Below are 62366 nucleotides of genomic sequence, written 5' to 3'. Positions count from 1 at the left end.
GTACCTGTACATAGCACACCCAACTACCTCATCCCCATATTGTTATTTATCTTCTTGCTCTTTTGCACCCCAGTATCTCTACTTGCACATCATCATCTGCCCATCTATCACTCCAGTGTTAATGCTAAATTGTAATTATTTTGCCTCTATGGCCTATTTATTGCCTACCTCCCTACTCTTCTACATTTGCACACACTGTACATATATTTTTCTGTTTTTTTCTATTGTTTTCTTCACTGTACGTTTGTTTATGTGTAACTCTGTGTTGTTGTTTTTGTCTCACTGCTTTGCTTTATCTTGGCCAGGTCGCAGTTGTAAATGAGAACTTGTTCTCAACTGGCCTACCTGGTTAAATAAAGGTGAAATAAATCAAATAAATCAAATATTACAGTGAATGTAAGCACTACGCCGGACATTGATTGCAGTGATTGGGTACACTGAGAAATATTCAACCAAAGAGTTGCCATTGAGTCCTGTTATGATACCTCCACTCTGCAAATTGCTTCAGAAATTCCAGTGAAGTCTTTAAGAGAACAGATGATGGCAATGTATGAAATGTTTGGTGTACTCAGCATACACAAGCAGGAGTTAAGGATGTTTGCTTGAGGTTGCGTAATGCTGTGGGGTGCTATGCTAAGTGAGACGGCGCTGCAGCAGAAGTCAAGGTAAAGTCTGTGAGAGGAGATGAATTCTCCCCATGGAGAGAGACAGGATGAGGGCCAGCACATGCCAGGAAAACTGCCTAAATAAACACAGATAATGATAACCATTTATAACAGTGGAAAGGAAGGAAAACAACTACTGCCATTTACCGCTCAGTGTCGATTGAAGAGGCACATTGAGTTCCAGAGTTCAGACAGTATCACTGTGGCTGAAAAGCTTTAGTTTCAGTAACACATCTCACAATGATTTAGTTGTACTTCCCTACACTGACACTTTTAACCTCTGAAAGTCTAACACTGCGTGCAAACAGGTCATTGCCGCAGGTTACAGTCTTCACAATCCATGTGCCGCATCACAACAAAAACTGTCACACTACACATTAGAACATTAGAACCTTCTTCGGGGGTTTACTACTGAAAAAATCCAATGCATGCGACACACTGCACGCAGTGCCAAGCACCACAAACTAGTCCTACAGGTGAGTCGCAGCAGCGCGATTTGCCTCTCAATTAAAGTAATGGACTTCTGCAACCGGTGTGGATGAGGGAGGGGAGGGGAGGGGAGGGGAGGGGAGGGGAGGGGAGGGGAGGGGAGGGTCTACTAAGCAAACACATATAATTGTTTAAAGATGGTTACATGGATCATACAAAATTATTTGACAAAATATAGAATTTTGCCTTTACTACTATAACCAATAGAAACACTGAATAACACGTTAATTAATGGCAAAAACAACAGTCAACAAATATATCACAAGGAATAAGGTTTTGAAGTGTCTGTCCTATATTTAGGAGATATAAGAAAGCTCGGGAAATATTTTATTTTTTTGGACACATATTTAACCCCTTGTTTTTGTTGCCAAAACAACTACCTCCATTCATTTGTATGGGTTACCGTCTTGTATATTAGTTAGTAGGCCAAACCTTTAGGACACTACAGAGGGAGAAGACCGATTTTCAGGAGTCTCCCACGTCTTGTGGAGTGTACGGCTATGGAGTTTTGCAGCTCCTTCAGGGTTATTTTTAAAATTTTAATTAGACATCAGGTAAGAACAAATTCTTATTTACAATGATGGCCTAGGAACAGTAACTGCCTTGTTCAGAACGACATACTTTTACCTTGTCAGCTGGGGGATTCGATCTTGCAACCTTTTTGGTTACTGGCCCAATGCTCTAACCACTAGGCTACCTGCCACCCAAATATCTTTGGTCTCTGTTGCCTATCTGATTAATGCCCTCCTTGCCTAGTCCTTCAGTTTTGGTGGGCAGCCCTCTCTTGGCAGGTTTGTTGTGTTGCTATATTCTTTCCATTTTTTAATAAGGCATTTAATGGGGCTACGTGGGATGTTCAAAGTTTTGGATATGTTTTTAATAACATAACCCTGATCTGTACTTCTCCACAACTTTTCCCTGACCTGTTTGGAGGGCTACTTGGTCTTCATGGTGCCGCTTGTGTGGTGTTACCCCTTGCTTAGTGGGGGTGCAGACTCTGGGGCCTAGACTCTGGGGCCTTTCAGAAGAGTTGTATATATACTAAGATCATGCAACAGATCATGTGACACTTAGATTGCACACAGTAGGAATTAATTTAACTAATTATGTGACTTCTGAAGGTAATTGGTTGCACCAGATCTTATTTAGGGGCTTCTTAGCAAAGGGGGTGAATACATATACACACACCACTTTGTTTTTACATTATTATTATTTTTTTTATATATAATTTTTTGAAACAAGTTTTGTTTTACATTTCACTTCACCAATTTGGACTATTTTGTGTATGTCCATTACATGAAATCCAAATAAAAATCCATTTACATTACAGGTTGTAACGCAACAAAATAGGAAAAACACCAATGGGGATGAATACTTTTGCAAGGCACTGTAGCTCAGCCACCTTCCACCACAGATGTGGGAGGCCAACACAGGCGGAGGCAGTGGATTGAGACGTAGCCCATGCTGAAAGGTATCTCTACTTCAAACTGATTAAGGGGGATTTTTTCTGATTTTGTTCATTAGTGACACACACGGTGTGTGTGAAGCAGAGTGACACCGTGGAACACAAGAGCAGACTCAGATGAGGAAACAGGGATGAATGAACCAAAATATTTATTGTTACACAGAGAGATATGGAGTGCAGATCCGGGGAAGCTCAGATGAGTTGCAGAAAAACCAGATGTGGAGAGAGGTTGGAGTTGGCTGAGTAGAACTTGGTAAACAGATCCTGAGGGGAAGCCAAGGTAGTGATGGTGAGTAAAATCGAGATCCAGGTAGTTGGGTGGTGAGGTGTGGAACAGGAGACCAGGGCAAGAGACAGAGTAGTAACTGCAATGAGAGGATAAAAGGTGTCAGGCAGGGAAACAGGCACAACGGGATCTTGCGTAATAATAAATGGCTAGAATAATAACTGACTGAGCAGAGATTACAATCTGGCAGAGTGGAAGTGGCAGGACTGAGTATTTGTAGAGGTCTTGATTATGGAACGAGTTGCAGCTGGAGGGGATTTGCTCTGACTCCAGCACACCTGTCTCCAACCACACAATCACACAGAGAGGGAGAGAGAGTGTACTGCAGGTAAAGAAGACACAGGATGAACACCAGAGGGCGTAGCAGGAGCAGATGTGACAGTGTGTCCAATAGACTCTTAAGGATTGGTCCCTAATAGAAGTCGACATATCTCATAAAAGAAAACAAGTTTCAAGTTGAGCCTTATGTAATACATAAAACACGACAGGCAGAGAAACAGTCCAGTACCTTGTTTTTATCTTGAACAATGGCAACCTTAACATTTGACTAATCAATGACTGCACCTTGATGGATAGAAAAAGTGTCTACGTGCTGGTCCATACTCCAAAGAACCTTGACGACAGCTTCCAGACAACTGACTTAAGACCAGGTAATTATTTTTGGGTTTGAGAGAACATGAAAACGTTTCATTTAACTGACCCACGTGGAGTGAGCACTAAGTGCCCTGGGGCCGGGCTTTATTCAGCCTGCCAGAGAGAGGGGCCATCACAACAACTCGAAAAACATCAGGGACTTGACCGATATTCAGACGCTATTCTCTTACAGTGAGGTATACTTAGTTGCGTCAACAAATGCTGGACCATATATACCACCATGGCCAGGCCAGACTAGAAAACAAGGTAATACTGTAATTTATTATCAAAAACTCATCCTAAGTGAGTAAAGGTAGTGACAAATGTCAAGGTCCTTCCTACATTGTACAGTCTGTTGACATAGTCTGTAGTGAAACAGAGAGGGTGACTCGGTAACAGCTGTGAAACGTTTGCCATCCCTTTTGGCCTAGTGGGATAACTAAACCCCTTTTTCAACAGGTTCCCATTGGGCAAAAACTGGGTAAATCAACATTGTTTCCACATGATTTCAACCCAAAAATGCAATGTGATGACATTGAATCAAGGTGGAAAACTGATTAGATTTGAAAAAAGTAATCAATGTAAGGGAATTTCATATTTTTTCACCCAACTTTGAACCTTTTTGTTGATTTCACGTTAAATTCACGTTTAGTTGACAACTCAACCAAATGTAAATCAAAACTAGATTTTGAACAAAAGTTTGTACCCAGTGGGTTGTGACTAAGAGGGCCAGCTATGTGCCTCTGTTGACAGCTCCAGGGAGAAGGAAATGGGCCCTTGTTTTTCCGGGCCGGTGTCTCACCAGGACACACTCTAGACCTTGAATGAATCCCCCAGATGTGTGACGAGGGATGGGTCATCTAATCCCCGACTTGGCCTTCTATGTGGAAATTGATGTCATCCCCGGCCGGCACCGGGCACATCACAGGAGATTGCCCGGGTACCGGACTGAGAAGCTATCATTAGGTTAGCTGTGGAGGGGGGAGAACATTTTCCTCCAAAAGGCAGTGACTGCGTCTGTTCGTAAACTCGGGAATGACCCACCAAACCAAGTAATCAACGAAGGGACTTCCCTTCATTTAAAACTGTTGGCTGCTGTGGCTGACAGCTTGGGTCCTGAATCAAGGAAAGATTCTCCCAAAACCACTCATTCTTTTTAATTTATAGTGTTAAATAACACTGAGAATAATATTTTTTTGTGAACAAATGTTTCATTTTGGTATTATAATAAGGTTGGCAGCAACGTGGGAAAAAAAAATGTGGGAATTTGTTGCAGCTCTTTATTGGCTGGCTAGCTAGCAAACGTAGCTGGTTACAATAATACCAAAGACAATATTAGCATGTAAAGCAGCTAGTTAGCTGTACAATCGCCTAAACAAACTGCACTATCAATTTAGGAGTCTTTAATCTCACCATGTTTAACCTGCAGATCGATGTGCCTGTCATTCACAACGGTTAAATGACCACAAAATCAAGTCTGTACTTGATACCCCATTGAAAACCTGTGGCTTGAATTGAAGAGGGCAGTCCATTAGCGCAGACAAAGGATATCAAGGTTCTGAAAAGATTCTGTATGGAGGAGTGGTCTAAGAAACCTCCCAGTGTGTTCTCCATTCTCATAAAACGTTTTAGAAAAAGGCCATTATCCTCGCAAGGTGAGATTTTGAAAGGTATTGACAACAGACGTGGAAATAATTTTGACCCCTATCTAAAAAAAAAAAAAGTATATTACTTATTAAACAAAATCTCTTCCTCTGAGCAAATGTATTTGTATAACATAATATATTCGTCACATTTTTTTTCACATACAATATAGCTCATTATTTGTCATATTTATCAACAGTGGCAATAATTTTGGACCTAACGCTAAGTGGCAAGGTTATTGGTACACTCACCAATTCATTTTTGACCCCAAAATATCTTCAGGGAAAGGAGCTGGTTGCTCGGTTTGACACTAAAACTCATTGGATGATGATATGATGTAAATTAAACGATTTAATAACACAAATTACCCAGTGTGTTGTGTTGGTGTGTACTCCAACACATTTCAGTCCTAAAAACACTTAAAGTCACGATGGTGGGGTCCCGCAAGTTACTGTTGGCAACATGCCATCCTCTTTCCACAGACATGTTCTGACATGCTTGCATCCACTTTGGGAGAGGTATAAAGGAAACAGCATGCCACCTGGTGGATGATTGTGTTGGTGTTTATAAAAAAAATAAAAAACTGCCATCCAAAGTGCTGTTCCCTTCCCTGAACATTGTTTTCCACTCCCACACAGCCCAAGTATATTTGTTTGCATGTCAAACACAAACTACATTTGAAATAACTGATATTTGCCCCATAAATATTTCTGCACAAGCGTGTGTGCAATGGCTTTACGATACCTGAAGCAGATCTGATCCTGAGCAGTATAAACCTGTGATATAGGTCAGGTTACACAAGGACTATACTACCTGCCACTCCAATCTGACGAGTAGCAAACCCAGGCAGCCTGCGCTGCCCATCCCCCAGCCACAGAGACAGAATTGAGCGGTCCTGTTTGGCGTGGTGGTAGGTGAAGCCATGAGCAGAGGCAGCTGCGGCACAACGGCTGAAAGAGATAGGCACATGAAGCCATACTGCCACCCGGCCCTCTGTCCTCCACTGAGCCAAAGAGTCTGAAAAACAAACAAAACATCACACAGTCAAAGGAACATGATTGAGTAGATTCATCATTCAGTATCTGAGTAGATGTATGCTGAACAAAAATATAAACGCAACATGCAACAATTTCAAAGATTTTAATGAGTTACAGATCATATAAGGAAATTACATATGTATCGTCAATTTAAATAAATAAATTAGACCCCAATCTGTAGATTTCACATGACTGGGAATACAGATATTCTTAAGGTATCCCGTTGGTCACAGATACCTTAAAAATAATAGGCCACACAATGGGCCTCAGTATCTTGTCAATGTATCTCTGTTCATTCCAAATGCCATCAATTATGTTCAATGTCCGTCGCTTATGCCTGCCCATACCATAACCCCACCAGCACCATTGTGCAATCTGTTCACAACGTTGACATCAGCAACAAGTTGAGGCCAGTTGGACGTATGCCAAATTCTCTAAAACGACGTTGGATGCGGTTTATGGTGGAGAAATTAGCATTAAATTATCTAGCAACAGATTTAGTCCTTTGCTGATTATTTTGGCAAAGGAGAAAGGCTCACTTACAGGGATGTCAACAAATGTGTGCACAAAATTTCTGAGAAATACGATTTTGGTGCATATGTAAAAAACGCCACCCATGCCCAGTCAGGTGGAATCCGTAGATTAGGGCCTAATACATTTGTTTCAATTGACTGATTTCATTATATGAACTGTAAAATCGTTGCATTTATATTTTTGTTCAGTATATATTCGTTTTCCACCACTGGTGAGCGTGGCCAAAGATCTATATTTTCATGCCACCCAATATATAGCGGATGGTTTGAATAAAAACAAATATATAGTGTAACGCGCCGGACCGCGGGCTCAAAGCTCGAAGGTTCGAGACCTGCTCCCTGCTGTTTCATTACACTGGTGTCAGAAGTGATCGGACCTTGCATCCACGACAGTGCGTGTGCTGAGCATTGAAACATTAAGAACACCTCTTTCCATGACAAACTGACCAGGTGTTCTTAATGTTATGTACACTCAGTGTGTGTTTGACACCCAGGTCTACATACCTCGTAGTAAATTACTAAATACTCATTCACTGATATCTGCCGAATCTGTGCACCTTCCCAGACAAAACATTTACATTCATCCCCTGCTCGTTCTGTAGTTGTAACCGGCTTGCTGAGCATGTGAATTCTCAACCAGCCCTCGATGACCCTATAGTATCCGTAAGGCTAAGCGTTTTAATTGAAAGCGCATTTCTTACTATATGTTGTAGTTTGCAAGTAAGAGTTAACATGTTATAAAAGCCTTTAAATATATTTTCATAGAAAAGCGTCCCTGAAATGTTACTTGCGGGTTACATAAATACATTAAGTAAACGCTGAAGTTGCATAAATACCGTTATATACTTCACATTTATGAAGTACAACATTATGTTGCGTTTTTGTAAGTTGCTAGCAAGTAAAATAATATCATACAAAGCTATATTATGTTCAAAAAAAAAAAAATATATATATATATATATATATATATATATATATATATATTCTGACGCATCATCCGTTTTCGCACCAAAATAGAAAAACAGAGTTTCAAAGCAGAATTACTACGGCATTTACGGTAAAAGAAGCGGGACTGAACTTCAACCAAGACGTTTATCTAAGTTGATTCACCCATGCTGGTGTTAACTTCTGCTTCACATGCACACTGTTGATAAATTAAAGACAAAGAAAGAAAAACAAAAGCAAAGTTAGGAGAGTCAATGATGGTGACAACTCAAGGGAACTGAGAGATGGCTCTAGTGATTTAAATAGTTTGCAAAGCTCGGGCACGAGGCAGCAATCGCAACAACAACTCATTTACAGGTATTGGCTCAGTTGAGAAAAGTAGCTAGTTAACGCTAGTTATGATGCTCTTAAATAATATGGCTCAATACAATGTAAATTTCATGTACCATACATTATCGTCATTTAGTAGACGCAGTTATCCAGAGCGACTAACAGGAGTAAATCGGGGTAAGTGCCATGCTCAATGGCACACCAAAATATTTTTAATCTGCTCGGTGATTCCGGTTACTGGGCCAACGCTCTTTTAACCGCTAGGCTATGTGCCGCCCGAAAAAGATGTCACAAACCTACCAAGAGAGGGCCACCCACCAAAACTGACGGACTAGGCAAGGAGGGCATTAATCAGATAGGCAACAAAGATAACGTGGGGTGGCAGGTAGCCTAGTGGTTAGAGCATTGGGCCAGTAGGTTGCAAAATGGAATCCCCCAGCTGACAAGGTACAACTCTTTCATTCTGCCCCATACACTGGCTACGGCATCTTAAGATGGACAAACAGTACTATTGCTGATTTTTCAAGTGAAAGTATTTTAAGGGAGTATTTGAGGAACACTCTTTTGGAGTTTAGCCGAGTTTGGCTAGGTGCCAGCCGAACTGAAGCATTGGAAGCCTCAAGACTAACCTCACTATACTTGTACAGCCATACGCCATAAAATGTTTTATACTTATAGATAAAGGTCGCCATCTGCTGGTGATACACCTGCAACAACAGTTTGACAGTCAATTGAGTGATGACTCAGAAATGCCATCACAGTTAGGTTAATTGCATGATGAATGGTAAATGCACTCTTTTGCTTTTTATTTAAAAATGCAGACAGAAGGATGATGCGCTCCATTTGGAAGAATTCCGTAACTTCTTTCTCCGGGTTAGACAGTTTATTTTTTGTGGGACTACATAACAGGGGATATATGTTATTATTTTTTCAATTTAACTAGGCAAGTCAGTTAAGAACAAATTCTTATTTACAATGACGTCCTACCGGGGAACAATGGGTTAACTGCCAAGTTTAGGAGCAGAACGACATATTTCTGGTCAGAACGACCAGAACGACCTTGTCAGCTCTGGGATTTGATCCAGCAACCTTTTGGTTACTGGCCCAACGATCTAACCACTAGGCTACCAGCCGCACCAAATATGTAATGTAACACTTTTCAATGTAACACTTTGCATTACATTACATACACTCATATTTCAGATGGAAAGATCCCACTCTCTGGAAACTTACTCTCCCTGATGTATTTTGGCAGAGCGTGTAGTCTGCGGGTGACGGGGGTCGACGGCCACTCCCTGGAGAGACCCCTGCCTACCCCGGGACTGGAGCCTGATACAGAGGAGGCCTCTGACGAGCTCAGCCCTGGGCTCCACCTCCGTCCTGGGCTCCACCTCCGTCCTGGGCTCCACCTCCGCCCTGGGCTCCAGCTCCACCTCCGCCCTGGACTCCACCTCCACCCTGGGCTCCACCTCCATGGACCTGAGGTGCAGGCCAGGGATCCGGCGCAGCCTGGTCCTGCATCCAGTACCCCATGCAGGCCCGCCTGTATGCCCTGTGTCCCTGCAACCCCCAGACTCCCACTGAGTCTGAGCAGGGCATTCTCAGTCTAGAGGTGGAGAATAAGGTGAAGTTCAGAGATAGGCACAAAGAGGCTCAAGAGGAGGATACGGCAGCCCTGAGGTCTAAAGTCATATACAGTATGATCCCGAGAGAGACTTCTCCAATTACGGTACACAAATATATGACTTTCCTTTGAATTGGAAAATTCTTCATCAAAAACAATATGCTATATCTCAAATTCACGAAAACTGAACTCTAATTTTATGCATTTGATTCAATTTTTGTGCTTATGTGATGTTGATTAGGTTATTTTTGCATACAGGAATCACACCTCCTAGGGGGGGTTCTCCTTTATGGCCCCCCTGGATCAGGAAAGACTATGATTGGATGAGCCATATCCAATGAGGTCGGGGCACATATGACCGTAATCAACCGTCCATAAATCATTAGCAAGTATGGTCATATTATTGCTACCTAATGAAATGTGGTTGGGTACCAAGTACAAGATCATGTATTGAGGGTTAGTGGTGCTTGTACATCCATATCAAGTGACCTATGTTTATTCTGTCTTTACAGATTTTATGGTGAAACAGAGGTCAGATGGAGGCAGATATTCACAGGAGCCTCTCAAAGGTAAATATTGAGAGAAAAAATACATGTCAACCTTAGAAATGCAGACGGACATCCAAAATATCCCCCTCTCCTGGACATCCTTCAGACATTCTCCCTCTGTCTGCTGAGTGTCTGCTGAATCTTGATTTTTGTTCTGTCAGCGAATCAGTCTAATGAGAAAAAGAGACCGCAGGCCCACGATCAGAGATGGCTCGACAGCCGCCCTCTGCCCCTTTAGAGAACACAGGGAGCCTGGGAAACCCATCACCGATGGTCGCCATGACGTGCCAAATTGGCATCACGTTATGGCCAAGTATATCTTCATCTCCCCAGCCCAGCTCCTTGGTGCAGATGGTGCACTGAAGCAGCTGCTCTCCCTCCTGCTATCTGTTTTCCATACCGATGCTAAGGCTTGTTGTATAATCCAAGGTCACCAACCACCAAGGGCCTGCTGCTGTGGAATGTGGCATAAGCACTTCCTGCTCCCAGAATTCTTGTCTCTCCACTCTCACTGTAGTTTATTTGTGTTTTGGTCCATCTGCTGGGCCTGTGGTATAGGGGGAGGTGGAAATAGCTTTATTTTTCAGCTGGACCACCCATTTTAGAACATAGTACAAGGAGCTCTGTTAGAGTATTACAATTGTATTGCCAGATGATGCCTGATAGTTTCAGAAGATGTAAACCAGTAATTTATTAAGCCTTCAGACATATTTATGGTCTGGAAATGTCCTTTATGTTTGAGCTTTTAGTGTCGGGGTCATTGGTTAGGACTAAGATTATTGATTAATAATTTATTACACCTACATGCTCAAATTGAAGCATAGTCATACTACCTTAAAAGCATACTTGCTTCATCCTACTGTTCCAATTGCTCTCTTACATTCACACCCCTCATTTAGTGATTAAATGCTTGTTTTACCAGGGAAGTTGACTGAAAGTTGAGTGCACATTCTCATACCACTGTAACATTCCTAACTGCCTGGTTTGTCTCTTCCTCCAGGAGGGCCACTCAGGCCAGCTGCTGGTCCTAGGGGCCAACCAACCGGCCCCACGCCCTGGACTGCGCCGAACAGGTGTAGACCTTCACGTGAAATGCTTACTTACAAGCCTTTAACCAACAATGCAGTTCAACAAAGAGTTAAGAAAATATTTGCAAAGTAAAAAAGAATAAAAAAGTATCACAATAAAATAACAATAATGAGGCTATATCCAGGGCGTACCGGTTAGTCAAGGTAATTTGTACATGTAGGCATGAGTAAAGTGACTGCATAGATAATAGGCAGCGCGTAGCAGCATTGAAAAAACAAATGGAAGGGGGGGGGTCAATGTAAATAGTTTGGGTGGACATTTAGTTCAGGTAGGCTGTTGATTACTTGTTCAGCAGTCTCATGGCTTGGGGGTAGAAGCTTTTAAGGAGCCTTTTGGTCCTAGACTTGGCGCTCCAGTACCGCTTGCCGCTCTGGTACCGATTGCTGACCTTCCTCTGACACCGCCTAGTATAAAGATCCTGGATGGCAAGAAGCTTGGCCCCAGTGATGTACTGGGCCGCACGCACTACCCTCTATAGCGCCTTACGGTCAGATGCCGAGCAGTTTCCATGCCAGGCGGTGATGCAACCGGTCAGGATGCTCTCGATGGTGCAGCTGTAGAACTTTTTGAGGATTTGGGGACCCATGCCAAATCTTTTCAGTCTCTTGAGGGGGGGAAAGGTGTTGTTGTGCCCTCTTAACAATTGTCTTGGTGTGTTTGGACCATGATAGTTTGGAGGTGATGTGGACACCAAGGAACTTGAAACGCTCGACCCGATCCACTTCATCCCTGACAATGTTAATGGGGACCTGTTCAGCCTTCCTTTTCCTGTAGTCCACGATCAGCTCATTTGTCTTGCTCACATTGAGATATAGGTTGCTGTCCTGGCACCACACTGCCAGATCTGATCGTTGTCGGTGATCACGCCTACTACCACTGTTGTGTCGTCAGAAAACGTAATGATGGTGTTGGAGTCGTGTTTGCCACGCAGTCGTGGGTGAGCAGGGAGTACAGGAGGGGACTAAGCACGTGCTTCTGAGGGGCCTCAGTGTTGAGGATCAGCGTGGCAGATGTGTTGTTGCCTACCCCACTCCATGTTGTGGTTTATTTAGAGCTGGATTACTGCGAGGCCTACGAGACAGAGTGGCTCACCTCACCAACCCTCTGAGACTCCTGACCTAAGGAAGTGGGCTTGTACTTTGGCTTGTGGGTCCCATTGAGAAAAACCTTCTTTAAAGTAAAACCCATACCATTTACTTGTTGTGAAATTCCTCATGGCCCATACAGCCTTAACCCTGCAACCCAATCCCCCTAACTGGGAAAACAGTGTCAGGAAACCAGGATGTTGGGGTGTTTCTGTGGTGGTCAGTTGTGTGTGTGTGTGTGTGTGTGTGTGTGTGTGTGCGAGACGCTGAGAGCCTCCTGGGTGGTCCCGGGGATGTGGCATATTGCATTTCCAGAGGAGGCTACTACCTCGGCTCGCAGAATTGCTCTGGCAAAGAGCGTGATTTACCGTCCGTAGAGGCCAGACGTGACTGGCAGTGTTTTCAGAGAAAACCCCTGGAGGGAAGAGATTCCCCCCCCCCCCTCTGTCCATTCCCGAAACACAAAGCTCAAGACAAACACAAAACCTCACGTGCGCCACAGGAAAAAAACGAGAAGATTGGAGCTCTTTGCCATGTCTGACCATGTCATGGCTCAGTTAATAGCTCCATACTTACCACTAATGCTATTTCATACAATTGGTCAAATGAACCCATTCTTCTGTCCTATAAAAAGGGTTAACACTACTGTATTGTACTAAGGGGGGGACAACTGTAGGATGTTTGTGTGTTTCCGCATGTACAATGTAATAACAACATCATGGAGATGGCCATACACAACCTTGTGGTCTTTGTTGAGTTGAGGGACAGAACCCTAGCAGACCCTGTCCATCCATCACCATGTTGATGTGTTTTTTCCTCTGCTGCCGTCATGAAAACATCTCAAGGAACCCCAGTTGTTTCCCCCAATTCCCTGTCCTCTTCTGGTAACAATGACCTGCAAGGGGGAACGTGCCTCGCTGCAGCCCCTCTTCCTGTAAAGATGGGGGGAGCAGCGAGGGTGTCACACACACGACCGGACCCCCCCCCCCCCCCACACACACACACACATCCAATACAATGGTGCCCTGCCAGACCCGGCTGCATAAGGCTATTTGTAGCTTCTCCTCTTCAGCTCCCTCTGTCTCGCTCTCTCAACTCACTCACCCAGGACCTCTGCCTTGCTACCACACTTGTCTGCTTTCCTGAAGTGTCTTAGGCTATGTTATATCTCAGTGCAGTGATATCGTAGAATAGAAGTGGTATTTGAAGTCAACACAAGCTGTTATGCACCAGATTCACTGTGAGACTATGCTAGATTGCAGGATAGGTCAGCCTTCATTTGCAGCCTATGAGTAGAATTCATTAGACCCAAGTATATTCTGACTTACTCAATAGAAACCTCTAGTGAAATAGAAATAGAAACCTCTAGTGGAGAACATTAGAACATAATACTTAGTTGAACTGCTAGGAAGTCTTAGTGCAGTGTGCTTCAAATGGCGGCCCAAGGGCCAAATTTTGCCCGCAGTTGAATTGTCAGACATGAAAGACTAAAAACACCAGCAAATCAGCTCCATGTGATTTTAGTTTTGGAAATCTGCGCCAAAGAATTCCAACGCAGTAGAGAGAGACGTGGTCGTATATACAAATGTAAGCAAGGTTTAAAATGATTGTTTCAGTCAAATATTATGTCTGTCTGGTTTCTGGCAGTCAATTTTTCAGTCAATAAATGATTTCTAATTATGTTCTGTCCCCGTGGAACTTCCCCTCAAGAAAGCGTCAGCCCACGGCTGAATCTAGTTGATGGGCAATGTGTCTTAGGGAGTAGTTAGAATATTTCTAAAATCCTACAGTAGTCTTTTTCTCTCTCTCTGTCTTGGGCCATAATTACATTTCACAATGAATAACATATACATGGAGAAATCAATGATGGTGAAGAGTTAGTCCATATAAACCTCATGAAGAACAATTGAAAGGTGGCCTATTGTAGGCCTATTGATTTGAACAGACGTTTTGGTAAATCAATCTCTATTGTAGCCATCCATGATTTCCACTGTTTTGAATGGAGATTAGTCAGCTTTTCTGTCATGCCGTCTCTCCCAGGGTTTGGGGTCTTTGTTGTCGTCGTGTTGGTGAACTGATCCAGGTTGTGGCAGATGATTCATTTCTTCAGTCTAAACCGTGTCGGTTGTTGTGTGCCACATGTGGACCCACTACAAAGCCTTCTAAACAGGGAACCCCTTTGGTAGGAGAATAGGAGCAATGTACTGTGCTTGGACTATTGGTTGTTAAGTATAACTTATTTATTAAAAAAACACATTGCCATGTTTAAACTATATGCTTTTGTTTGTCCAAAAAGTACTTGAATTACGTTTTGCGTTAGGGTTCATGTCTGCCTCGCTAGCTTAGTTGATATATAGATTTGTTGTGCTACAAGTATTGTTTTTTAACTCGAGGCCTTCAGATAAAAACGTTGGGATTTATTTGAAGATTATTCATTGTAACCAGACAGTGACCTTGCTGAGGAGTTCTGGAAATCCGTTTTTGGAATGGCGATTACTTTATTGCGTAGGTATGAGGGGGAAAAAATGGCTGGGAGAAATGAGGTGAGTATTGTGTTTGACATAACTTTTGCGGCAAAGACATGAATGAGACAAACAGTGCTAAATACTAGATGTGTGTTTACAGAGGCAGCCTTCCATATAAAGCACTTTTCCTGACTCCCCAGTCCTTTTAAAGACACTTTTGGAATTTCAGGACAGGCTACATAAATATTGCCGGGTCAGTATGTGAAGTTTATTTTGGGGCTCTGTTTATGAAATCCGGAAATGTTCGCCGTGTACTCTTTAACCTTGGTCCTTACCTTCACCTAATGGCAGAATTCTCGCTCACTCTTTTTTTAAGGGGGCTTTATTGGCATGGGAAACATTGTTAACATTGCCAAAACAAGTGAAGTAGATAATATACAAAGTGAAATAAATAACAAAAATGAACAGTAAACATAACTCACAGAAGTTCCAAAATAATAAAGACATTACAAATCTCATTATGTGTGTGTATATATATACAGTGTTGTAACGATGTGCAAATGGTTAAAGTACAAAAGGGAAAATAAATACATATGGGTTGTATTTACAATGGTTTTTGTTCTTCACTGGTTGCCCTTTTCTTGTGGCAAAAGGTCACAAATATTGCTGCTGTGATGGTACACTGTGGAATTTCACCCAGTAGATATGGGAGTTTATCAAAATCGGGTTTGTTTTCGAATTCTTTGTGGATCTGTGTAATCTGAGGGAAATATGTGTCTCTAATATGGTCATACGTTGGGCAGGTGGTTAGGAAGTGCAGCTCAGCTTCCACCTCATTTTGTGGGAAGTGTGCACATAGCCTGTCTTCTCTTGAGAGCCATGTCTGCCTACAGTGGCCTTTCTCAATAGTAAGGCCATGCTCACTGAGTCTGTACTTAGTCAAAGCTTTCCTTAAGTTTGGGTCAGTCACAGTGGTCAGGTGTTCTGCCGCTGTGTACTCTCTGTTTAGGGCCAAATAGCATTCTAGTTTGCTCAGTTTTTTTGTTAATTCTTTCCAATGTGTCAAGTAATTATCTATTTGTTTTCTCATGATTTGGTTGGGCCTAATTGTGCTGCTGTCCTGGGGCTCTGTAGGGTGTGTTTGTGTTTGTGAACAGAGCACCAGGACCAGCTTGCTTAGGGGACTCTTCTCCAGGTTCATCTCTCTGTAGGTGATGGCTTTGTTATGGAAGGTTTGGGAATCGCTTCCTTTTAGGTGGTTATAGAATTTAACGGCTCTTTTCTGGATTTTGATAATTAGTGGGTATCGGCCTAATTCTGCTCTGCATGCATTATTTGGTGTTCTACGTTGTACACGGAGGATATTTTTGCAGAATTCTGCATGCAGAGTCTCAATTTGGTGTTTGTCCCATTTTGTGAAGTCTTGGTTGGTGAGCGGACCCCAGACCTCACAACCATAAACCACCATCTCACAACCACCATCTCTCTCTGTCCATCTCACTCTCTCTCTCTGTCCATCTTTCTCTCTGTCCCTCTCGCTCTTTCTGTCCCTCTCGCTCTCTGTCTAGCTTTCTCTCTCTGTCCATCGCTCACTCGCTCTCTGTCCATCTCTCACTCTATCCCTCGCTCTGTCTCCCTCTCTCTGTCCCTCTCTCTCTGTCTCTCACTCGTGCTGTCCGTCTTACTCTCGCTCTCAGTCTTTCGCTCTCTCTGTCTCTATCGCTGTCCGTCTCTCTCTTTCTCTCGCTGTCTGTCTTTCTGTCTCTCTCTCGCTGTCCGTCTTTCTCTCTCTCTCTAGCTTTCTCTCTCTGTGTCCATCTCTCTCTCTCTCTAGCTTTCTCTCTGTGTCCATCTCTCTCTTTCTGTCCATCTTTCTCTCTCTCTCTGTCCATCTTTCTCTCTCTTTCTCTGTCCCTCTCGCTCTCTCTGTCCCTCTCGCTCTCTCTGTCCCTCTCGCTCTCTCTGTCCATCTCTCGCTCTCTCTCTGTCCATCTCTCGCTCTCTCTCTGTCCATCTCTCGCTCTCTCTCTGTCCATCTCTCTCTCTCTCTAGCTTTCTCTCTGTCCCTCTCTCTGTGTCTCTCTCTCTCTCTCTCTCTGTCCCTCTTTCTGTGTCTCTCTCGCTCTCCGTCTTTTGCTCTCTCTCGCTCTCCGTCTTTTGCTCTCTCGCTCTCCGTCTTTTGCTCTCTCTCTCTCTCGCTGTCCGTCTTTCTCTCTCTCTCTCTCTCTCTCTCGCGCTGTCCGTCTTTCTCTCTCTCTCTCTCGCGCTGTCCGTCTTTCTCTCGCGCTGTCCGTCTTTCTCCCTCTCGCTGTCCATTTTCTCTCTCTCGCTGTCCGTCTTTCTCTCTCTCTCTCTCTCTCTCGCTTTCTCTCTCGCTGTCCGTCTCTCTCTCGCTGTCCATCTTTCTCTCTCTCTCTCGCTGTCCGTCTTTTTCTCTCTCTCGTTGTCCGTCTTTCTCTCTCTCTCGCTGTCCGTCTTTCTCTCTCTCTCTCTCTCTCTCTCTCTCGCTGTCCGTCTTTCTCTCTCTCTCTCTCGCTGTCCGTCTTTCTCTCTCTCTCGCGCTGTCCGTCTTTCTCTCTCTCTCTCGCTGTCAGTCTTTCTCTCTGTCCATCTCTCTCTCTGTCCGTCTCTCTCTCTCTAGCTTTCTCTCTCTGTGTCCATCTCTCTCTCTCTAGCTTTCATTGTCCGTCCGTCTCTCTCTCTCTCTCTCTCTCTCTCTCTCTGTCCATCTTTCTCTCTCTCTCTGTCCATCTTTCTCTCTCTATCCCTCTCTCTCTCTCTGTCCATCTGTCTTTCTCTGTCCATGTTTTTCTCTCTCTCTGTCCATCTTTTTCTCTCTCTGTCCCTCTCGCTCTCTCTGTCCATCTCTCTTTCTCTCTCTCTCTAGCTTTCTCTCTCTCTCTCTCGCTGTCCGTCTTTCTCTCTGTCCGTCTCTCTGTCCATCTCTCTCTCTCTCTCTAGTTTTCTCTCTCTGTGTCCATCTCTCTCTCTCTCTCTCTAGCTTTCTCTCTCTGTGTCCATCTCTCTCTCTCTCTCTCTCTCGCTTTCTCTGTCCGTCTGTCTTTCTCTCTCTCTTCCTGTCCGTCTCTCTCTCTCTCTCTCTCTCTCTCTCTCTCTTTCTTTCTGTCCGTCTCTCTCTCTCTTTCTCTTTCTGTCCATCTTTCTCTCTCTCTTTCTGTCCATCTCTCTCTCTCTGTCTCTTTTTCTGTCCATCTTTCTCTCTCTCTGTCCATCTTTCTCTCTCTCTCTGTCCATCTTTCTCTCTCCCTCTCTCTCTGTCCCTCTCTCTCTGTCCATCTTTCTCTCTCTCTTTCTCTGTCCATCTTTCTCTGTCCATCTTTCTCTCTCTCTCTGTCCGTCTTTCTCTGTCCGTCTTTCTTTCTCTCTCTCTCTCTCTCTCTCTCTGTCAGTCTTTCTCTCTCTCTTTCTCTCTCTCTCTCTCTCTCTCTCTCTGTCCATATATCTTTCTCTCTGTCCATCTTTCTTTCTCTGTCCATCTTTTTCTGTTTCTCTCTCGCTTTCTCTCTCTCTCTCTCTCTCGCTCTCTCTCTTTCTCTCTCTCTCGCTTTCTCTCTCTCTCTAGCTTTCTCTCTCTCTAGCTTTCTCTCTCTCTCTGTCTAGCTTTCTCTTTCCATCTTTCTCTCTTTCTCTGTCCATCTTTCTCTCTCTCTCTGTCCATCTCTCTCTCTCTTTCTGTCTTTCTCTCTGTCTAGCTTTCCCTCTGTCTATTTCTTTGTCTCTTTATTTCTCTCTATCTTTTTCTCCCCCTCTCTCTCTCTCTCTCTCTGTGTCTATGTCTGTCTGTCAGCGAGAGAGAGAGAGACAATATCTCTATCTGTCTCTCTGTCTTTCTCTCTCTGTCGATCTCTCACACTCTCTCCAATTTAAGGGATTTATTGGCAAAAATGAAATAAACAATATAACCTCTGTCTCTCGTTCTCGCTGTCTCTCTGTCTATCTTGCTCTCACTGTCTATCTCTCTTTGTCTAACTCTCTGTCTCTGTGTTTTAAGAGCACATGTTATTGCAGTTTTTCAGAGTTGGAACAGATGTCGGGTATTGTAAATACAGGTGCAAAGAGTGTTCCGGAAGCCCCTTGGAGTAATGAAAATGTTCCTGTTTTTTGATGGTGTAATGCCAAAAGTATTTCACAATTCATTTGAGGACAATGTCGCTTGAGACACACACAGCTCTGCCGACAAGTGCCTGGGGATGGGGGAGTGGTGTTAAGTAGGCTACTTCTGGAGGGTGTTTTCCTGTCTAAAGGAAGTGTGGAACGTGTTGTAGGAGTGCAGATGGACACTTACATCTGTAGTTACATAAATGACTTACTGTTGTTGTTGTTATCCTATCAAGACAAATATGGTATATAAGACGCCCTTGAGGTCAGCAGGGGGAACCTAACTTCACCTCTACTAGACTTCTGTCAGTTTCCTCTGCCTGTCTGAAAATGGTAGGCTTTAACTGCCCAAATTCATCCACGGTAGTCATTTTTGAATGGTGTTAGTTGTATTAGAATGCACCAATGTCTTCGATATATTTACCTTGTGGACTTGGCTCACATTCTATCGGAGGATAATGTTGTTTTTACTCAAGGTTTTTTATTTTTTATACTCAGGGTCAGGGTGAGACCAGGGCTGCTGGAGTTGACTCTTAATAAAAGGCCTTGAGTCGGGGAGGGCGTGTTTTGGGGACAGATAATTGCGAACATCCCTTCTTCTTACCAGGCCACAGCCCTCATGTTCACCTTGTCTGCTCTTCCTCCCCAAGCCAATATTAGCAATGATAAAAAGTAATTGCCGTCCCATACCTATTTTGGGTCCAGTTGCATTTATTGCAAATGCGCATTCTTGGAAGTGGAGGGGCCCCCATTCTCATTTCCCCACAGATTGCTGGTGAATTTGAAGCATTCGGCAAAGAACAAGTGGGAAAAAAAGTGTCCACAAGGTTCAAATTAAACTCTGTTGTGTTGCTTATTTTTTCACTCCTAACAGGGAATCGTATGTTTTCCTAACTAAACCAAATGTGTGCTGGGGTCGAGCCTAGCCAGAGGATAGTATGCCTGAAGCGAAAAATGCTTGAGGCACATTGTTGAATTACATTTATTTAGCCTTTTGGCTATCCAGATTCCAGGCTGGGTACCTCATTAATCAGGCTCATGAATATACTTGCTAACTAGGCATTTGCTAGGGATGTGTTTGTCTTTCCTTAGGTGTATTTGTTTAGTAGGTTATTCCTCAACCACTGTAGCATGTTGTGTCCAGCGATTTGGTGAGAGAAATATCATTAGCTGGGCAAAACGTTTGTCAATCCAGGAAGATTGAGCCTTATGTGTGCAGACCTTTCTATCTCATACTGTCAACAAGTTTGTGTTGAAGCACCACAGACAGAACTGTTTTTTTTTTGTTCTACACACTTGAACACACCTGACAGTGAACAGAAGGTGAGAGGGTGCGAATGCTTTCGTGGTCACCCCACTGTGAAGTGAGCTTCTTTTTCAAAGGCAAATAGATGTGGCCTGATGAACCAAGGCCTAACGTCCATTACCCTTTGACCATCCCTCTATCCCTGATGTGGAGGCTGAGCAGTGGAGGAGAAGACGATGAGGGGAGTTACGGGGGAAGAGTCGGCTGGGTAGCAGATGTGGTAGCCCACATTCCCCCCTCTCCCCAGAAAATGTGCTTTCCTCCCCTCCTTTCTACCCTGTGCATGGTCCCAGGCTGAGGCAGATGTTTTTGTGCTGCTAGTCGAAGATTCCTGGAGCTTTTAACGGAGAAGAGAAGAGACGTTCATGTCATCGGGCAGGGCCAGGTCAGGCTAAGTTGATGTGATGTGGGGGGACTCAGGGGAGAGGAGACTGTACGCAGCAAGGCCAGGGCCCGGGACCTGGAACACACTGACCTTGGCTGGCTCCTCTCCCATACCCCCTCTCTTTGTCGCTCTGTCTCTCTCCGCATTAATTGTGTATTTCTTTTTTCCTCCGTCCTTTTTTTCAGTCCTCGCATCCTGGAAAATATAAACAGGATGTAGTCTTGTCTGATCGTAAGTCCTCTCTCGTCTGCCCTGGCCCCCAGTCCACCCCAGTCCCTTGCCCCAGCCTCCAGGCTGAGTTGGAGCTAGGGCCATCTTAACCGGAGCTTGGACTGGGCGGGAAGGAGGAGAAGGGTGGTGATGGGTAGAGTGCTGAAAAAAACTTTTTGGGTTCAGTGCATCAGTTGCAATCATGCCTTCAGCCACCATGTAATTTGTTCATTAAATGCCTGCTATCCTACCTGCATGTCTCGGAATCTATACAACAAATGGTTATGAGTGGAGGCTACTCTAATCGAGTGCAGGTTGTTCTGCAATGTTATGGGGTAGGGTTCTTTAAAAGTCAGGCTGATTTACTCCTAGCAGCAGCTTTTCATTACGCATTTTCACATTCATATTTGTCTATTGCACAAAGAGTTCCACCAGCTTTATTCAGAATGTGCTTTGCCCTTGATCCTTGCACATAATTTCACTTATCTCATATTGGCTGGACTCGTGACATGTTTATCTAGTCTAGTCTTAAACATAGACCGTTTAAGACAAATTACCCACAACCCTCAGGAAGAACCCTTTCTCCTTTGTGTTAAACACGCACTGTGAGGATCTTAGAGATTTCCTGAAATCTTAAAGAAAAGCCAATCCTGAATTCAAATCCCACAGTATTCCATGAGACACTTGGAAAACAAGGCATTCTCCCTGTTCTAATCCTGACCTGCCATTGACACTAATGTAGCCTAGGTGGTTGTCAAGCCTTATTCTCGCTCCCTTCCTCCTTCTAGCCTGCTCCCTATCTTCGTCGCCAGTGCCAATGTGGCCTATTCATAAGCTATCATCACCCTAGGCCCCTTGGAATGCTGACTGACTGTACAAGGGCCAACTCTATCTGTGGTTCATCGTTTTGTGACCCTACTCTGCAATGCCCAACACAAACTCAACATCCTGCGCTGATATTGATGCACAGATGAATTTATTTGTACGGTTGTCCTTTTGTGTCCTTCTTTTCTACTCGGCAGGTAACGGAGTTGCCTTGAGTCAAGAGAGAGTTAATCTCAAACATAAAACGTCAATTAAAGTTCCTCTCCAGCTTTTCTTCTTGGCTATGCGTGTTCAATGTTCCCTGTTGAATTGAAAGAGTGGAGGAGAATAGCGTTCATTTAGAGATTAGGCGTTCGTCAGGGATTCGTCATCACGGCATGTCGGAGCGTGTGAGGTGAAAGTTCTACTGTGTGAAAGTAAGTGTGTGTTTGGAGACGTGGAGCGGCTGCCAAGGACTTGTGTGGGAAACTGTCCGTCACTGAAAGGCTTGTCTTTGGAAAAAGGAGGAAAGGGAGGCTTAGCCTATTGTTGACATTTTGACAATGTCTTGTCTCTGAAGACTAGCCCCGAGAAAGGTGGCAATGCTGAACAACAGTCTTGATGTTCCCCTCAGGCCATAACTATCAATGTTTCAAACATGACCTACTGCAGCTAGGGCATCTTTCCTCCGAGTAACTGTACACATCATCACAACATTTTAGACTAGAAAATGTCCATCTCTTACAAAATCATGTTCTTTATCAGAATTGTCTCTCTTATTACCCACCATGCACTATTATTTTTATACCACCCCAAACCTAGAGATTTGGAAACCTTGGTACATCAACAAATATGTTGATATCATTCTGGTCTTTCTACAGGGCTGAAAGCATTGAGGAGTGCTCTCGGCAGTGGCTCCCAGCCATCGGACCTACAATTAATGGGGACAGGGACGGTCACTTTCCAGGACCTTGAGTGGGCCATGTCGGAGGTCAAACCAGGTGCCATGAGGCAGGTCGCCATCGATGTCCCCAAGGTATGTCTGGATTATGGCCCTTTGGTTTCCTTTTTAGTTTAGAAACCCATTTAGTCTTTTGAAGGTCGGCATTAAAATGTCCTTTTAACCGCCGTTCGATTTATAGAGTGACACAAATATGGAACAACAACTCTGCTCATGTCACCAGCACAACGGAAAGTGTCTCCTAGTCTCATGTTCTGAAACATCAACAAACTTCCTCAGGGATCGAAAGATATCATTTTTTTTAAACCTTTATTTAACGAGGCAAGTTAGTTAAGAACAAATTCTTATTATCAATGACATCCTAGGAACATTGGGTTAACTGCCTTGTTCAGGGGCAGAACGACAGATTTGTACCTTGTCAGCTCAGGGATTCGATCTTGCAACCTTTCGGTTACTAGTCCAACGCTCTAACCACTAGGATACCCTGCCGCCCCGCACCATCTCTCAGCGAACATTGCTTAATTACTCATTGGACTACCAGTCAATGTATTATACCAATAGTACAGTGAGGCATTAAGTAATTTGTGCATTAGACAAGATGCTTTCAGATCCCCAATGACTTTTGTTGACGTGCGGGGTTTAAACCGAGGAAGTGTCGGATGGAAATGACCCACAGGCCATACTGCTGCCCTCCCTGAAACGGAGATGAATCACACACTCTGGGGAGGTGGGGGGACAGCCATCCATGATGTTTTGGACTTTGCATGTGCAAGACATAACGGACAGGAAGAGGCTATCATCATCTCCAGTACTAATTGAAAGCAGATCGGGTCGATGTCGGTTCCTGCCAGAGAGTGAGAGAGAAAAAAAGGCCCTTCTCCTCCTTCCTCCTAATGCTCCTCTGCACTGAGCTCACCCCGAGACGTTCAGTTCTTGCGGCCAGTTCCTGGAAACAAAATAGGGACTTTAGTTTTTTCCTTCCCCCAGTGCACTGCAGCTGAAGGGTCTGCCGCAGAGTTTGGACTTGATTATATCCACATGAGTGCAAACATTTGTTTCTAATCCATTTATATAAGAAACATCCAGTGGATCCCGGGTGAGGCGAAAGCAAGAGCAGAGCACGCCTCTCTCTCAGGCCGACCGGACCTTTTAATATTTTGATCTGGTCGAGAGAGACGTTCCGTTGTTCTTCTTCCTCATCTTTCTCTCCAAGTTCTTGTCGGGAGAAGTACCCACCGCAACTCCTCCTCCCACCCTCCTCTCCCACCTCCCCACCTCCCCATCAAAGCCCAGACCCTGAGAAGCTCCTTGTAAACTTCAGACAACAACAGTAAAAGATAATAACTGGGTCTCGGAGAGAGAAAAAGAGGCAGGGGGAATGAAATCAACACAGCAAGGTGTGACTCAAACGGCGCCCTCTAATTCCACATCCGCCATATTCGTGACAAAAGCACCTTGGAATTAATGGTGCCTTTTTGTTACGCCAGAGCTATGTTCTTTTGTCTGCAGAAAACCTGAACAGAAACAAAACAAAATCGGGCGGGTGGGGAGAAAAGATGTATAAATCTTTACTGTGCACATCTGCTGCTAGCCTGGCACCTGAAGCTGCCTGATTTGATTTACACCCCATAGACTCTGGCAGGAGGAGGCTGTCTCTCTCTCGCCCTCTCTCTCCTTCCATGCTCTCGCCCATGCTCTCTCTTCCCATCTCCCTCTCACCATCTTTATCATCTCTCTCTCCTCTCTCTCCCCATAAATTGTTCAGCATGTGGTATTTACAGTATGTGGCCGGATGCCAGGTTTCCATTAGGTGCTCCGTTCCCGGGAGACGGCGCCGGTTGCCTGGGATGTGTTACCACAGAGGAAGGGAGGAACGGGGGGGGGGGGGGGGGGGGGGGGGGGTTGACAGAGGAAAAGTAATGCTGATGAGGGGGGGGGGACTTATTGCTCTGGCCAACCCCTGCTTTCCTTATCTGTTTTATCTCCTGTAGTCGTACGCCTCGGCCCGTCATCTGTCAACGGGGACAGCTGCTGGCTCTGTTCAATGTCTGCTGGTTCACCCTCAGCCCAGCTCGGGCCCAATACTTTTCCTGACGTATACTACGTTTTCATTTTCTTGTACTGTATGCCTATTATTCCAAATAATTCGCACAGAGCAAAAATACAAACAGTATTTCAGTGATTTATTTGATTGGCTAATTGATTTGTTACAGCTGTAGAGAGAAATCGACACTGGGCAAACTGCATCTACAACTTCCTTGCCCCACGGTAAGGATGTTATTTTTGAATTGAAAAACGTTGATCATGGAAAAGGTGTTAGTTTTCTTGAATCGGTTTCTAAAGAAGCTTTCATAACACTGCTGGACACCATGCTCCGTTAAAACTGCCACCCTATACAGCCAATTGGGGACCTCTCTTTCCATTGTGTATGAAACCTCTGTATTCTTCTCTGTTTCCAGCTGTGTCCGAATGTTTTGTCTGTTTCCCTTGCAGGTGCGCTGGTCGGATGTGGGAGGCATGGAGCAGGTGAAGCCGAAACTTAAGCAGGCGGTGGAGTGGCCTCTCAGGCACCACGAGGCCTTCACCTGCATGGGCATCCAGACCCCAAAAGGAGTACTACTCTATGGACCCCAGGCTGCTTCATGATCACCAAAGTTCTGGCCAACGAGAACGGCCACAACTTCCTTGCCTTTAAGGTGATGATCATTCAAAGTTTGATTGTTGCCTGTTATCTCCACCAGGTGGCCAATGTACAGGCAGGGAAGAGTCCTTTTTAGTCTTTTCTACACCTACAGGGTTCCCTAAATCCCACCCCTATAATGCATACTTTTGTAATGGATCAGTTTTGCAGTTGCATTGTGTGCATTGCCTTCAAGCACAGTTTCTTTTGTTATGGCTGACATGGCATGGACCTTTTGACGTTTCCACAACTAGGGAGATTCTACAACTATAGATAGTAAAACTAGTACGGCTTCTTTCCTTTTTCCAAAACATACTGTACTTAGCTATGGCCAGTGATTTACCACCAGCAGCCATTGTCTTGGCTTCACCCCTGTTAAAAAACAGGGATGTGCCCCTGATTATCTCAAGGACCTCAGAATCTTTGGCTTCCTTGGAGGCAGACCTACAGGCCTTCTCACTTGACCCCTCCGACCCCATGTTTGTCCTTTTCATTCATCACCCCACCCCGTCGTCTCCCTTCTCTCTCTCCACCCCAATTCACAACTATCCCCTACACCCCTCGCCCTGCTCTGTCCAGGCCCCTTGATGGAGATTGATTGATCACTTCACTGATTGTTAATTGCCGATTCTTTTGGAAGTGGTTGCCGGGTAAGATGGGGCAGAAACTGTCAGCCAGCCTGATTTAGATTGGGTCAGTGGTAAAAGATAGTGGATAGGCTGTAATATAACGAAGAAAGACTTACCTCTTAAAGAGTGCTTACAGTGTAAAATTCTCTGAAAGGTTTTTCTCATAGATGCTATTTGTGAATAACGTCCAACCCAAATTGTTCGTAATTATGTTACACTTGATGTTTAAGCAAAATAAAATAGTAAGAAGTTGGCTAATACTTTTTCAATGACAAAATCATATTATTTTTCCCCAGTGTGTTAGCTTTGCCTCCGACACATTACCCTTGCTTCACTATACTTTTAGATGCATACTACTTGCGTCGTGTACAGTAAAACTCTAACACTCTATCAAAATATTTTTACACGCCAATATGACTGTTACTCTAGCAGGGTAGAAATGTACCTATATAGAATATAACCCTCCCAGTGAGTAGCTGGTTAGAGAAATCAACAGATTAATGAGTCAGTCTCCACAACGTTGTCGTGTTCTGAGGAGACAAAAGGTGTCATCTCCCTGCCAGCCCAGAGGTGTTGAAGAGGGGGGATTGCAGGGGAGGAAGTGCGTCCTGACGGGCTGAGTGGATGTTTATCCGCCTCGGAGGGAGGGAGAGTGCAGAGTGGCCCCATCAACCTTACTTACCCTACCTCCTTTGTCCTCTCTGCCTTCCTTCTTAATGATCATTTTTCCCTCTCTTCCCCTCTTCCTCTTAAATAACTATCCCTTTCATCTCTGAGAGATTTCTTGGCGGGTTGTCAAAAAGTTCTCAGTGGTTTGTTCATTGAGGTGTGTTCCTGTCCGATATTAAATAGTGGTCTAGTTAGCTTGTGGTTAGCTAGGTTAAATGTAATTGAGCGTGTATTACCAGTGTTATAATGATGTGAATGAATAGTTATAGCCTACTGTATAACTAGGGTCCTCGTACGGAAATCTCCTGGTCCTATAATGAATCACTGGACAGGAGAACCAACTTCCCTCACGGTCTTTCAGGGTCCAGAGTCACTGAGTAAATATGTAATGGAGTCTGAGAGGGCTGTCAGAGAGGTGAGTACCAGGCCAACTTTCATTGTCTATCATATACCCATTACACTAGGAGCATAAGTACTACTTCTGCTGAGAGGAAATTGCTTTAATATGCTACATTCTAATGTATATGCAATTACTGTATATTAATACCTCGCATATGTCGATACCAGGTCAGAGCTGTCACCCCCTCCATTGTGTTCTTTGATGAAGTTGTCGCTCTTACTGGAGATCGAGGAAGGTAAATATTTTGTCTCAGAAATGAAGTTCAAAACTTTTTCTACCTGATAAACATAATACTGCAGACTTGATGACCACGACACGGCAACTGCTTGCAAGCACACATCTTATTCTGAAAACTGGAAGCACGTATCAAGCCTCAATGAATGGGAAAGATAGGCACCATTTTTAATCATCAGCCTAGTTCAATACGCTGAATGGCATGTATTATCCCCAATTACTTGTTGAATGACTGAACGTCTATATTACCACAATAATTACATTATCAGTGTAATTATTGTACAGTGTAAAGCCGGCTGTGGAGTTCCCATGGAGTCAGTCCATGCTTTGCTATCAACGCACGCACACATACACTGACACACAGACGAGCCAGTCTGTCCGGAGGCGCTTCAATGGGATGACACTGGGAACATCTGTGGCTTCAGGAAGAAGACACAACGGCCAGAGAGAGGACACAGGCCGCGACAAACAAGCCCTTCATTGTGTACGCCACAGCAGATGGGGGAAGCCAAATATGAGGCGTACTTCCCGGTAAACCCCCATGAAAGTCAATGGTGACAAAAGACCCCTCCAGATATGGTACAAACATGGCGTTCCCTCAAGCTAATTGGCCAGGGCCTGGGATGGGTCACAGTGTCCTTTCTTAACAAAACCATTTTGCCATTAGTGCATGTAGGGTGACATGTTGTATCTGTTTACTAGGACTGGGAATTGCCAGGGACCTCACGATGCGAGATTATCACAATACTAAGGTGCCGATATGTATTGTGTTTCTCACGATTCTATATGTATTGCGATTTGAGACAGCGATTTTATTCTGAGTTGATGTTCCAAACATATTGCTTACTGTATGTCTGCTGCAGACAGACGAGACAGCATGAGAGGCTACATATCAGAGTTGGGGGTCAACTTAAGTCAACTCAGGAATGGACTGGATGTAGTGTTCGACCTGACAAAATGACCCACTTCCAGTGGCGATTTTCTCATCTGAATTCCATGGATATCACTGAATTGACTGGATTTGAAGAAGTTATTTGGCCACGACTCTGCAGTTGCCTTTCAAAAGGACTTGATGCAGGGGAGTCAGTCAGTTCACTGCAGCAGAGCTCATATCTCCAGGCCACTGGCCATTTAAAAAAAAAATGCACTTAGCAGTGATCTATAAAGGTTATTTATTGGTCTTAACTTCCCGCATTTAATCAATGAAGTGGCTTCATTGCTCATGAGCTGGAATTTAACTGTTGACACGGCCTGGGCTAGAGATGGAAGAGTGATATTTTGTGTTTTCTTTTCTTGACGTGAAGCACCAGTAAATCTTCAAGCCTACCTGCCATAACTGCCCAAATCTGTTGGAATGAGTTATCTGATAGTGAGAGAGAAAGACAGAGAGCGAGACAGTAGAGAGTCTGAGACGGAGAGACCGACAGAGCGAGAGACAGACAGATTAAGGGCATTGGGTCCAGAGAGAAAGCACAAGAGCGAGAGAATGAAAGATCGAGAGGGCAAGAGAAAGAAACCAAGCCCTGGATGAGAGGCAGAAGCAGCCATGGCAGATTTCTCCCTTTGTCATGAGGCATTTCCCCTATTCCTCCCAGGACCATAACTCACTGACAGGCCTCTTTTGTGTTCCTCTGTGGTAATGACGTGTGGCACTTACGCTGGCTCTGTGAACAGAGACAGTAAGAGTGTGTTTGGTTTTACTGTCCTTGTGGGGTCCAGAAGTCCTTACAAGGACAATTCTGGCAAGTGGGGACATTTCACTGGTCCCCACAAGGAAAAGGGCTTAGGGTTAGGGGTTTGGGTTTAGGGTTAGATTAGGCTTAGGTTAGGGTTAAGTAACAGGATTTTGAATGGGAATCAATTGTTTGGTCCTCACAAGTATAAACCAAATGTGTGTGTCTGACAGCGATGGGGAGCACCAGAGGGAGGGAGAGACACTGCGCTGTGCTATGGAAAAGAAACCCCTTACTATTTCTGAGTGCAGGATGCTGGGATCTGACATCTTGAACAGATACATTTTTGGTTAAAACACATATCTCTCCACCCCTATCACCCCCCCACCCCCTTCATTCTGTACTCTCTCCCCTTCCTCTTGCCCTCTCCTCTTTGCTCTCTCAGTTAGTTGGGGTCTGCTGGTGTTGGGGACCGGGTCCTGGCCCAGCTCCTGACAGAAAGCTCAGAGACGTCGCCGTCCTGGCCACATCCAACCGGACTGATATGAGAGATAAGATAGAACGCGCAGAGAGTTCCTGCTCTCCCTTTCTCTCTCTATCTTTCTGCTTCCCATCCTTCTCTTCCTTATCCTCCCTCTATCTCCAAAATAAACTTCCTGAGTGCTGATCAAAGACAGAGCCTGGGCCTGGGCAAAACACACCCAGGATGAAATGGCCTGGCGCTTTAATTTAAGGGTTTTCATTCTCTGTATCCTTCCTTTTAATTTTCCCTCTGTATTCTTTTCTCATTTCATTCTCTCTTTGTATCCTTCCCTCTTAATTCTCTGTGTCCTTCCCTCATCTCCCTCTTTTCTGTCTTTCTCTCTCCCCATCTATGTACTAACTCTATGTGAACATACTCTGCTTTCTGAAACATAATATTATGTCTGCTCTTATCGTAACGTGGAGTGATTAGGAGGGGGAAAACTGCTGTTATAGTAGACATTTTGACTCCTCCAATATCTGACAGGTGGCTACAGAGCTCCCATGGTGGGAAAGACCCTCACACTGCTCCCTTATGGACAGTTGAACAGCTGGAGGTCCCCTCCAGGGCCACTGTTGGAGAATTGACACTTCCCTGGCCTTCCTAGCAACTGAAGACCATTTCCTTCCTTCCTCCTCCCCTGCTACTGCCTGGCCTGCCACTCCAAGCTCTGTTAGCAGTGGGGGGTCGAGCCCCTGGGGTTGGTGGGGGGGCATGAGAAACCCCAGGCATCTCCTGCAGCCCCACCAAGCTAACCCTGCTGCTGCTGTCAGGAAGCAGAGGTCCTAGGCAGCTGAGAAATTAGAGTGGGGTGGCGCTATTTGAATGTGAATCACATTAGCCGTGATGGGAAATACAAGCCGCCAAATGTAGTTGCAATTTTTAGGGAACCCCCTCCCTTGGGCTGGCACCCCGCTTCCACTCCCGAACCACCCACTGTTGCACCCCTCCACCACTACCCACAAACTGTCAACACACAGGAGAAGGCGGCCCTTTCCATGACAATGGCATGATAATGATGAGACAAATGAAGATTAATGGGATGTTTGGGTGTCAATGAGGCACATTGTCGGCAGACTGATGGAGCACAGGGACTTCTGGGTCCTTGTTGGTTTGATGGACATAGTGGTAGAGGGAAGGAGAAAGGGAGGGAGGGAATGACATGGAGAGACGGGGAGTCTGCGTGTACTTATGGCATAGTTTGGGTGGGTCTGCTGTTGGTCTCTCAGCCACTAGTTGAGTCAAGTGTCTACTTTCTACTTATCTACCTCCTTTAGCCAGCTTTTAGAATGGGCTCTGCTGTGCAAAGGAAGCGCTCCATTTGGTCTATGTGGCATTTGTTAGGAGATTAATTCAATTACTGCAAATCTCTTGTGATGGCATGGAATTATTGACATCAACACTTGATTTTTATTTTCACCAATAAAAAGTTACTTCATTCATTCCCCTTTGTCTGGTGCTTTTTGCTCCCAAAATGTCCACAGTTCAACAGGCCTTTGTATTGCACATCATCCTGTCCCACCTTTGACCCATTTTGAGTCTCCTGTGATGATTGATTAGTGGCACCAGGATATTTACCCAGCCTGATTTGGGGAAGACCCCCCTAGCCTTGTCTCACACACACAGACACACACACACAAACACACCTCATGTTTCACCTCAACATTGTGAAGAAAGTCACTTCATTAAGATTTCGGGCACCCACCCTAATTGAAGTTGTATGCAAAATGTTTACATAGCATATCCATAGGCCACTTGTTCATTTTTTAAATTGTATTTATTTAACCTTTAATTAACTAGGCAAGTCAGTTAAGAACAAATGCTTATTTACAATGACGGCCAACCCCGGCTAAATTGTGTGCCGCCCTATGGGACTCCCAATCATGGCCGGATGTGATACAGCCTGGATTCGAACCAGGGACTGTAGGGATGCCTCTTGCACTGAGATGCAGTGCCTTAGACCGCTGCGGCACTCTGGAGCATTGAGGAAGGATAATGTTGGTTTGTTATTCTACTGAATAGCCTGTTTGTTTACCCTAATATGTGTTGAGCTCCCTCCGTTCTGTCAGGAGAAAGTTACAGTATATGTGATTACTGCCAGATGGAGTTTTTTTGGAACCAGAAGTTACAAAATGGGCTCTTATCAGATCTGTGGAAAACAGATGTGTGGTGTGGCATGCACTTAAAAAAAAAGAAAGAAAAAAAAAATCCCCTCCCAATACTCTAAATTTGGCTTGTGTAGTTTCTCTTCTGAACAGGAGATGGCGCCACATCGGATACTGTTCTGCCGTAAACAATTGTGTGGGTATTACTCTTGTAGACTTTTGCTTTACATACTTTATTCTAAACATGTTAATGTTTTGCTGGCTCCATTGGCTATTAGGTTGTTCTACACAATGACATTTAGCATTCTATGATGGCAAGAGTGTAGGCTAAGTGTGCAGAAATAAAGGCACACATACAGGAGATGTCAAAGTTATTCTAGAGGTTGGAACCCTAGCACCTACTGCCATTTAGTTATCTCTGAAAATTCTGTAATTTTACACAGTCTACATGTCACCATTGGTAATTGGTATGCCTCCATTGCGTATCTTGACCAAATCAATGGTCCTTTTCAGCGTTTTAATCATCAGCCTAATAATTTCACCTTCCCAAAGAGCTGTTTTAAACCTCCAAAATACCTCCCCCAGTAATTTATTGATTTCCAAACATGATTGCAAAGTTACGGAATCTGACCCCCCCCTGACCTGTTCTTCTCAGCACCATAGTGTGGAAAAAAGAGAGGAAAAGGGTTTCTAACTCATTGCATACCTCCTAGTACCTTTAAGGGGGAAGGAAAACACATCCAAGTAAAAGCAAAGGTTTAACTAAGTTTAAAACTCCACCACCGGATCACAACGTTAGTCATGCCTTGTGTTTGCATACGCTGTAGATAAACTGGACTTTAGCTGTATATGCAAACAAACATAGGTCACTGAACATCTGTCAGTATCTTTCAAGCCAACGGTTAACGTTGAACATTTCTAATTGTAATCAAAGTGTAATTGTCCTAGACTATAATTTGTGGGCCAGTTTGTAAATATATGAATACCAGTCTACTGTAGCTTTATAGCTTCAGGTTACAAAGAATTTGCCTTGACCTTTTGTAAAGTTCGGTCTAGTCTTTGGTGTATTTGTGAAATGTATTGTATCACAGCGTTGCCTGATGATGTCAATGTTGTTTTGCCTAGTAGACCTGACCACAGGCAAACACCATTCATCTAGATGGCATTCCCAGGCATCCATTATAGACTTTGCTTTTAAGTGCCATTGTTTTTGGTGACAGCAGTGCATTTAGTCTGTTTTAAAAGGTGTCTTCAACTCTCCATTGACCTTTAGCCAGACGTAAACATTGTCATGTTTTATAAATCTCCTTTGGCTCTTCACCCCAGCATGGGGAACTATCAACTATCCACCTAGCAGACACTGGTCATGGGTGACTCTCACAGTTTGAATGACACACACCTCCTGTGTTCCCACTCATCCAACAGAAGGCTACTTGGGCCCAACCTTGACCTGGCAGGAAATTAATCTTCGCTAAAAGAGTGTGGTAATAAGCCCACCAGTCAAAACAGGTAATATTTGTTGTGCTGGTTATCATATCCCAGCTTTTCTCTCTGTTTCTCTTTTTCATTATCTGTCTTGTTCTATATCTCTCTCTATCTCTTTGGGCTGTTTTTGAAGGATTAGAGTTCATTCACTGTTTTCCTGACTCTACACTTCTCAACAGGGTGGTGGTGCACAGCACAGAATGTCTCTCTGAAAGCTTGGCTGGCAGTGTTATCTCAAGGTATTAGTATCTCTGTTTACTGGTAAATGATACAGCAGTTTACCCCAGTTCTCACTCCTTCGCCTCGTTTCGCCCGTCAAAATCAGTTACGTAAAAAGACACTAAGCTCTAAGTATTCGTGCATTCATGCAGTATGTGTCTGAAGTAGTTTTGTACAGTTGTACTCCGAGAAACCAAGATGATTTGGCTTTGTGGATTAGAAAAACCACAGTGGCAAACGAAAACAAATGGTGGATTTAATTCCCAAGACTTTGTGTGTGTTTGTGTGACCAGGTAATGGGATACCAGCAGGGGAGGGATGAGCTCTGGAAGGTGTGTGTGTGTGTGTGTGTGTGTGTGTGTGTGTGTGTGTGTGTGTGTGTGTGTGTGTGTGTGTGTGTGTGTGTGTGTGTGTGTGTGTTCGAGGGTTGGGGCAGGGGGTTAGGATCCCCAGACAGGTATCAAACTTCAAGGGCTGTATTAGTGTCAAATAACACGAGTGCGGACCAAAGCACCAGTCGGATGCTAACACAAGTCGGATGAGAGGCAAGCTACAAGCAAACGAAGCTAGCTAAGGATGGTTTTTCTCATGGCTGAAGTCATCTGTATATACTTGGCCTTGACACTTGCGTGTAATCAGAGCACAAACAAACAAGCACAAATAAAATTGCAAACGTCCTTGGCTGCTATTGCCAATTAGTTAGCCAACTAACGTAAGGTAGTCATGTTAGCTAGCTAGCTACAAGGCTGTAACATTAAATGTATGGACAGATCACAATGCACCCGCACAACTCAATGTTGACTATCTCCCACATTCTTCCACAAAGCACAGCTATCTAGCTAAGAAAAGTTCATAGTCAACACCAAACTTTGGGAAACTGCCAGGCTGCCAATGTAACATGTTATTAAACTAACATATGGAATTGTTTTAAGATGGCCATACCATGGATCATTTAGTTATTTGATTTACAATTTTAGGACCCCTTTAGAAAATGTTTTGGTAAAATATAGAGTTTGGCCTCTACTATTATAGCCCATAGTAATGCATTGTAATTACACATTCATAAATAACATATCTAAGACATCTAAGAAAGGTCTTAACTAAGACAAAAATCATTCATAATTTACTTTTTTTTTGCACAACATTATTGTATGGGACACTTTCAAATGTACTTTTAGAGGCCATTCAATACAATACTCATCATTAAAACAAAAGCAGTTTAGGTCAGAAGAGATTCGACTAATAAAGGAAATAGAGGAAGTAACAGAGCAGGTAGATGGTAACGGAAACTGTACTATAGAGGCACAAAATAGGTTAGAGGAAAAACAAAATAAATGGAGGTACTTATTCAAGAACCATCAAGTGTAATGTATTACACAAATAAAGTGAATTGGATGGAAAATGGTGAAAAATGCACAATGTTTCTTGCATCTTCAACATGGAAATTCTACCAAAAAGAATTTACAGCAATTTGTTAAAAAATGATGGAGTTATCCATGATTCACTAAATACAATTTTGAAAGAGGAAGCTAAATTATTTTAAGCATATGTTTTCTTTTCAGGCTCCTCAATTTCCACATGTTAACTAAGGATTCCTTTCCTAATAATAATGTAAAATGAACACATTTACAGAAAGGCCTGTGTGAAGCCAACTTACGAAAGAGGAACTTTTTGAGGCTATAAAATCTTTTCAGTCTGGAAAAACACCATGCCTTGACAGTAGAGGTCTATCAGACCTTTTTTTTTTGATGTGCTCAAAGATCCATTATTAGCATATTTTAATTACTCTTATACGAATGGTAGACTTTAAGGTACTCAACAAGAAGGTCTGATTTCATTACTACTAAAACAGGACCCAAGTGGTAAGTATAAAGATCCAATCCATGTAAATAAAAAAATGGAGGCCTCTAACAGCACATAGAATAAAAAAGGTTTTACCAGATATTGTTCATCCTGATCAGACAAGTTTTTTACATGGACGATATATTGGAGATAATATACAACAATTACTTGAAACAATTGAACATTTTGAAACATCAAAGATACCAGGCCTGGTCTTCATAGCAGATTTTGAAAAGGCATTTGATAAAGTACGGCTACAATTTATATTTAAATGCCTGGATTACTGTAATTTTGGTGAATCTCTTATACAATGGGTTAAAGCAACCCTAGAGGTAAAATAGTAAATGATGGTTACTTCTCAGAAAGTATAGAGCTTTTAAGAGGAGTAAAACGAGGCTGTTCTTTGTCTCCATACAGATGAAGTCAGAAGTTTACATACACCTTAGCCAAATACATTTAAACTCAGTTTTTCACAATTCCTGACATTTAATCTAAGTAAAAATTCCCTGTCTTAGGTCCGTCAGGATCACCACTTCATTTTAGGAATGTGAAATGTCAGAATAATAGTAGAGAGTGATTTATTTCAGCTATTTCTTTCATCACATTCCCAGTGGGTCAGAAGTTTACATACACTCAATTAGTATTTGGTAGCATTGCCTTTAAATTGTTTAACGTGGGTCAAACGTTTCGGGTAGCCTTCCACAAGCTTCCCACAATAAGTTGGGTGAATTTTGGCCCATTCCTTCTGACAGAGCTGGTGTAACTGAGTCAGGTTTGTAGGCCTCCTTGCTCGCACACGCTTTTTCAGTTCTGCCCACATATTTTCTATGGGATTGAGGTCAGGGCTTTGTGATGGCCACTCGAATACCTTGACTGTGTTGTCCTTAAGCCATTTTGCCACAACTTTGGAAGTGTGGTTGGGGTCATTTTCCATTTGGAAGACCCATTTGCGACAAAGCTTTAACTTCCTGACTGATGTCTTGAGATGTTGCTTCAATATATCCACATAATTTTTCTTCTTGGTGATGCCATCTATTTTGTGAAGTGCACCAGTCCCTCCTGCAGCAATCCCGCTTTTTCCTCCAAACATAACGATGGTCATTATGGGCTAACAGTTCTATTTTGTATCATCATACCAGAGGACAAAAAGTACGATCTTTGTCCCCATGTGCAGTTGCAAACCATAGTCTGGCTTTTTTATGTAGGTTTTGGAGCAGTGGCTCCTTCCTTGCTGAGCGACCTTTCAGGTTATGTCGATATAGGACTCATTTTACTGTGGATATAGATATTTTGTACCTGTTTCCTCCAGCATCTTCACAAGGTCCTTTGCTGCTGTTCTGGGATTGATTTGCACTTTTCGCACCAAAGTACGTTCATCTCTAGGAGACAGACGGCTGCATGGTCCCATTATGTTTATACTTGCGTACTATTGTTTGTACAGATGAACGTGGTACCTTCAGGTGTTTGGAAATTGCTCCCAAGGATGAACCAGATTTGTGGAGGTCTACAATTTCTTTCTGAGGTCTTGATTGATTTCTTTTGATTTTCCCATGATGTCAAGCAAAGAGTCATTGCGTTTGAAGTTAGGCATTGAAATACATCCACAGGTACACCTCCAATTGACTAAAATGCTGTCAATTAGCCTATCAGAAGCTTCTAAAGCCATTACATAATTTTCTGGAATTTTCCAAGCTGTTTAAAGGCACAGTCAACTTAGTGTATGTAAACTTCTGACCCACTGGAATTGTGATACAGTGAATTACAAGTCAAATAATCTGTCTGTAAACAATTTCTGGAGAAGTTACTTGTGTCATGCACAAAGTCGGTGTCCTAATCGACTTCCCAAAACTATAGTTTGTTACCAAGAAATGTATGGAGTGGTTGAAAAACGAGTTTGAATGACTCCAAACTAGTGTATGTAAACTTCTGACTTTAACTGTATCTATTTATTACGGCCATTTGAAATGCTAGCTATTAAAATGAGATCCATCAAGAACATTAAGGGGTTAGAAAACCTAGGCATAAAATCAAGTGTCAATGTATGCCGATGACTCTAGTTTTTTCTTCAGTCCGCAATCTGGTTCCCTGCACAGTCTCATTGAAGATCTTGAGTGTACCATATTACACATTGGATCGTTAAAAAATAGTGTTTACACTACCTTGTAGTTTATCAATAAAATGGGCGGATGGTGAAGTAGACATACTTGGTATTCACATCTCTAAAAAATATATATATGTACTTACCACAATTAATTTCGATAGAAAGTTTGCAAAAATAGTTGAGTCTGCAACAATGGAGAGGTAAATACTTGTCTATTTATGGAAAAATCACATCGATTAACTCTTTGGTCCCATCAGTTTACTTACGTACTAATGGCACTGCCTATTCCAGATGACTTGTTTTTTAAATCGTATGAGAAAACAATATTTCATTTGATTTGGAATGCTAAGCCAGACAAAATTAAACCTGCCTATTTATATAATGAATTCAATATTAAAGCTTTAAACATCTCACTAAAAGCTTCACTCATAAGTTATACTTAAACCCAAAATGTTTCTCCTGTAGATTGTTAAGAAAGGCTCATCCTTTGTTCAAAAATTGCATTTTTGCCTTGATACAGATTACAACTTGTCATTTCTGATTAATTGAAAATGAAATGTTGTTTAAAGTATCGCCCTTTCTTAAACAAGCAATACAAAGCTGGTTACAATTTCAGTTTTATCCTCCAGAAAAGATGGAACAAATATTATAACAAATGTCATGGTTAAATTCAAATATACTGATTTAATAACATTTTTCATGGAAAAAATATTTAAATATTGTATTGTATTTGTTAATGATTTTATTAATAGAAATGGAGGAGTTATGTCACATATGCAGTTATCGAAAATATATGGGAATATCTGCTCAATCCAAATTTACAACCAACTGATTGCAACTACCACAAAAATGGAGGAGGCAAGTGGAAAAGGGAGAAGGTAGGGAACTTGTTTTCCTGACATATTTTAAAGATACAAATTGGCTAAAGGAACTGACATAAATAGAAAAATATAACAGTTTCATTTGAGGACAAAAATGTTGACAGCTGCGCCATACAGGTTGCAAAATAAATGGGAAGAGATTTTCGATGTACCAATTCCATGGCCAATGGTTTACTGGTACAAAAAACTACACTTGATTCAACACAGAGTTTTTCAATTTAAATTATTATATAAAATTCTTACCATCAACAGAATGCTATATATAGGGGGCATACAACAATCTCAGCTCTGTAGATTTTGCTGCAACGATAATTTATTCTGGTAGTATGTAGCTAGTTTCTGGTCACAGGTTCAGGAATGGTTAAAAAATCAAAACATGCACTTAAAATGAACCTTGCAAATAGCAGTGTTGGGCGAATTGGAAAGCCATAGTCTGTCAATAAATAATATCATCATACTCGTAGGAAAGGTTTTCATCTTTAGCTCCCAAACTGTGGATACTATACGATTCAAAAGGTTAAAAAATTATGTAAAACATCACAATTTAAAAATATATGGCACATTGAAACCAAACGAGGGTGGTCAATGGTGATAGGTGGGATGGGCTGAGAGTGGCTGAGGGTTGGGATGGGCTGAAGGTTGGGTTGGGCTGAGAGTGGCTGAGGGGTGGGATTAAAGAGCTGAGGTCTGTGGTGATAGGTGGGATGGGCTGAGAGTAGCTGAGGGGTGGGATGGGCTGAGAGTGGCTGAGGGGTGGGATTAAAGAGCTGAGGTCTATGGTGATAGGTGGGATGGGTTGAGAGTAGCTGAGGGGTGGGATGGGCTGAGGGGTGGGATTAAAGAGCTGAGGTCTATGGTGATAGGTGGGATGGGCTGAGAGTAGCTGAGGGGTGGGATGGGCTGAGAGTGGCTGAGGGGTGGGATTAAAGAGCTGAGGTCTATGGTGATAGGTGGGATGGGCTGAGAGTGGCTGAGGGGTGGGATGGGCTGAGAGTGGCTGAGGGGTGGGATGGGCTGAGAGTAGCTGAGGGGTGGGATTAAAGAGTTTATGTTTGTTAATGTATTATTATGCAGCTGTTTTATATAAAAGTACCATGTATGCAACGTGTATGTAAAATGTAAATGTAAAATGCATGTAGCAAAAAAGCTGTAAAAAAAACAAAGATATTTGTCCTTCGAAGAAGGGGGGTGGTGGAGGGGTAATATATATATATTTTTTAATGTAAAAAAAAAAAAAAAAGCTATGGATTTTTTGTTGTTGTTGACACATATATCCCCTTTTTTTTGTTGGTACAAAACTACCTCCATTCGTTTGTATGGGTTACCTTGTATGGGTTACTTGTGCGGGTTGTATAACAAAATGGAGAGTTCATAGCTCAAACGGTTCGGACGCTACAGACTGAAGTTGGCACATCAGCGTTACTGACTTCAGATGAGTCCCGTAACACTTGTTGGGGTTGTAGATTAAAACGGAGAACACCATCGTGTTCATGAGAGTCCCTTTCCAAAGAGTGATCATAATAGTTTGTAGGCCAAACCGTTTGGATGCTACAGATGTTTTTATGAGAAGGCCGATTTTCGGGATGTCTCATGGTCCCACCGATGTAGCTCCGCCACTTTCCACTGCAGATGTGGAGGGCTGCCACAGGCGGATGCGATGCATTGAGACGCAGCCCATAGGCGGATGCGATGCATTGAGACGCAGCCCATAGGCGGATGCGATGCATTGAGACGCAGCCCATAGGCGGATGCGGTGCATTGAGACGCAGCCCACAGGCGGATGCGGTGCATTGAGACGCAGCCCACAGGCGGATGCGGTGCATTGAGACGCAGCCCACAGGCGGCTGCGGTGCATTGAGACGCAGCCCACAGGCGGATGCGGTGCATTGAGACGCAGCCCATAGGCGGATGCGATGCATTGAGACGCAGCCCATAGGCGGATGCGGTGCATTGAGACGCAGCCCACAGGCGGATGCGGTGCATTGAGACGCAGCCCACAGGCGGATGCGGTGCATTGAGACGCAGCCCACAGGCGGATGCGGTGCATTGAGACGCAGCCCACAGGCGGATGCGGTGCATTGAGACGCAGCCCACAGGCGGATGCGGTGCATTGAGACGCAGCCCACAGGCGGATGCGGTGCATTGAGACGCAGCCCACAGGCGGATGCGGTGCATTGAGACGCAGCCCACAGGCGGATGCGATGCATTGAGACGCAGCCCATAGGCGGATGCGGTGCATTGAGACGCAGCCCACAGGCGGATGCGGTGCATTGAGACGCAGCCCACAGGCGGATGCGGTGCATTGAGACGCAGCCCACAGGCGGATGCGGTGCATTGAGACGCAGCCCACAGGCGGATGCGGTGCATTGAGACGCAGCCCACAGGCGGATGCGGTGCATTGAGACGCAGCCCATGAAAAATAAAAAAGATAACTCTAGCTTCAACTCACGGATTTTGATGGGGATTTTTTTTATTATGTTCATGCCTTGCTCTCCAAGCCACTTAATGTGACCGTCAATAATATTTTTAAAGTGTTAATGGGTAGGCTTCATGTTTATTATTTGTGTATTATACAGGAGCTTGCTCAATTGTCTTGTTAAAAGATATCACGGAAATTTGTTCTATTTTGTTCCATATTGGCTTAAAAAGCTTTCTGTTTTTTTTGCTTTCCTCTGGAAAATCAGTTAATATGAAATAAATACTAATAACTACATAATTTCTGTTGCCATTTGTCATTATTGTGTATTTGTACTTGACTTGAATGGCTATGTCATGCTGTATTATAATGTTGCATAATCACCTTCTGGTGTAAAAACCATGGAAATTAAAAACACAAAACTATGTTTTCAGTGAGAAGTAGGCATTGGTCTGAAGCTGAAAAAGAAAGGAAATTCACATGAGTCCCACAATGCCTACGCCCCCCATGCTGTTTTTCCAGCACCTTGTTTTGTACACTTAGTGTATATCATTAGGCTGTATGTATTTTTTTAGATATAGGCCTATTGTAAATGTGTATTTTTATTGCAAGAATATATACAAATAGACAACTTTAAGCTACATATTAATTTGACAGAGGTAATGAACTGCCCATTGATCAGCACAGCAATTGATAGAACAGGACCATGTTTGCGAAACAAGTGTTGATGAGCTTATGTCAATATTACACAGGTAAACTAATGATTACAGAAATCAAGAATGCAGACAGGCTCTATACACCTCTATATATCAGTGACTGTGTCCAACACAGTGTGTTGGGCACCTACTGACCAAGAAAATATTTTAATATTTTAATTAATTAATAACTTTTTATATAATAAAATTATAATTAATAATATCGAAATGAGAAGGTTTAAGGAAGTACAGGCAGGCACCACATTACTACAAGACAAAACAGCTAGCTCTATCAAGCATGAATGTATTGTAAATATAACAGCAAAGCAAATTTTCATATAACAAAAAAAAAGCTTGGACAGGTAGTGGAATGGGATTAGTGTAGTGTGTGAAGAATCCAACACTTTAACTTGTATGCTGTACAAATCACATTACTGTGGGAGAACCTCTAAGAGTGTGGATTAGGCTGTTTGAGAAGGGTTATATCCGAAGTAACCTGCATACACATTGTTTGAAGTACAATAGACCAACATAGCTACTGTAGTAGGTCAAAGCTGTGTGCTGGAAAACCTTGGTAGAGCATAGGTGGAATAGGCATTGTGCTCGTGAATTTCCTTTCATTTTTCAGCTTCAGACCAATGCCTACTTCTCACTTAAAACATTTGTTTTTAATTAGACATAGCCCTGGTTGTGGCATGCTTCCTTTCAACTTGAAAGGACGTTGACAATGTGCTCCACATTGGGATTAGCAGAGCAGACGTAGATAATACAAAAGCCAAAAACGACGGTGAAACAATACACACAATCCACTTCCACCGGCTGCTCCTCTGTTTTGGTGAGTGAGAGAGAGGGAGGGAGGGAGGGAGGGAGGGAGGGTGAGAGAAAGAGCGAGAAAAGAGGCAGGAAATGAGGGCTCTTTGTGCACTGATACCTGGCAGACCTCTCCAGCGTGTGTCGTCTTGCCTCTTGGCGAGCAGAGACCACCAGGGCCTTGGAATGCTTTCAGTTCAGGAAATCTCATTTATTCTCATAACTGCTGTGCCTAAACCCCTCCACAATCCCACTGGAGAGCTGCTCTTCTCTTCCCCTCTCTCTCATTGGGGCTTAGTATTGCCTCAAGACCTAGGAATGGCATTCTTGGTAACATTAACAGGTCTAATGGCAAATGTATAAATCATTGTACACGTTGATGTGTGTTTTTATGTCTCAAGTGCATGTACCATTGTACATGTTGATGTGTAGATGTACTTCTTTTGGCGTAATGTCTTGGGGTCCTGTGTAGCTCAGTTGGTAGAGCAAAGGAAAATATGAAAATGTATGCAGTCACTTTACTGTAAGTCGCTCTGGGTCAGAGCGCCTGCTAAATGTGGTCAATGTAGCGGTAAAATATGACGAGTGGAGAGCACGGTAGGATGGTGTAGTATTTAGTGCTAGGACTGTGGTAACATGGAGCTAACCTTTTCTTGCATTTGCTATATTTGTGCATAGACGAGAAATCGGTTTGTTGTCCCGTTAATTCACTTCAGTTTAAGCCTCAGTATTGCAGTGGAAGTTTGGCCTTTCAGAGGGGGGCTTGATATTTTCAAGAGGTCCGGGACCCTATTTGACTGCACATTTGACAAGATGTGCTCAGACAAAACACCTACATGACCCACTCTTCCCTACTTCAGTGTTCACCACACAATAACAGCCAGGCACCTGGATGAGTCATCAGTCCTCACCTGCAGCATACAGCCATACAGCCAGGCCCACAGGAGCCAAACAGGGGATCTGGGAGGGGTCACCTAATAATACCCCCTTTGTGTTGTTCCCAAAGCCCCCCTGAGAAGAGCACCCTGACCGGGGGATCCTGACACCTCATTAAGATGATCTTACAAGTGGATTATGTGCACATTTGGGGGGATTTAAATGGGAGAAGGGTATAGTAACATGCGACGGAGTGTATGGCTGTCCAGTCATAAACAGGACAGGGTTTTTTGATTCAACAAGGACCAGTGCTGTTTGGGCGGCTAACAAATGAGCTATTATCTGAGCGAAGATTTGGAGGCGCTGCCGGACAGACGGTAATGGTATCCCAATGTATATCCTCAATCAGCCCAGTCATCTTCATCAAGATTTAAGTTACCCATTGTAAGTGAAATGCAATCAATCCTAGCACCTTCAGTGGGGCCCATTTGGCTGTCAGAGCAGGAGTAATGTTTCCATGTTCTAGACCTGTATACACTGAGATGGTGGTGATGGTTATGAGGGTTGTGGTTATAATGGTTATGACACAGGAATATAACACTTATCAACACTGGTATCTCGTATATCAAAGTGTATTTGTCTGCTTGCACAGGATAGAACAGGTGCAAAATGCTCTTCCTCAACAATGCAGTGTTCAAAGGTAAGAAATAGAAAAACCAGAATCTTAAAAGAACTGAATCAATACTTGATCAGACAAATAAAAACAACACATAAAACAACTTACCTGCTCTTGTGGGTGTGTGGCTTCTCTGCCGTCCAAACCTGAAGCATGGGGACATGAGTCTTCAGTCACCTCCTGAAAAACAGTAGATTGGTGTCACCACGATCGCCTCATCACTATTTAGTGCAGTTGACGAAGTACTCATGAATTGAAATTGCATTATGCACAGTTCCTCAACAAGGAAATAGACACTACTGTAAGTCTCTCTGGATAAGAGTGTCCGCTAAATTACTCAAATGTAAGGACTTGGAAATACTGTACTGCAAATAACGACGCAGTACAACGGTGCGCATAACACCATCTCCGAACGCACAACTCGTTGGTCCTTGTCACGGACGGGCTACTACTTGGTCATTTTGTAAATATATTATTTGTCATAAAATTATTAGAGATACACAAATAGTTTTTGCACCCACCATGCATCATGTCCACAATGGTCATGTGAGGTGAAATGTGTATATTTTGGGATGTGATCACTCAGTTTGTTTGTTTGACCTGACGAGGATCCATTTCGGATTGAAACGTTGTCAATAAAGAGGTGAATTGGGAGCTTTAACGGTGTGCAGGCGTTCTTGTTCTTCACTATTGCAGCAGACGACCACACCTGGTTCCACTCCTATCAGCTAAAAACAACAAGAAGAAGCAGCTTCAGTGGGCACGCGATTACCAACACTGGACAATTGAGGAGAGGAAAAACATTGCCTGGTCCGACGAATCCCTGTTCCTGTTGCATCATGCTGATGGCAGAGTCAGGATTTGGCATAAGCAGCATGAGTCCATGGCCCCATCCTGCCTGCTGTCAACAGTACAGGCTGGTGGTGCAATGATGTGGGGAATGTTTTCCTGGCACAGTTTAGGTCCCATGATACCAATTGAGCAACGTTTCAATGCCCAGGAGAATTCAGGCTGTTCTGTAAGAAAAAGGGGGGTCCGACCTGGTACGAGAAGGGTGGGTGTACCTAATCAACTGGCCACTGAGTGTATATCAAACTGCTGGTTATTTTTGTGTTTAAGCAACTTCTATTGGGGTTCTATGTGTTTTAACTTGATTGAGAGGAAATGGGGACAGTTGTCAGGGTTTTCTGAACTGAAAGTGAGGTTAACCCTTTTTCAGGGGGGGGGTTGCAATTTGACATCAATTTGAGATTGTGGGCTGTGGTCATAGATTGTTTACTGATAGTGTTAATATTTGGGTTAAGGATCTGCAAGTCAAGAAAGAAACATTCCTTGATTGACTTTTTTACAATTAAATGCAAGGTGCTTATGAAGCTAATTTCCTTGAATGTTAAAACAACAGACTATCCTAGTGTGTGACACTTCAGTTAAGTAACCACTTTCCTTGAAAGAAACATTTCTTTCCATGACATCTCAGTTCGGTGCTATTCTTATCTGGCAGTGGGTTGCGAAATTGGAATCATCCTTAAAACCTTCAAACTGGGAACCATGGGGTCAGGCAAGGCAAGGGCCGGTAGTGGAAACCCTGGGGTCAGGCATGGCAAGGGCCGGTAGTGGAAAGCCTGGGATAAACCACGGAACAAACATATTTCCCAAATCCTGTTGCTGGGACTTGGCAGCCACACTGGAAAGAGGACAACGACATGTCAACGCATTTCCTCTCTTAACTTGATAAATGATCCTGTGAAATATGCCTGGATCTTGAGTAGTTGGTTTAGTTTGGCCCCAACAGCTTATTTCTCAAAGAGGTTTAATCTAAACTGTTGCAGGTTTTGCCTAGCTGTCACAAACAGGCTGTGTCAGACTTCGGGACAAGATGGCAGTTTAGTTTTAGAAGCTCCTTCAGTCAGTACTGAAATGTTAATCCATTTTTTCACACATCTTCGTACAAATCTGCAACGACGGCGTGTGCACACGTGTTCATGTCGACTGGGTGAGGATAGAGTTCTTTCCAAAACACATGTCACCTCTGAGTCAAAGTAATTTACTCTTGACAGGAACCACCAGAAGCGCTCTCATGCACTAAACCTCTGACTTGGACTGCGCCCCGCAAAATATTCTCATGTATTTATCGGCTTTAAAGGGCACGGGGTCCCATCCTAAATCCTGTTGCCTGAGAAATGGACGCATTTCAGATGTTCCCCAGTCCACTGTCCTCCGGGCCAGACCCAGAACTAATCTTGTTCATCTCCGGTTGCTGGAGGGGAGAAAGTGGAGAGCGCACTCCCCTCCTCCAGGATCTCTCCTCTGTTAAAGAGATCACCTCGGGGGATGCAGCTGAGCGAGCCCTCCTCCCTCTTACCCTCCATTTCCCTCCCTCCCTGGGCCTCTGAGCTGGGCTGCCTTCCCTTTGGCTTTCCCCTTTTCCTTCCTTCCTCAATTCCTCCACTAATAGCTCCCTTGTTCCTGAGGAGTCAGGGCTGCCAGTTAAGCGGTCATTCGTGGAAGATTCATTCGTGGAGCAGTAATTGTAAACAGACTAAGAGGAGAGGCACGCTCACGTTGGCGTTCACGCCCAGGGCAAAGTGGTCGCAGACAGCAGGCGCAAGGAGGAACACAGAGAGCCTCTATCTTTCCTCCCTCTCTCTTTCTGTATTTCTCCCTCTCTCCCTCTTCCCTCATTTTCTTTTACCCCCTCTTATTTTCTGGCTTAATAATTCATCCCTCTCTCATGACGATTTCTGTCATGTTTTATTGATAAATGTAAATTACGCTATGCGGTCAGTTCTGCTATATGGTTATGTCACTGAATTTTTAGGTAAAGGTTTCAAATTGCCTGTGTAAAGTTGCTCTCTCTCTTAGGAAAGTAAAAAACTAAACAAAAAACCCTATATGCCCCCCCACCCTTCTTTGTAGCTGCAGGGATCACACACACATTAATGGAATCCAGGGCTTCAATGGTGGACAAAAGACACTCCCTCTAGAGTTACTAAGCCAGTGCTGACATCACAGGACCCTTACCGCAGTGGAGAGCCCTCGGATGTACCTTGAGGCTAATGGCTAAAGCTAGACATATCATTATAGGCATGCTAAATAGGTCTGATTCTGTTTGAGCCTTCCCCACAGTATTTGCTGCAGCTTTGCTTTGGTACACACACATATGCATCATAAGTTTTACTTTCCTGAAATGGTACAATGCCACAGATGCGCTTGTGCGCTCTTAGATTTGCTGTTAGCTCTGTGTACATTTGCATAGGAGTAGCATATCACTTTGTTGAATGTATCCTCAAATGAATTTAACAAACTTGTACAATATGCTTAGTTTGCTTAAATTGAACAATCACCGTTGTGTTTAATGTCAAGCAACAGATGACACGTATTGGTGGTTAATAGAATTTAAAGGTTTGTTTTTGTCTTTTTGATCTGTCTTTGCGCACATTTATCGAAAGTTGCCCTGGCAACTTGAAAATGTGGCGTTGATTAGGAGTTACAGCAAATATGGTGGGGTAGCACAGGGGAGACAAGGGAGAGGGGAGGTGGGGGTGTCACGTTGCAGTGTTACCCAGCAGCACTGGGCAACCAGACATGTCTCTGACCTCAAAGGATTGTGCCTTTTATGATGGTCACAAACCAGGCTGCAGTCAACACAAACCCTCACTACAAAGGCATGCTAGGTCGCTTCCTTGAGATCCTCTCTCTTTCCTCCTCTCTTGTGACAGTTTGACACCACCCTGTTATCAAAATAGATGCCATCTCTTAAAATACTCAAAGTGACCAGAATGTAGTATTTATTATCCAAAATGGATGAAATATTTATTTTCCGGGCTCCCGAGTGGCACAGCGGTTTATGGCACTGGTTCATTCCCGGGCTGTATCACAACCGGCCGTGATCGGGGGAACCATAGGGCGACTTCCAGGTTGGCAGAGTGTTTGGCCGGGGGGGGGGGGGGGGGGGCTTTACTTGGCTCATCGCACTCTAGCGACTTCTTGTTGTGGGATGGGCGCCTGCAGGTTGACCTCGGACATCAGGTGAATGGTGTTTCCTCCGACACATTGGTGCGGCTGGCTTCCAGTGTTAAGATGCGCGGTTTGGTCGGTCATGTTTCGGAGGGCGCAAGATAGAAATTGGGGAGAAAGAAGGGGGTAAAAAAAAGCCCAAGATATCAAAAAATAAATGAAAAATTATCATCAATCTACACATGACAAAGCAAAAACAGGATTTTATAAATTTTTGCAAATGTTTACAAAATATATATGAAATATCACATTTACATAAGTATTCAGACCCTTTACTCAGTACTTTGTTAAAGTAACTTTAACAGCGATTACAGCCTTGAGTCTTCTTGGGTATGACGCTACAAGCTTGGCACACCTGTATTTCGGGAGTTTCTCACATTCTTCTCTGCAGAGCCTCTCAAACTCTGTCAGGTTGGATGGGAAGCATCGCTACACAGCTATTTTCAGGTCTCTCCAGAGATGTTCGATTGGGTTCAAGTCCGGGCTCTGGCTTGGCCACTCAAGGACATTCAGAGACTTGTTCCAAAAGCTACTCCTGCGTTCTCTAGACTGTGTGCTTGGGGTTGTTGTCCTGAGCACTCTGGAGCAGGCATTCATCAAGGATCTCTCTGTGCTTTGCACCGTTCATCTTTCCCTTGATCCTGACTAGTCTCCCAGTCCCTGATGCTGAAAACCTCCCCACAGCATGATGCTGCCACCACCATGCTTCTTAGGAATGGAATGGTGTCAGGTTTCCCTCAGATATGACGCTTGGTATTCAGGACAATGAGTTCAATCTTGGTTTCAGACCAGAGAATCTGGTTTCTCATGGTCTGAGAGTCTTTAGGTGCCTTTTGGCAAACTCCAAGCAGACAGTCATGTGCCTTTTACTGAGGAGTGGCTTCCATCTCACCACTCTACCATAAAGGACTGATTGGTGGAGTGCTGCAGAAATGGTTGTCCTGCTGGAAGGTTCTCCCATCTCCACATAGGAACTCTGGAGCTCTGTAAGAGTGACCATCGGGTTCCTGGTCACCTCCCTGACCAAGGCCCTTCTTCCCCGATTGCTCAGTTTGTCCAGGGGTGGCCAGCTCTAGGAACAGTCTTGGTGGTTCCAAACTACTTCCATTTAAGAATGATGGAGGCCACTGTGTTCTTGGGGACCTTCAATGATGCAGAAATGTTTTGGTACCCTTCCACAGATCTGTGCATTGACACAATCCTGTCTTGGAGCTCTACAGACAATACCTTCGACCTCATGGCTTGGTTTTTTCTCTGAAATGCGCTGTCAACTGTGGGACCTTATATAGACAGGTGTCCAAATCATGTCCAATCAATTGAATTTAGGTGCACTCCAATCAAGGTGTAGAAACATCTCAAGGATGATCAATGGAAACAGGATGTACCTGAGCTCAATGTCGAATCTCATAGCAAAGGGTCTGAGTACTTATGTAAATGTAATATACCTGTTTTTTTGTTTTTATGAATTTGCAAAAATGTCTAAGAACCTGTTTTCGCTTTGTCATTAAGGGGTATTGTGTGTAGATTGATGAGGGGACAAATGAACTTAATCCCTTTTAGTAACATAACAAAATGTGGAAAAAGTCAAGGGGTCTGAATAATTTCCGAATGCACTGTATATACAGTGCCTTGCGAAAGTATTCGGCCCCCTTGAACTTTGCGAACTTTTGCCACATTTCAGGCTTCAAACATAAAGATATAAAATGTATTTTTTTGTGAAGAATCAACAACAAGTGGGACACAATCATGAAGTGGAACGACATTTATTGGATATTTCAAACTTTTTTAACAAATCAAAAACTGAAAAATCGGGCGTGCAAAATTATTCAGCCCCTTTACTTTCAGTGCAGCAAACTCTCTCCAGAAGTTTAGTGAGGATCTCTGAATGATCCAATGTTGACCTAAATGACTAATGATGATAAATACAATCCACCTGTATGTAATCAAGTCTCCGTATAAATGCACCTGCACTGTGATAGTCTCAGAGGTCCGTCAAAAGCGCAGAGAGCATCATGAAGAACAAGGAACACACCAGGCAGGTCCGAGATACTGTTGTGAAGAAGTTTAAAGCCGGATTTGGATACAAAAGGATTTCCCAAGCTTTAAACATCCCAAGGAGCACTGTGCAAGCGATAATATTGAAATGGAAGGAGTATCAGACCACTGCAAATCTACCAAGACCTGGCCGTCCCTCTAAACTTTCAGCTCATACAAGGAGAAGACTGATCAGAGATGCAGCCAAGAGGCCCATGATCACTCTGGATGAACTGCAGAGATCTACAGCTGAGGTGGGAGACTCTGTCCATAGGACAACAATCAGTCATATATTGCACAAATCTGGCCTTTATGGAAGAGTGGCAAGAAAAAAGCCATTTCTTAAAGATATCCATAAAAAGTGTCGTTTAAAGTTTGCCACAAGCTACCTGGGAGACACACCAAACATGTGGAAGAAGGTGCTCTGGTCAGATGAAACCAAAATTGAACTTTTTGGCAACAATGCAAAACGTTATGTTTGGCGTAAAAGCAACACAGCTGAACACACCATCCCCACTGTCAAACATGGTGGTGGCAGCATCATGGTTTGGGCCTGCTTTTCTTCAGCAAGGACAGGGAAGATGGTTAAAATTGATGGGAAGATGGATGGAGCCAAATACAGGACCATTCTGGAAGAAAACCTGATGGAGTCTGCAAAAGACCTGAGACTGGGACGGAGATTTGTCTTCCAACAAGACAATGATCCAAAACATAAAGCAAAATCAACAATGGAATGGTTCAAAAATAAACATATCCAGGTGTTAGAATGGCCAAGTCAAAGTCCAGACCTGAATCCAATCGAGAATCTGTGGAAAGAACTGAAAACTGCTGTTCACAAATGCTCTCCATCCAACCTCACTGAGCTCGAGCTGTTTTGCAAGGAGGAATGGGAAAAAATGTCAGTCTCTCGATGTGCAAAACTGATAGAGACAAACCCCAAGTGACTTACAGCTGTAATCGCAGCAAAAGGTGGCACTACAAAGTATTAACTTAAGGGGGCTGAATAATTTTGCACGCCCAATTTTTCAGTTTTTGATTTGTTAAAAAAGTTTGAAATATCCAATAAATGTCGTTCCACTTCATGATTGTGTCCCACTTGTTGTTGATTCTTCACAAGAAAATAGAGTTTTATATCTTTATGTTTGAAGCCTGAAATGTGGCAAAAGGTCGCAAAGTTCAAGGGGGCCGAATACTTTCGCAAGGCACTGTATCTGCCACTTAATGTATTTATTCAACCTTCATATGCAATAACACTTTCGTTCATTCCCTCTCCTTTTATCTCCCTCTTCCTCCCTCTCTGCTCAGCTTTCCTCCTCCGTATCTGTTTCTGTCTCTCACTTTTGCTTTCCCATAACGTTTGGTGCAGAGAGCTCTGGGCTCTCCGGACGTTGTTTAGAAACAGATTTGATTGGAGTTATTAACTGGCCATGTCCACAACCAATGGTGTATCTCCCCTTGTCAGCATCAATAAGGCGGGGGGAGATGAGTTCTGGGTCTGTTTTTATTTCCTCAGCAAGGGAACACAAATAATAGTGGTGGGAAAGAGCTGGAGAAGTATACCATTAGTTTGCTCACATCCTGTGTAATTGAGAAACAGCAGTGCCAACAGAACAGGAACATGGGAGTGTTTACTTGCCGAGTTTCCGATGAGAAAAACCACTAAAGACGTTGTACATGCAGTTATAAACATGCAGTAGTGAGCTTTAGCCTAATGCCATCCTGTGTTTTCATTTGTTTGTTAAGGTTGTTGTATGCAAAGAACATGGCTGAGTTGTAAGGTGGACTGTAAACATTAAATACATCAGCTTTGAATGAAGTGCATTTTATCAGTTACATTTTCTACAGCATAAAAGTGGATTTTAAAACAGAGGTGCTGTAGCCAAACTGTTCTCCATCAGGAGACCTTGAGACTGCACAGTCTGGGTTAAATCATTGGCATTCTTAGGCACATCGAACAACCAAACGGCATCAAACAACAATAAATCCGCGCACCACAAGGCTATTTCTCTGAGCAACCCCACATTTGTATCCCTTACAAATTTAGCTTCGTTTTCCTCTTGGCGAAAAAAATAAAAATAACTTTGACTGAAGTTGTCTGTGCTTCCACAGATTGCTTTTGTTGCCCTTAAAACTTTCATTTCGGGCCTTGATTACGGTGTATGGTTTCTCTTAAGACAAACAAAGCCCACTAAGTACGACACGGCCAATTGGTCGGATCCTGAATTAGGGCGGGGGAAATGGAGAGAAACCAATTAGGAGGCGGAAGCCACTAATTAAAAGCTTCATGGTCTACAGACTGCATCAGTTTTATTTACTTCGAGACGGCAAGGGCCATAATTTCAGAGCTTGGGTTGTACACCAATGGACATTCCAAGACAGCTACTGCCTCTGTGTTTGGAAAGTCTCTAACAGCAGACCAGTGCTACTGAAAAAGTCTCTAACAGCGTACCAGCACTACTAAAAAAAGTCTCTCCTCATACAGAATCAACAATTTTATGAATCTCAGAGAACATACAGCATTTTGAATCGACTAGAGACCATATATCCACATTCCTGTTGTACAGAAGTATTTCGTTCTCCGACTTGGATATGTGTTGTGGACAGCTGCCAATAGGTTGGGAGTGTGATGAATAGGAGATTGCATTATGCTCAAGTGGTTAGGTGGTTAACCAAAACAGTTGCTTCGGAGAGCTCACAGGGTATGCTGAGCCACAGGTTGCCGGGCCAACTTGAGGATCGGGGCCTTTTTTATGGTCCAATTTCCGGATCAAGCTTGTTGTTCTTTGCCTCACAAGTGGTTACCTAACCTCTTGACGACACACAAATAACCTTTTGCGTCAAGCTGTCATACAGTCAGACTCTGGGTCACCAGCCAAAACAGTCAAGTGCAGGATGAATGTCATCATCCAGTAATGTGTGACTGACATTGTCATTTTTTGTTTTGTCGTAATGCAAGTCAAGGCACCCCTCAAGGGGACTGATTCCTGCCGTCACTGAAAGGTTGCCTGTGAACTAAAACCTCATCTGTTGTGGATTAGTGTGTTTTATTTATTCTTGGATTTACATATTTCCAATGAATGCTTAGGATGTTCTGTTTTGACGACATCGTGTTGTTTGTATGTTATCGCTCACGCCAACGCTCAAGCAATGAAATCAAGTTTTTTGAAGATTAGTTGTGGGACACACGCACACACAGACACACAGATACACACACACAAGATGGCGCCGTACTGTATGGCTGCAGTCTTGCTCTGACCCAACTTTTCTTTTTCCTTTCTTTTCTTTTTTCTTCTTCTCTTTTCTTCTCTATATTATTACTTGTTATTTTTCTTCTTCTTCTCTTTTCTTCTCTATGTTATTACTTATTTGTCTTCTTCTTCTCTTTTCTTCTCTATATTATTACTTATTTGTCTTCTTCTTCTCTTTTCTTCTCTATGTTATTACTTGTTATTTTTCTTCTTCTTCTCTTTTCTTCTCTATGTTATTACTTATTTGTCTTCTTCTTCTCTCTTCTTCTCTATGTTATTACTTATTTGTCTTCTTCTTCTCTTTTCTTCTCTATATTATTACTTATTTGTCTTCTTCTTCTCTTTTCTTCTCTATATTATTACTTTATTCTGCATTCTCAGGAAAGAGCTCACAAGTTAAGCTTTTCACTGTAATGTTTTACACCTGCTATGTCCTGTGTATGTGACAATATGATTTTTCTTAACTTTAAAACTAAAACACACACAGACACACATCCACCTCTGCTCTCTGGCCTTGGAGCCAGCTGCACATAGCCTTGCAGTCTTGCATGGCACACCAGTGTGTCCTCAACCCATGTCAATGCTTCAGGAATGGTAGTAGCCACGCTCCAAGGAATAAAAATTCTGTTTTTACCCTGCAAATGATGGAGAGAAAAGAAAAAGAGAGGAAATAACTTTGACCTTGACTTTGACTTTTCCCTTTCATTTCACCTAATGTTTTTTCCAGACTGGGAGAACTGAAGGCCATCCATCCCACTCCTGCTGGATTTTTCCTGTACCGTACACCTTGGGTTTCAGGAAATGTACAAAACAGGATAGCACAGCATGACATATTTCTTGAGGCTGTTCTTTTTTCTTTTTTTTCCCCTGTCCAAGAAAATATCGTAATTTTTGAAGCACCTGGAGGGATCAGGACGCTCCGATAATCCAGCGAAGTTGTCTGTTTAGTGAAGAATTGTGATTTCCCCTCGTCTTCTCTGTTTAAATGTCTGTGTGATCACTTGTTGATTTGTTTGTTACTGTATGTATGAGTCTGTTACTTTAAATAGAAGCAGACATACTATAACTAACTAGACACCTTTTGATGTGAAGTGCATGCAGAAAAGGCCCACTCACGACTTTAGCCTAGGATTTGTTTGCTTCGCAGGCCAGACACATTGTTGTGGAAGAGAACCATGGAAGCCGGAGACTGAGGTGACTCTGTTCCTGTCTCAGTCACTGGCGCCTATTGAGCTTCTGATCAGTCTGAGTTCAATGTTTTCCATTGTCCATCCTGCCAAAATTTGTTTGCATATCTTTTTTTGACTTGGTCTTAATGATGTTTTCTTCTCTTTTTCCCCTGGTTGAAAGAGCCCATTTTTGGAAATCATACATTTGTAAAACCAAGGCCAGCAGTTAGGAGCAGATCACATTTTCTGCATATTATTTGTTAATTTTTGCACATTGTGGTCTATTCAGGACTGTACGTGTACGTAATACAGCCCATTTAGTGTTTCTATGGCGGCGAAGTACAGTGCAGTGCCGAAGTACAGTGCCTTCAGAAAGTATTCACACCCCTTGATTCTTTCTACATGTTGTGTTACAGCCTGAATTTAAAATGGATTCAATTGAGATGTTGTGTCACTGATCTACAAACAATACCCCATAATGTCAAAGTGGATTTATGTTTTTAGAAATGTTTATAAATGTATTAAAAATTGAATGTTAAAAGTCACTAAATATGTTGTATGGACTCACTCTATGTGCAAGAATAGTGTTTAACATGATTTTTAAATGACTACCCCATCTCTTTACCCCACACGTAATGCTCAGTCGAGCAGTGAATTTCAAGAACAGATTCAACCACGAAGAAGAGGGAGGTTTTCCAGTGCCTCACAAAGAAGGGCACCTATTGGTAGAGGGGTAAAAAAGCAGACATTGAATATCCCTTTGAGCATGGTGAAATGAATTATTGCACTTTGGATGGTGTATCAATACATGTAGTCACTACAAAGATACAGGCGTCCTTCCTAACTCAGTTGCCGGAGAGGAAAGAAACTGCTCAGGGATTTCAACATGAAGCCCATGGTGATTTTTAAAACAGTTACAAAGTTGAATGGTTGTGATATGAGAAAACTGAGGATGGATTAACAACATTGTATTTACTCCACAATACTAACCTAAATGACAGAGTGAAAAAAGGAAGCCTGTAGAGAATAAAAATATTCCTGAACATGCATCCTGTTTGCAACAAGGCACTGAAGTAATACTGCAAAGAATGTGGCAAAAAAATGAACTTTTACAAAGTGTTTGGGGAATATACAATACAACACACTACTGAGTACCACTCTTCATATTTTCAAGCATGGTGGTGGCAGCATCATGTTCTGGGTATGCTTGTCATCGGCATGAACTAGGGAGTTTTTTGGGGGGGATAGAAAATGGAATAGAGCTAAGCACAGGCAAAGTCCTAGAGAAAAACCTGGTTAATTCTGCTTTCCAACAGACACTGGGAGACAAATTCACCTTTCAGCAGGACAATAACCTAAAACACAAATCCAAATATACACTGGAGTTGCTTCCAAGGCGACATTGAATGTTCCTGAGCGGCCAAGTTACAGTTTTGACTTAAATCCGCTTGAAAATCTATGTCAAGACATGACAATGGCTTTCTAGAAATGCTTGTTGAAGAATTTGTTAAAGAATAATGGACAAATATTTGGACAAATAAAGACTCACAGCTGTAATCGGTGGCAATGGTGATCCTAACATGTATTGACTCTGGGTTGAATACTTATCTAATCAAGATATATTTGTGTTTTATTTTCCATTTTGACATTACATAGTATTTTGTGTAGATCATTGACAAAAAAATGACAATTAACGGAATCAAACCCACATCAGTTAAAAACCAGAGATGATAATTCTAACCATAACACAGCTAACATACAGTATGTTTTACTCTCCCGGAGCACTGATTAGAAACCTGCTCTGAGTGGAGCTGCAGGCCCTGTCTTTACAAGGCCTCTATAAGGCCACTCCTTCTTGTGGCATGTTCTGTGGCCATTGGACTGAATGTGTGTATATATAGAGTCCAGGCACAAACTACACAGATACTGGCTGTTCTCGGGTTAGGAAATGGAGAGACCACGCTATAAAATGTTTAATGTCTGAACACAGTACTTTTGGGGATGTTGTATTGTGTACACATCTTACCGCTACCGTACCATTAGAGTCATATTAGTAAATCAAACTACATTCAGTACCAACATGTTTCTTCTGTGCAAGAATGTGCTCCTGGATCCATCTAGTCAATAAAACATATTTTACAGTGTGAAACAAACACAGTCACAACATGCTGTCTTGCTGTGCAATAATGATATTGTTTTCGACTTATCTAAGGAACTGGTTTTTATTATGACCAGATCAGATCTAATTGGATCAGACACGCTAACTAGCTAGAGATATTGATAGTATATCGATTGGCCTTTACCAATAACAAATAAGTGGGAAGGAAAAGTGGGACTGGAGTTAAGTGCTTCAAAGGCAGTGTTGTAATGACAGCACTAAGCTTGTTGCTCCCTCGTCCTTATGGTCACTAGAGACAGCTGTCAGCTAACAACTACCTAACTACCAGCCCACGCCTGAGAAAGACGATCCCGGGACTAGACACTTGACTCCGACATCACGCAAACAGGGCTTCCAGTCTTTGTGTGGAGTGGCTCCAACCCCAAAGCCTGATCCACTGCAGCAGTCGCCTCTGGGCTATTCCCAACCCTAAATCCAGATTCCCACAACTCTCTTCCTGTCTTGGCTATTCCGGCCATCATTGGGTTGGGGAACTGGATTTTTGACAATGTGTTTATTTTTGGAAGTTTGACATCGATTTTTTTTTTGTGAACAACTGTGAGAAAAAACATTGTATGTTTCCCATACGGTGTACAAGGTCTGGACGAGGCTTTTACTTTTCCAGGCTAGATATGGTTTATTAAATTAAACATCCATCATGCATTTTCCTTAACCGATAGGACTTACCTCCGTAAATAAGGATGTTTACCACTAAAAGCAGTTCAGCATAGTTGATGGCTCTCATTTTCAATACCTGAAAATAACCGTTTTGTAACTGTTAAACCACGACACAGTAATTCTGGATCTGTGAAGGTAGAAGACACACATTCTATTGTCTTTGCTTAATACACACACACAACCAACTCACTGGTCTTCCCAAGGCTAGCAGGCAGTGTGGGCGGGATTACACACATTCATAGTGAATCAGGAAAGTATCTGAGTAGTATTCTATCACTCTCTAAAGCACTCTGCCAACTCAACCAAGGAGACTACACTGAGGCTGTTCACCAGCTCCAGCCGAAGCTCATTCCTTGAGTCCTCCACAATCCTTGGCTTAGCCTCCATCTGGGCAGTGGATCCGTACTAAAGCCTGGAGATGCGTAGCCCCTAATTCCTACACGCTGAAGCATTATCGTCCGTCCACCCCAGAGACAAGATGGTCGCCAGGTGTCTTCCTGTCTTCAAAGTGTCGGCATCGTTAATCATGAGTGGCCCCCCTTCCATTTTGCATCGCCTCACATGTGTTTTGTTTTCCTTGCCACCCCCCCTTCTTTATTTTTGAACAGTCTGTCACCCAGCTGCATTTCCTGCAGAGTTTATTTACAGTTTACCCCGATTAGAACCACATTGGCAACAGCGCGCCATCCTAACGAAGTCACTGTGATCCGGCCAGGTGGGTAATGCGAGAAGCAGCCCCCGCAGGGCCAACGGATAGTAACCCCTCTAAACCCTTCACCCTGCCCTCCCCCAGACTCCACAGCTCTAATATGGCCACTTTTATTCCACCCCCCCTCCCAACAGCTTAATCTTTCATTTATCTTCGCTAATGGTAGTTATCACTGCTAAAGCTTGTGAACACGGTCCGTACAGCTGCTAGCCCTTAAACAGTTGAGAGGAGAAGTACTACCAGAAAGGTCCACTTTTCTGATGTTGTTGTAATGTTTCCAATTGAAACCAACTCAAGGCCATTTCTTCATGGGCGTGGCAATAGTGCTTGGGGGGGGGGGGGGGGGGGGGTCACCTGCATAGTGGTAGGGGAAAGACAGAAATAATCTAGCATTAATCATTGGGCATCCTTAAATCTCCCAAACAAAGCAAGATAGGCTTTATCTTTAGATATACTGCCTACCTTGCATAGACTGGATTGTCCATCTTGTGTATGCTCCTTCAAACGTGTTGACATTTCTGTCATCGTGAAAGTCTGTTACTTCATGTACAATCTGAAACCCCCAAACATACACATCATGCTGTGAATTTTATCACCGTTGTAGTTTATGTCAAGGCTGCAACTTTTGGAACTGCAGTGTTGGATTTGTTTTGGGTTGTTGGCTGCCGAGGCCCAGTTTTCATTAACGGTGGGTGCACTCTCCATGCCCTCTCTGGCACAAAACCGAGAAGGGAAAATAAGGCCGCTTTCCTCTGAAAAAGCACCAGGGGACTATGTCTGTTGTTTTAAATTGTAAAGATGGAATGGGGCGGGGGGGCGGGGGGGGGGGGTGGGGGGGGGGTGGGGGGGGGGGGTGGAAGAACTTAGCGGCATACAGTTTCACGTTGCCAGATCTGTAATGTGTTCCTCCGCTCTGCAGAACCCTTGGACCACTGCGCTCCAGGAGGAAGTCCCAAGCCTAGCGAGCTCCAGACATCCTGTTTTGGCACAGCCACTGGCCCGGCCATTGCACGACACCTGTGGACGACGCCATCACATCTGCCTGCAGCGTCAGGGACCTCCAGTGTTTTGGCTTGGCTGGCCTCTCTCTCTCTTCCCCAGTTGCATTGGCTCCTCAACACCCCTACGGAGCAACAGAGAACTTTCAGTCTCTGAAAACAAATGTATGAAAAAAGGCTATCTGAGAAGGATTTTTTCAATACAAATTTTGTTGTACAATATCTTTATCCCTTCACTCTTAGCCATCTAGAGATTTGATAAGTACTGGCTCAAATATGCACCAATGCACACATCAATATAGCCATTGTGCTCAGACATTCAGTTGTTCCCTTGGCAGCGATCATAATTCTTAACTATTGTCCAAAGTCTTGCCAGTGACATTCTGTGCTGTGCATTTCTTCGCGAGTCAGATGTTCCCTTTCTCAGAGTCTTGAGGAGCTGATATAACAGGACGCTTGGGGAGGTGGTCCTCCCTTGTTTGTTGCTGTCAAATCAAATCATATCAAATTGTATTTGTACGCCAAATACAACAAGTCTAGACTTTACCGTGAAATGCTTACTTACAAGCCCTTAACCAACAGTGCAGTTCAAGGAGAAGAAATATTGACCAAGTAGACTAAAGTAAAAAATAATAATAAAAGTAACACAATAAGAATAACAATAATGAGGCTATATACAGGGGGCACCAGTACCAAATCAGTGTGCAGGCTAGTTGAGGTAATCTGTACATGTAGGTGGGGGCTAAGTGACTATGCATAGGTAACAAACAAACAGAGAGTGTACAAAAGAGGGAGGGGGGGTCAATGTAAATTGTCCGGTGGTGATATGAATTGTTCAGCAGTCTTATGGCTTGGGGGTAGAAGCTGTTGAGGAGCCTTTTGGTCCTAGACTTCAGGTGCCCTGGTACCGCTTGCCGTGCGGTAGCAGAAAAAACAGTCTATATCTTGGGTGACTGGAGTCTCTGACAATTTTATGGGCTTTCCTCTGACACCACCTACTATATAGGTCCTGGATGGCAGGAAGCTATTTAGGACAAATGGAAGGAGCCTGTGTCTGCACAACCCCCTCCGGATTTCCCAGTCTGTTTCTGTTCTCACCAAGCAGCCTTGTGGAGTGGCCTGTTCTGTTGTCCAAATGAGCACCGTGTGAACCCTGGAGTCAGCACACTGTCACCGTGCCTCTCGCTGGACCGTAGCGACTCTGAATGAGTTTCTCTGGACATCAGTCACTCTGAATGAGTCTCTCTGGACATCAGACTCTGAATGAGTTTCTCTGGGCATCAGTCACTCTGAATGAGTTTCTCTGGACATCAGTCACTCTACATTAGTTTCTCTGGATGTCAGACTCTGAATGAGTTTCTTTGGGCATCAGTCACTCTGCATTAGTTTCTCTGGACATCAGTCACTCTGCATTAGTTTCTCTGGACATCAGTCACTCTGCATTAGTTTCTCTGGACGTCAGACCCTGAATTAGTTTCTCTGGACATCAGACTCTGAATTAGTTTCTCTGGACATCAGTCACTCTGCATTAGTTTCTCTGGACGTCAGATTCTGAATTACTTTCTCTGGACGTCAGACTTTGAATTAGTTTCTCTGGACATCAGTCACTCTGCATTAGTTTCTCTGGACATCAGACTCTGAATTAGTTTCTCTGGACGTCAGACTCTGAATTAGTTTCTCTGGACATCAGACTCTGAATTAGTTTCTCTGGACATCAGACTCTGAATTAGTTTCTCTGGACATCAGTCACTCTGCATTAGTTTCTCTGGACGTCAGACTCTGAATTAGTTTCTCTGGACATCAGTCACTCTGAATTAGTTTCTCTGGACATCAGACTCTGAATTAGTTTCTCTGGACATCAGACTCTGAATTAGTTTCTCTGGACATCAGTCACTCTGCATTAGTTTCTCTGGACATCAGACTCTGAATTAGTTTCTCTGGACATCAGACTCTCAATTAGTTTCTCTGGATATCAGTCACTCTGCATTAGTTTCTCTGGACATCAGTCACTCTGCATTAGTTTCTCTGGACATCAGACTCTGCATTAGTTTCTCTGGACATCACAGCTACTTTTTCCAGGGGAGTTTCCTCTCAATTGTGCAGGATTGCATTTTATCACAACTATTCAACAATGACACCACAATAGCTACTACACCACTTTACACCACTCTGACAGATAGCAGACTTACAGTAATGTCTTGTCATTGTTGTCTTGTTGTAATGTCTTGTGGTGTTGTTTGATTTTATTATTTAAACTATTTTGATATTGATTACAGCACTGTTGAAACTTGTTTATGCCTGGTAATGCAGGCCATGACCAGGCCATTGTTATTGCTCATGAAGAAGTGCTTTGATGATGCTTCAGTTTGCATTCAGAGGTTTGTTTGTGAAACTCCTCGGCTAGTGATTGGGATTATTGTCCAGAAGGAAGACCTGGATTAGTTCATGAGAGACTTCATATCTCCGTACAGAAATTGAAAGCAATGCTTGCCAGTCAAATCAAACATGGAATTCCTGCAGGTCTAGTTATAGAGGGACTCACATACTGTAGGCACGCACCTCTCTTGTTTGGAGACTGCTGGATACTCATCTGGCATCCTTTACCAGCCTTGCAAAAGTTATAAATGCTGTGGGCTCAACTTCTAACCCCAGGAAAATACCAATAGACCCTAGGCTGACATCAAAGGACCTGGACATCAAACACAACCCAGCAGATAGATGGTCATTCAGGATAAAACCAACATGACCCCCCCAATTTGTCAGTACCATGATTTATTTGCATGGGGGAAAAAGGCATTGTGTTTGGTTGGGTATTGCAGAGGTCAGGGATAATGCAAGGATTTTGTAATTGCGTGCTAGTTGATTTTTTTGGTGAAACAGTTGTTTAGAGTGAAGATGGAGAGAGTACAGTGCTTTTGCTGGCATGTTGGGTTGTTGAGAATAGCTGAAGTACTCTGTGGAAACCTGGGAGATATGAAATGGTATGTCTTGAACATTCCTTGCTCTGAAGATAATCAGGGACATTTATTCTCTCCCTCCCTCTCTCTCCCTCCCGCTCTCTCCCTCTCCTCCTCTCCCTCCCCTCCTCTCCCTCCCTTTCCCTCTCCCCTGACGCTAGCCTGTCTGAGTGGCCTTTTGCCATGCATTCCTCCCTTCCCTGTTTGGCCCCCGCTTCAGGAAGTGGCCCAATTAGTGCATAAACACCATGGAGGGGGGGAAGCACCAATTAGTGCTGTTTGGGCTCTGTCCGTCAGACCCACAACTGTGCTGTGCAGACCCCTCACAGGCCCTGCTAAGGGGAAGAAGATGAGGGGGAAGGGGGGGAGTGGAAGGCAAACAAATAAACAAATAATTAAAATGTCAAAGTACAATGAACCTATGATGCTCGCGATGCTCGGCTGCGTTCTTGAAGGTCACTTGTATACAGTATAGTAGGCCGGAATGCTAATTAATTAGCAACCAAGGCTAACGTGGAGGTCTCACATGAAAGGAAGAAAAATACAACCGCTGGGTTGTTGTGGGATGTGGCTAAGGTAACCAGTTTGATACTGTACCGTGTATTCCCACTTTACTAACTTGTTTAAAGAAGCCCACAAGGCACGGTCACACTTGTGACATGCATGTGTTCCGAAACATACAAGTAACTACTAGTTATACAGCTAGGTAATAGCAGTCAGTATTGTAGTTCAAAAGTATCTGCAATACATCACAATGTGACAAAATGCAATTTCAAAAGTTAAACGTTGACAAATATATTGCCTGTTGCATTTACAGTTCTTCAAAACTCCCCAGACTGTAGCCACTTCTGGGAAACTAAG

The 62366-nt window shown here is 43.4% G+C and overlaps 1 protein-coding gene and 2 long non-coding RNA genes across 8 annotated transcripts; 2 read left to right on the top strand and 1 right to left on the bottom strand.

The window, feature by feature from the left end:
- Positions 1–2486: 2486 nt before the first annotated feature.
- LOC110487741 lies at positions 2487–45905 on the bottom strand. 4 transcript variants are annotated; one of them, XR_005035936.1, is made up of 6 exons: positions 44059–45905; positions 43646–43717; positions 9261–9633; positions 5434–6199; positions 3072–3183; positions 2487–2984 (listed from the first exon to the last, which is right to left on the bottom strand). XR_005035936.1 is itself a non-coding variant. In XM_036943029.1 (6 exons), exons 1-6 carry the CDS (start codon positions 44059–44061, stop codon positions 2675–2677), a joined length of 1074 nt encoding a protein of 357 aa, XP_036798924.1. In that variant the 5' UTR covers positions 44062–44389; the 3' UTR covers positions 2487–2674. The 4 variants fall into 4 exon arrangements, 1 of the variants encoding a protein (XP_036798924.1); XM_036943029.1 differs by having other exon boundaries at positions 5996–6199; positions 44059–44389; XR_005035938.1 differs by lacking the exons at positions 9261–9633; positions 43646–43717; positions 44059–45905 and adding an exon at positions 8230–8497 and having other exon boundaries at positions 5996–6199.
- LOC110488889 lies at positions 7732–11352 on the top strand. Its single transcript, XR_002468499.2, has 5 exons — positions 7732–8054; positions 9231–9756; positions 9910–10040; positions 10164–10220; positions 11200–11352. It is a non-coding gene; the product is annotated as an uncharacterized LOC110488889 (long non-coding RNA).
- Positions 22548–30871, top strand: LOC118938699. Of its 3 annotated transcripts, XR_005035941.1 has the most exons (3): positions 22548–22698; positions 24837–24891; positions 25117–30871. It is a non-coding gene; the product is annotated as an uncharacterized LOC118938699 (long non-coding RNA). The 3 variants fall into 3 exon arrangements; XR_005035940.1 differs by lacking the exon at positions 24837–24891; XR_005035939.1 differs by having other exon boundaries at positions 24837–30871.
- Positions 45906–62366: the final 16461 nt, after the last annotated feature.

The sequence above is a fragment of the Oncorhynchus mykiss genome, chromosome 14 (assembly GCF_013265735.2).
Source record: "Oncorhynchus mykiss isolate Arlee chromosome 14, USDA_OmykA_1.1, whole genome shotgun sequence".
In the NCBI taxonomy this organism is placed as follows: Eukaryota; Metazoa; Chordata; class Actinopteri; order Salmoniformes; family Salmonidae; genus Oncorhynchus; species Oncorhynchus mykiss.
Note: the sequence above shows the minus strand (reverse complement) of the source record. Positions and strands in the feature narration are given on the sequence as shown.

Excerpts from the sequence above, each read along its gene's own strand:
- LOC110487741 (XM_036943029.1), bottom strand. Across the intron at positions 6,200-9,260 it reads GCCAAAATACATCAGGGAGA|ACTCTTTGGCTCAGTGGAGG; the intron begins GTAAGTTTCCAG and ends TTTGTTTTTCAG. Across the intron at positions 3,184-5,995 it reads TCGTCAGATTGGAGTGGCAG|GTGTGCTGGAGTCAGAGCAA; the intron begins GTAGTATAGTCC and ends GGTTGGAGACAG.